Here is a 72,089-nt window from a genome sequence, read left to right as displayed (position 1 = left end):
TGAGGAAATATCTTTAAAGCTAGCTCATTAGCATTTTAATTATTATTTCAGACACCCATTTTTTTAACTTGCATGAATACACAATGGGGGCAAAATTACATCTATTTATAGCCCTGTTAGCACTTCAAGACACTTTACGTCCCGGAGAGGGGGGCGCTACCTCCTCCCAGGATATTGCCCGGAAGTTTGCCAAGGCGTTGCCACGGCAGCACCGCACCCCTTGGTTAACATCCAGGGCACCGTGCAGCTGATGATTACCTCATTGCTGTGCGTGGCGACTCCTTAACGCCTCGTGGGGGAAATTGCCCTGTGGGCTGTGAGGCTGGCACGAGCAGACATCCACTCTTAGGACGGTGCTTAAAGGGGAAGGCGCCAGCGCCCCGGGCCGTACTCTTTTTTTGTCATCCGACTCTTGCGTTGGCTCAATGATGGCGGCCCTAGCATGATCCATGCCGCCATCATGCAGACCGGCATTCAGTCTTAGGTGCCTAGCTGTTGGCCCGATTGCATGCTGCCCTGGTGGCCCAGTGGAGGTCATCAGAGGCCTTGCAGAGTGCGCAGTGGCCCTCCCTTTTAATCGAAGGGGAGGGGCCTTGAAGCACGCCAGCATCCGTGTAGCGCTTCCTTCAGTGCAACAGTTGCGCCACGATTACCGTCCCCTAAGGAAGTGGAGCGCGGAAGATTGGGTCCGCTTTCTTTCAGGGACGATAAGGGCAATTCCGCGGCGGGGTGGGACTTCTGCGCTGGGCGCTAAAAGTTTAGGTCCCAAAAGGTTATCTCCCTCCCCCACCGGGGCACAGGGCAATTTCGCCCCCTATGGTTTAAAACACAATATTTAAACAACTCTCTTTCCAAATCTTTTCTGTGAAAAATGGTCAAAGGATCTCCAAACACAACAGCAAGCACTTAATTACCATGAGCATTTAGCTATATTGTATAAACTTCAGGTTTCTTTCTGCAGATAGCTGTGTATAAAAGATGGGGAATATCAAATAAGCTGAGAAGGGTGAATAAAGGGGTACCAGTGGATGTGGTGTATTTGGACTTCCAGAAGGTATTTGATAAGGTGCTACATAAAAGGTTACTGCACAAGATAAACGTTCATGGGGTTGGGGGTAATATATTAGCATGGATAGAGAATTGGCTAACTAACAGAGAACAGAGTGTCGGGATAAATGGTTCATTCTCTGGTTCGCAACCAGTAACTAGTGGGGTGCCGCAGGAATCAGTGCTGGGACCCCAACTATTTACAATCTATATTAATGACTTGGAAGAAGGAACTGAGTGTAACGTAGCCAAGTTTGCTGGTGATACAAAGATGGGAGGAAAAGCAATGTGTGAGGAGGATACAAAAACTCTGCAAAAGGACATAGACAGGCTAAGTGAGTGGGCAAAAATTTGGTAGATGGAGTATAATGTTAGGAAGTGTGAGGTCATGCACTTCAGCAGAAAAAATCAAAGAGCAAGTTATTATTTAAATGAAGAAAGATTGCAAATTGCTGCAGTACAGCGGGACCTGGGGGTACTTGTGCATGAAACACAAAAGGATAGTATGCAGGTACAGCAAGTGATCAGGAAGGCCAATGGTATCTTGACCTTTATTGCAAAGGGCATGGAGTATAAAAGCAAGGAAGTCTTGCTGCAGCTATATAAGGTATTGATGAGACCACACCTGGAATACTGCGTTCAGTTTTCATTTCCATATTTACGAAAGGATATACTTGTTTTGGGGACAGTTCAGAGAAGGTTCACTCGGTTGATTCCGGGGATGAGGGGATTGACTTTTGAGGAAAGGTTGAGTAGGTTGGCCCTCTACTCATTGGAATTCAGAAGAATGAGAGGTGATCTTATCGAAATGTATAAGATTATGAGGGGGCTTGACAAGATGGATGCAGAGAGGATGTTTCCACTGATGGGGGAGACTAGAACTAGAGGGCATGATCTTAGAATAAGGGGCCGTCCATTGAAAACAGAGATGAGGAGAAATTTCTTCTCGCAGAGGGTTGTAAATCTGTGGAATTTGCTGCTTCAGAGAGCTGTGGAATAAATTTAAGACAGAAATAGTCAGTTTCTTAAATGATAAGGGGATAAGGGGTTATGGGGAGCAGGCGGGGAAGTGGAGCTGAGTCTATGATCGGATCAGCCATGATCTTATTGAATGGCGGAGCAGGCTCGAGGGGCCATATGGCCGACTCCTGATCCTATTTCTTATGTTGTTGTGTTCTTCCAGTGTCAGGGTTCCAGCATGTTTAGCTTTAATTTATCAGGCCTGGGGATCCATAAGTAGAGTAATGGCTACCCTTCAGCTTTTTGCGCAGACATCAGGGGGTAGAATTTCCACTTTGGGTGCAGACGGTGATCCGGGTGCAAATTGCACCCGTTTTGAGAAGTGTTTATTTTTGATTTTCTGCTCAAACTCATTTGCATATCGCCGAATGCAAAATCTGCCATGAACCAGTGAAATTGGCAGCATTTTTAAAAATAATTATTTTAAAAGAAAAATTTGCATTTAAAAATATTCCTTTATGTATTTAAGAGTAATAACTTGCTGCTTACAGCTGAAAATGGGTTAATCACAAAAAATAAATCTTTTAATCAGCGTGTCAATCCATTACCTGTGAGTAATCCAATTTTAAATGACTGAAAATGACTTTTAAAAACTTTACAAAACCATTTGCTAGTTGGGGCCATATAAAAGATTATTACACAAGATAAGGGATCATGGGATTGGAGGTAATATAATAGCATGGACAGAGAATTGGTAAACGGACAGAAAACAGAGAGTAGGGATAAATGGGTCTTTTTCACATTGACAGACGGGTGCCGCAAGGATCAGTGCTGGGGCCTCAGCTGTTCACAATCTGTATTAATGACCTAGATGACGGGACCGAGTGCAATGCATCCAAATTTGCTGATGATAAAAAGCTAGGTGGGACAATAAACTGTGAGGAGAACACAACGTGTCTGCAAAGGGATATAGACTAAGTGAGTGGACATAAGGTGATGGATGGAGTATAATGTGGGGAAATGTGAGGTTATTCATTTTGATAAGAAGAATAGACAAACAGAATATTTTTTAAATTATGAGAAACTTAAAAATGTTGGTGTACAGAGAGATTTGGGTGTCCTTGTGCAAGAAACACAGAAAGCTAGCATGCAAGTACAGCAAGCAATAAGGAAGGCAAATGGCATGTTGTCCTTTATTGCAAGGGGGTTGGAGTATAAGAGTAAGGAAGTCTTGCTACAATTGTATAGGGCCTTGCTGAGACCACACCTAAAGTACTGTGTACAGTTTTGGTCTCCTTATCTAAGGAAGGATATACTTTCTTTAGAGGCGGTGCAACAGAGGTTCATTAAATTGATTCCTGGGATGGGAAGGCTGTCTTATGATGAGAGATTGTGTAGAATGAGCCTATACTCTCTGGAGTTTAGAAGAGTGAGAGGTGATCTCATTGAAACATATCAGATTCTGAAGGGGATTGACAGGGTAGATACTGAAAGGTTGTTTCTCCTGGCTGAAATGTCTAGAACTGGGGGGATAGTCTCAGGATAAGAGTAGGCCATTTAAGACAGAGATAAAGAGGAATTTCTTCACTCAGATGGTTGTAAATCTTTGGAATTCTCTGCCCCAGAGGATTGTGGATGCTGAGTCTCTGAATATATTCAAGGCTGAGATAGATAGATTTTTGGAATCATGGGGAATCAACGGATATGGAGATTGGGCGGGAAAGTGGAGCTGAGGTCGATGATCAGCCGTGATCTTATTGAATGGCAGAGCAGGCTCGAGGGGCCGTATGGCCTACTCCTGCTCCTATTTCATTTTCTTATGATATCGAGGGAACTGCACTGAAAAAACCAGCGCAATCAAGGAGAAATTCCTGCCCCAGCTTTTCTAGTCCTCATATACACGTGGGCCTGAAAGGCAGCTGATATCCAGGGGACTGAAGTCACCCTATAATTCACCATGGTATGTGCAACCTGACTATCCCTCACTGCTTCTCCATCTCCTGCTGTGCCCTGGGTCTGCATGAATTTTCATGTCTCTGTACCACAGTTGAGTAAGGAGGGACTGGGACGTTGACTATAACTAAGTGGTTCGGTTAATTACTCTGGGCTAGATTCGAAGGCACAGCACTGCATGGATCAGAGGTAACACAGTACGCACCAGACTGATGTTTCATGTCAAAGCACACTATCCAAAGGGACAAAAATCTGACAATCAGTTATTGTGAAATAAACTGAACCATATGCACCATTCAATAGTGCGAATTAGGTCACTGTGCTATTCCTTGCATTTCGGGAGCTGTGCCTTCGATAGCCTGCTGGTTTGAAATAGTTTTTTTGGGGGGGAGTTCAGGGAATTTTTTAATGACCTGAGGGAGGGAGAGAAAAGGCTCGACATTACACCTATTCACAAAAAAGAGAATTGGTGCTAATTATGATAGAAAATTGGGAGAGAGGAATATAGTGAGTTAAAAATTTTAGGGGTGAAATTGGGTTCTGAGGTACCCTTTTTTGGGTGCTGTGAAGCCCCTTAAATGTTGAAAATGGCATCCGCAGCACGCATGCACACTTCCACCAGGAAGTATGCCAGATGCTATCTTGGCAAAGGTGTTTGCGCACATGAACCCAACTTCCACTGGCAGCATGCATAGCAGGCAGATCCTGACATCAATCAGTGTGCAATGTTGATTTGATGCCAACACCACCATTTTGGAGCTCCACTTTGCAGCCTATGTCCTCTCTTAACCTCGCACAACTGAACACAACCTTAAACAGTGTGAAGGACCCCTCGTCGGCGCTATTTAAAGGGATTATCAACTACTTACAGGTTAGTTGCTGGTTTATTTCTTCTGGCAGTTGCTGAAATTCTACACATTTTGGGTGCTTTTTATAATTGGTTAAAGTTTTATTAGTGTACAGAGAGTAGTATGGTCGGTGCTAAGTACGTTTTTGCTGACTTAAGTGTTCTGCACAGATCAGATGCTTACAGACATGAGTGGCTAGTAGGCCTTCCTCTCGGAATTCAGCATGATTGGGAGAATGAACAGAGGTTACGCAGAGCAGGACAAGCTGCTCTAAGTGGAAGGAGGAGCCAGGGAAGAAGGGCTTTCAGCAGAAGGCCATATCCGCAGAGGGTGTATAGGAAAAATGTATTTTATCTGAACTTCAGTGACGACCAATGCTTGAGACATCTGTGCTTCACAAAACAGGTCATCACTGAAATCTACCACCTGTTGCAGCCACAATACCAACCTCAGAGCAGGGCAAGAACAGAACTGCCTGTGGCTGTCAAAGTGATGGAGGATCTGAACTTTTATGCCTCTGGCTCCTTTCAAGCTGCTGCTAGAAATGTAAGCAGCATCTCACAGTTTGCAGTGCACTGCTGCACAAGAGGAGATCACAGAGGCTCTCTATATACAGAGAGACAGCTTTATCTGAAAATTGAGAAATCTGAGAATGAGGAACTGAAAGAAATTAGTAACAGTAAAAAAATAGTACTGGAGAAATTAATAGGACTGAAAGCCGATAAATCCCTTGGACCTGATAGCCTACATCCTAGGGTTTTGAAAGAGGTGGCTATAGAGATAGCGGATGTATTGGTTGTCAGCTTCCAAAATTCCATAGATTCTAGAACGGTTCCCGCAGATTGGAAGGTAGCTAATATAACATCGCTATTTAATAAAGGAGGGAGAGAGAAAATGGGGAAATACAGATCAGTTAGCCTGAGGAAAACAGTTATACAAAGGAAAATTCTCAAATCGATTATTAAGGATTTAGTAACAAGGCACTTAGAAAATAATAATTATTGGGCAGAGTCAACATGGATTTATGAAAGGGAAATCATTTTTGACAAATCTGTTAGGTTTTTTTGAGGTTGTAACTAACAGAATAGATAAGGGGGAACCAGTGGATGTGGTGCATTTGGATTTTCAGAAGGCATTCAATAAGGTGCCACACAAGAGGTTATTGATCAAAATGAGGGCCCATGGGATTGGGGATAATATACTAGCATGGATTGAGGATTGGTTAACGGACAGAAAACCGAGAGTAGGTCATTTTTGGCTTGGCAGGCTGTACCTAGTGGGATGCTACAAGGATCAGTGCTTGGGCCTCAGCTATTCACAATCTATATCAATGATTTGGATGGGGGGACCAAATGTATTATATCCAAGTTTGCTGATGATACAAAGCTAGGTGGGAATGCAAGTTGTGAGGAGGATGCAAAGAGACTTCAAGGGGATATAGACAGGCTAAGTGAGAGGACAAGAACATGGCAAAAGAAATATAATATGGAGAAATGTGACGCTATCCACTTTGGTAGAAAAAATAGAAAACAGAGTATTTTTTAAATGGTGAGAGATTGGGAAATGTTGGTGTTCAGAGGGACCTGGGTGTCCTTATACACGAATCACTGAAAGTTAGCATGCGGTATAGCAAGCGATTAAGAAATAAATGGTATGTTGGCCTTTATAACAAGAGGATTTGAGTATAAAAGACATCTTATTGCAATTATCTAGGGCCCTGGTGACTGCACCTAGAGTATTGTGTACAGTTGTGGTCTCCTTACCTAAGGTAGGATATACTTGCCATAGAGGGAGTGCAATGAAGGATCACCAGACTGATTCCTGGGATGGGGGAATGGTCCTATGAGGAGGGATAGAGTAGACTAGGCCTATATTCTCTAGAGTTTAGAAGAATGATCTTATTGAGACATGCAAAATTCTTGCAGGGCTTGACAGGGTAGATGCAGGGAGAATGTTTCCTCTGGCTGTGGAGTCTAAAACCAGGGGTCACACTCTCAGAATAAGGGGTCGGCCATTTAGGACTGAGATGAGGAGAAACTTCTTCTGGGTGATGAATCTTTGGAATTCTATACCCCAGAGGGCTATGGAGACATAGTCTTTGAGTATATTCAAAACAGAGATCAATAGATTTTTGGATATTAAGGGAATCAAGAGATATGGGGATAGTGCAGGAAAGCAGAGTTGAGGTAGAAGATCAGCCATGATCTCATTGAATGGCGGAGCAGGCTCGAGGGGCCGAAAGACCTACTCCTGCTCCTAATTCTTATGTTATGTTCTTATCTCATTCCCTCTTGCCAGAGACAAGCAGGTGGAGCGAGCACAAGGGTTTGCACGGATTGCAGGCTTCCCCATGGTGCAGGGTGTCGTGGATTGCATGCATGTTGCTTTGCATGTGCCTCATGTCAATTCTGCCATGTACCCGAACAGAAAGGGATTCCACTTCCTCAATGTGCAACTGGTGTGTGACCACAGGCAGCCCAGTATCCTGGCAGCAATTATGATTTGTTCATTCAGCAGCAGTTCTCTGTGCCAGCTGTATTTCAACCACCAGGAAACCAAAGGCTGGCAACTGGGTAACAAGATTATCTGCTGACCACCCGGCTCATGACTGGTCAAAATCCCACGCATATGTGCGCAGCAGGCATACAATGAGAGCCATGCTGCACCAAGAAATCTTATAGAGCAGACCATTGGCCTGCTGAAGCAACGATTCGGCTGCCTGGAGCTCTCTGGAGGGACCCCGCTATACTTGGTTGAGTAGATCTCAAGATTTGTGATGGTATGCTGAATGCTGCACAACCTGGACATCATGAGAGAACAGCCCTTGCCAACACCTATCAGGCACGAAACTGAGGAGCATGAGCACGAGCAGGCGCACGAGGAGAAGGAGGTGAAAGAGGAAGAGAGGCTGCAAACTAGACACCCCTCGCGGCCCCGGCTGTATGTGAACAAATAATTAATGAGCGATACCAATAACCTCAACCCCAATTCCCTATTCACCAACAGTCCCACTGTCGTTACCTTTCCTTTGTCACTGACCGTCACATCAGCTTCTTTCCCACAATGCAGAAGTAAAATCCAACTCAAAATACAGATTCCAATCCAATTTTATAAATTAAATCATGCAATAGTGTATACAAAAATAAACCTTTGTGCATTGCCTTTGTGCCTCTTCCATGTGCCTTTTCCTGTCCTAGTGCTCCTACGATGTGCTTCCCCAGTGGTTGCTGCATGGCTGGTGGAAGCCTGCCAGCTTTCAGTTGAAGAGACTGTAGATGGCCTTTGAGGGTGACCACGAGCACCTCTGGGCCTAGAAGGCCCAGCTGCAGACTGTGGAGGTTCAGTCGTTGAATATATTCAAGACAGAGTTCAATAGATTTTTGGATATTAAGGGAATTAAGGGATATGGAGATAGTGCAGGAAAGTGGAGTTGAGGTCGAAGATCAGCCATGATCTTATTGAATGGCGGAGCAGACTCAAGGGGCCGAATGGCCTACTCTTGCTCCTATTTCTTATGTAACGTTTTCAGGGGTTATCCAATTTAACCCCCTTAATGTTTTATATCTGGAACCCTCCTCTCAAGCTGAGGAGAAACAAAAAAGTTTAAAGTTAATAATTTGTTTTGGGAGTTTTTCACTTTCCCCAGGAAATATAAAATTTTCTAAATCACCAAGAGCATTCTCTCAGAAAGATCCACTACCAACGATCAGTAAGCACAGTGGTTGGTTCATACTCTGCAATCATTTTCAAATATCATAAGGAGTTTACACAAGATTGTGAACTGTTTCTCAATCAGCCTGGAATCCTGTGATCCTGCCTCAGTAAATACACTGGCTTCAAACACTGAATCACACTAGGCTTCCAAATGCTGGAAAATGCACCAGATAAATGTAAAAAAAAATCAACATTTTCTGGGTGGGTGGCAGAAGGAGGTGTTGCTGTGTTCTCCAGTCTTTCTGGGAAACACATTTTGCATCATTGTAATTCATTTGCCCCTTCAAAAATTGCCACAGCAAATGCTGCATTTTAAATTTCTTTCCCATCCTATATATAACTGATGGAATTTTGAGTATAGTGGCAGCTTAAGTTATGACAAGCTCATGTTCCACTGTGTTTCCACTGTGACTATTTTCACATACATTTGTGAGATTGTGGGGTTTCAGTTTTCACACAAAACCAACTGGGGTGCAGATTGTAATCCCAAAATACTAATAGAAATCCTGAAAGAAATAAAATCCAATGTAATAAAGAGGAAATTAACTTAATCAGTCACCTTGAGGGGGTGACCTCGGTCATAGGCCTTTATTCAAAAGTGCTTTTCAGTTGTTAATTGTTTATTGAGTTGTCAGCTTTTTGGGGGTTGTGTCAGCTTTGTTGAAGGTGTTCATCAGCTTTTCTGAGTTTTATAGATTGGCATGAATGAATGACAGGTACTAACCTCCTCCTTCCTGTTGGGCATGCATCCAATTCCAGGTGCTGCATTTGACTGGCACCCACCCAGAAGGGGAAAATGATGTGAACCTGGAAATCTGGATGGTTCAGGTCAATTAGACTCAGGCACATTTGGCCTGCTCAGGCACAGGAGAGGGAGGAAAATCAACACTGTGTCAAAACAACAAATTAACCATAAATCAAAACATTTATATTGGTGCTCAGAGTCACATAACTTTACATTGAAAATGTCTTTGCTCAACTTCTACCTATCTTCTAAAACAATGGTTTTCTGTGTGGGGAACCCCTGCAAATATTGACACACTCCCGGGGAGCCTCCCTGTCTCAACTCCCAGAACCGGTTGAATCTGAAGACCACTGTTTGAAAGCCGATGCACTGGAATATTTACGTTAAAACCTTCTACCTGTAGTTCAAGAAAAGTCTTGTGAAAATACTCTCAGCTTGGAGGCAAGTGCTTCCGAGTTTCATTATAAAATGATAACTCTTTCACAAAGGAAGTCCTGAGCTGATACTCCCTGGAACCTTGGTGTTGTGATAGAGTTTATTACTGCTGCCTTGCATCAAATATTCTTAGCTATTAGAGTTCAAACTAGTGAAGGGAATTTAGTAAGATCTTTTGATTAGCTTTTTAATAGTAAGATGTTCACTTTAAAGGAACCTGACTCTAAGAACATTTTTCAAGAGCGGCACATGTTCGTGTAGCTTGTTCAAGTAGTGGAACATTCTGCATTCCCGAACAATGCTTATCACTGCATTTTATTTTTGAAAGGAAAAGAATGTACATCAGTGCCGGAAATTACATATGAGGTAGTGATTTAGTTATTCACCCATTTATTTATCTGTGAGCACTGGACTGCTGCTATATATCTTAGTTACAGCTGCTACGGCAACAACAGCACACACGTGTGCACAGCCTGTGGCCTGCATTCTGACACAATAACCACAAAGCTTATGATGTAGTGTCACTGCTTGAGTTAGTCTCCAGTCAAATCCTATTTTCAGATTTTCTTGCCAACAGAATGGAACTTGCAGCTGAGTTCTAATTATATATTTTGTAATTGTTCATAGTCCCATATTTCTGTCTTGCAAATGTCTTTTCCCCCCCTCTTTCTCTCTCGTCTTCCTCCAGAATATATTTCACGGAAAGCTGCTATTTTATGTTATTGGGGTAGAAATTTGGGTGAGTCCATTTTTGGGCACAAGGAAGGGGTGGGGCGGGGGGGGGAGGGTGTGCAGGGTAAATTCCCTGTGCCTAAATGGTGAGACCCAAGGCACCTTCACTATTGGGTCTTGGCCTCATTTCGATAGAGCAGAGGGGCCCAAATTTCTTCTTTTGTTCAGGCCTTTGGCCACCGGAAAGTGGCGGCCACGGAGCGGCGGGAAATGGCCGCCGAGTTTCTGCGGAATGGCCGTCATTCGCGCAATTGACCTCAAGCATTTGTCCGGTGGTGAAAATATCCTTCCCGCTCTCCCCCGCACATCCGCCCCACTGCTGCCGAAGCTCCTTAAGTGTGTCATCAGAGCGCGCACTGCTGAGGATACGTCCTAGAAGCAAATTTCACCTGAAAAAGTCTTGTGACTGCTTGACGGTGCCTACGTTAGGTTTTTGTGTCACTACACAGTGCTCGGTGAAGACCGCCAGCGGTGTTCAAAGGTGTGTGGGTTTAGCAGCATTTTGTTGGTGACTTTTTCTCGGACTTTTTAAAGCATTGTGAGTAGCCTTGCTGACAGCGCGCTGGATTGACAGTGCTCCAGGCTCGTCAAACTCCACAACATGGAGCCGTGATTGAGGAGGCTGGGTTTGGGGAGGAGATCGAAATGGGGGCAGTACTGGCAGGCCAGCACCTCCTGCACATTGTGCGTGCCAGGGAGGTACACAGGAGAAGGCGGGACCGGGTCCAACGGCTGGAGTGACAGCGGGCAATGGCCGCAGCAATCATGGCTGACCAGCATGCAGAAGGCCAGGGAGATGGTGAGAGAGGTCAGCCCAGAGAGCTACAACAGGAAGGGCCTCAGCAAGGGCTGCCGTCAGTTTGTTGGTGAGATACGCGGACTCCCCGCACCAGATACTGGGCCAGCAGGCCAGGAGGCGGCCTGCAGACGAGGCAGATGCTGGCCAGCAGCAGCCTGCAGAGGTTGAGGACCAACCAGACCAGGAGGGAGACGGCAATGATGCAGCTGAGAGAGGAAGACGCCTGCACAGACATGGTGCCAGAAGGCACTATCGGCAAAGGGTCTACCGGCAGCAGTTCTCATACAGGGACTAACTGATGACCAGTGTCTCCATAGACTGCAACTCCGCAAGGTCATCATCACGGAGCTCTGCAATCGCCTGCAGCCAGACTTACAGCCACAAACACGGGTAAGGACAGCACTGACCATCGCAGCCAAGGTGACCATCGCCCTCAACTTTTATGCCACTGGATCCTTCCAAGCTGCAACAGCCGACATCGCCAACATCTCGCAGGTTGCCACGCACACATCCATCTGTGAGGTCACAGATGCTCTCTATAAGAGGAGTAGCGACTACATCTCCTTCCCGATGAGCAGGGGAAAGCAATTGGAGCAGCAGACTGGATTCCCCAGGGTTCAGGGGATCATTGACTGCACCCATGTCCCACCCATTTTTCATAAGCCCCAACATCAATGGGCTCGTCTGAGTCCTCTGCAGTAGAACTTGCGTGCGAACTCGCCCCCCGGAAAGATGGCACCCAAGGTTACCTTGGCCCTTGACTATGCTTCAGCCCGCTAGGCCCCGGTGCATCACCCAGTGCAGACACCTCTCCTAAATCTAACTGACCCGACTGCATACTCCCAATATCTGAGCTGGCACGTGCAAGTGTAGGAAGCAGTGACGCGGTGCTGCCATCAGTGTCCACCTCTTCCTCTGCCTCATCGGATATGCCGGCAAGATCTGACATGGTCTCAAGGATGTCCTCTTGACCCTGGCTGCCAGTCGCCTCAAGGGTGTCCGTTTCGCTGCGGCTCACACGCGGGGTCTCATCTGCAATAATAAATGGGCCAAGGGGCGGCGTCAGGGTAAGGTGGTGCATTGCACCATGCAGCAAGCAAATTGCACACAAGCATAAGCAATTTTCAGGTAGGCGATTGCACTTTCAGTGAGAGATAGCATTGGACGAAGGCCTTCACTTACCCATGCTGCTCCCAGCAGGATCGGCGCGATCGGCGGCCACAGGGAAGCCAACATGCGGGCCCACTAGCTGCTGCACCCTCTCCTCTAGATAAGGGCCACATTACAGCAAAATTCTAAAGGGACAAAGTGTGTTAAAAAGACAAGCCTGAAGGCTCTGTGCCTCAATGCGAGGAGTATTCGGAATAAGGTGGACGAATTAACTGCGCAGGCAGCTATTAACGAATGTGATATAATTGGGATTACGGAGACATGGCTCCAGGGTGACCAAGGCTGGGAACTCAACATCCAGGGGTAATCAACATTCAGGAAGGATAGACAGAAAGGAAAAGGAGGTGGGGTAGCGTTGCTGGTTAAAGGGGAAATTAACGCAATAGTAAGGAAGGACATTAGCTTGGATGATGTGGAATCTGTATGGGTAGAGCTGCGGATTACCAAAGGGCAGAAAACGCTAGTGGGAGTTGTGTACAGACCACCAAACAGTAGTAGTAAGGTTGGGGACAGCATCAAGCAAGAAATTAGAGATGCGTGCAATAAAGGTTATCATGGGCAACATTAATCTACATATAGATTGGGCTAACCAAACTGGTAGCAATATGGTGGAGGAGGATTTCCTGGAGTGTATTAGGGATGGTTTTCTAGACCAATATGTTGAGGAACCAACTAGAAGGCTGGCCATCCTAGACTGGGTGATGTGTAATGAGAAAGCACTAATTAGCAATCTTGTTGTGCGAGGCCCCTTGGGGAAGAGTGACCATAATATGGTAGAATTCTTTATTAAGATGTAGAGTGACACAGTTAATTCAGAAACTAGGGTCCTGAACTTAAGAAAAGGTAACTTCGATGGTATGAGACGTGAATTGGCTAAAATAGACTGGCAAATTACTTAAAGGTTTGATGGTGGATAGGCAATGGCAAACATTTAAAGATCACATGGATGAACTTCAACAATTGTATATCCCTGTCTGGAGTAAAAAGAAAACAGGGAAGGTGGCTCAACCGTGGCTAACAAGGGAAATTAGGGATAATGTTAAAACCAAGGAAGAGGCACTTAATTGACCCAAAAAAGCCGCAAACCTGAGACTGGGAGAAATTTAAATTTCAACAGAGAAGGACAAAAGGTTTAATTAGAAGGGGGAAAATAGAGCTTGCTGGGAACATAAAAACTGACTGCAAAAGCTTCTATAGATATGTGAAGAGAAAAAGATTAGTGAAGACAAATGTAGGTCCCTTGCAGTCAGAATCAGGTGAAATTATAATGGGGAACAAAGAAATGGCAGACCAATTGAACAAATACTTTGGTTCTGTCTTCACGAAGGAAGACACATATAACCTTCCGGAAATACTGGGGGACCGAGGGTCTAGCAAGAAGGAGGAACTGAAGGAAAACCTTCTTAATCAGGAAATTGTGTTCGGGAAATTGATGGGATTGAAGGCCGATATATCCCCAGGGCCTGATAGTCTGCACCCCAGAATAGTTAAGGAAGTGGCCCTAGAAATAGTGGATGCATTGGTGATCAGTTTCCAACAGTCTATCGACTCTGGATCAGTTCCTATGGACTGGAGGGTAGCTAATGTAACACCACTTTTTTAAAAAGGAGGGAGAGAAAACGGTTAGCCTGACACCAGTAGTGGGGAAAATGTTGGAATCAATTGTTAAAGATGAAATAACAGCTCATTTGGAAAGCAGTGACAGGATCAGTCCAAGTCAGCATGGATTTATGAAAGGGAAATTATGCTTGATAAATCTTCTGGAATTTTTTGAGGATGTAACTAGTGGAGTGGACAAGGGAGAGCCAGTGGATGTGGTGTATTTGGACTTTCAAAAGGCTTTTGACAAGGTCCCACACAAGAGATCGGTGTGCAAAATTAAAGCACATGATATTGGGGGTAATATATTGACATGGATAGAGAACTGGTTGGCAGACAGGAAGCAGAGAGTCGGGATAAACGGATCCTTTTCAGAATGGCAGGCAGTGACTAGTGGGGTGCCGCAGGGCTCAGTCCTGAGACCCCAGCTATTTACAATATACATCAATGATTTAGATGAAGGAATTGAGTGTAATATCTCCAAGTTTACAGATGACATTAAGCTGGGTGGCGGTGTGAGCTGTGAGGAGGATGCTAAGAGGCTGCAGGGTGATTGGTTAGGTGAGTGGGCAAATGCATGGCTGATTCAGTTTAATGTGGATAAATGTGAGGTTATCCACTTTGGGGGCAAAAACATGAAGGCAGAATATTATCTGAATGGTGGCAGGTTAGGAAAAGGGGAGGTGCAACAAGACCTGGGTGTCATGGTATATCAGTCATTGAAAGTTGGCATGCAGGTACAGCAGGTGGTGAAGAAAGCAAATGGTATGTTGGCCTTCATAGCAAGGGGATTTGACTATAGGAGCAGGGAGGTCTTAATGCATTCACCTGGAATATTGTGTTCAGTTTTGGTCTCCTAATCTGAGGAAGGATGTTCTTGCTATTGAGGGAGTGCAGCGAAGGTTCACCAGACTGATTCCCGGGATGGCAGGACTGACGTATGAGGAGAGACTGGATCAACTGGGCCTTTATTCACTGGAGTTTAGAAGGATGAGAGGGGATCTCATCGAAACATATAAAATGCTGACAGGACTGGACAGGTTAGATGCAGGAAGAATGTTCCAGATGTTGGGGAAGTCCAGAACCAGGGGTCACAGTCTAAGGATATGGGGTAGGCCATTTAGGACTGAGATGAGGAGAAACATCTTCACTCAGAGAGTTGTTAACCTGTGGAATTCCCTACCGCAGAAAGTTGTTGATGCCAGTTTGTTAGATATATTCAAGAGGAGTTAGATGTGGCCCTGACTGCTAAAGGGATCAAGGGGTATGGAGAGAAAGCAGGAAAGAGGTATTGAGGTGAATGATCAGCCATGTTCTTATTGAATGCTGGTGCAGGGTCGAAGGGCCAAATGGCCTACTCCTGCACCTATTTTCTATGTTTCTATGTTTCGAACTCGCCCCCACCAGTCATCGCTTGCTGGGAACGGTTGTGTGCGACCTTAGCCTGCAAAGCAAAGGCAGCTTTCTGAGCAGCTGTGTTATGAGGACTCGGTAATTTGTGCAAGTGTGGGCCCATTACATGCAGCTATCAATCTCACATGAAAGGGGAGCCTCCACTGTGAGTATGCAGACATACATATACAGGCCTCAGCAATCAAATGGTGCTTCAGTGACTATATAGTGTTGGTGAGAAAGAAGAGAAGGTGAAGGAGAGTCTCGCAGATGGAAGGTGAGGAGCTGGGGGAACATGTACTCACTTTCATCATTCGAATTGGATCATTGAGCCTTTCCCAGCATTGAGTGGCGATGCGCTGATGACTGGGGGCCCCGATACCTCCTCAGCAAGTTTTCTCCCAGCATTGGTTAATACACTCCAAGTGGGTCGGCTGTATCAGGGTAGAGAATGGGCCTCTTTCCCTCCACAGCTTCCAGCAGGGTTTCGAGCTCCACATCACTAAAGCGGCTGGCCCTCCTCAAAGGTCTGGCATCAGCCATCTCCTCTCAAGCAACAGAGACCAAACTCAGTGCTCAGGGCCTCGCTGCAAATCCTGATCTTTAAGAAGGCCAGGGAGCAGCTGCCTCATTGTGAGCAATTGGTCGGCAGCTGAATTATGCGGTCCTAAGGCCATTCTGCACCCACACTGCGGCAAACAGCCCATTTGCGGCAGCAATACCACTCCACTCCGTTTTACCACCAAAACCGCTGAATTTCGCTCTAATCACTGCCACATCCGTTGCAGCAGTAATGAACAGTAAAATGAGAGCGGTGCGCCCCGTTTCAGGTGGAGGGCAATTTCGGGCACCAGGGGCTAGAACCTCCACTTTTGTGCTTATCGCCCAAAAATGGACATTATTTCCGGCGTGGGTGATAAAAAAGGGTTTTCAGGTTGCCGGCTTCATGCCCATTCTCATAACACCTAGTTTACATTTTTGAAAATGGCCTTTGCCGTGAGTGATATCAAACAGGCGGTAGCGTTACATTTTTTTGACCTTCTGCTGTAAAGTGTGGCCGTCCTTAGCAACGGCATGGCAACACTCGATTCCCATGATTCAGGAGGTCAAGGGTCATCATGACATGCGCAGAAGAAGAGACAGAGAGGGAGCTCAGAGGGACTGAAGGCGTGGCTGGATGTGGTGTGGCTGCTTTGGGAGGAAGGAGGAAGACTTTAGAGCTTCACAGCAAGTAGGCAAACAAAAAGTAGCTGTGAACAGTCACATATTTGACCAAATTTGTCCTATAATGGAGGGAGAGGAGGAGGCATCACAGCACGCTGTGGAGACTGACGCTGGAGAGAGCAGTGAGGTGGAAAGGAGCACATTGGAGGCTGCAAAAGAGCCAGGAGGTTCTCAGACGAGGCAAATGCCTCCCTCCTGCAGGAGGTCGAGTCACACTGGGGTGATTTGACACAGGGAGCTCATGGAACCCCACCCCAAGGGCCTACCAGAGGATATGGACCGAGATAGCAGAGGTGGTCTCATCGGTGACCAACGAGGTGCATGAGGACAACCAATGCCGCAAACGATGGAACACCTTGTGGGATCCACAAGAGTAAGTATTACATTGATTTACATGTATTTATGTATTTATATAATTTGATTTGTAACAGTCATGAGTGACTATCAGCAGATGTGAGGTCTTTCACTTTTACCGGGAATGTTTCACTCAAAGCCTGCAGTCACGGTGTACATCTTTAGGTAAAGAATGATAATAATCATAATAATCATGATTACATCTATCGGTTATGTGCTGTATCAGTATCAGTGTCGGGGTCGGAGCGTCGGGAGGCCTGCAAAAGGCCCAGAGTGCGAGCAGAGTCAGAGAGTCGATGAGAGGCGGGAATTCCGGGGTCGGAGCGTCGGGAGGCCTGCAAAAGGCCCAGAGTGCGAGCAGAGTCAGAGAGTCGATGAGAGGCGGGAATTCCGGGGTCGGAGCGTCGGGAGGCCTACAAAAGGCCCAGCTTGTGCAGCTGCAGCGGGGAGACAAAAAAGAAGTAGAAAGAAATCGAAAGGTGACGTCACAGCCAAGGGGGTAAGTGATTGGCTGGTGATTGGTAAGTAGTTTTCTTTTTCTTTTCTATTTCAGTAAGTAACCTTTAGCGTTGTTGTTGCCAAATTAAGTCAATCTAGGGGTTAAGTCATGGCAGGAGAGCTCGGACACGTGTTATGCTCCTCCTGTACTATGTGGGAAATCAGGCACGCCTTCGGTGTCCCTGATGATGACGTGTGCGGGAAGTGTATCCGCGTCCAGCTCCTGACCAACCGCGTTGCGGAACTGGAGCTGTGGGTGGATTCACTCTGGAGCATGCACAATGCTGAGAATGATGTGAATAGCACATTTAGTGAGTTGGTCTTACTGCAGGTAAAAGGTACACAACCAGATAGGGAATGGAAGACCAACAGGAAGAGCAGTGCAAGGAAGGTCCCCTGTGGTCATCCCCCTGCAAAACAGATACACCGCTTTGGGTACTGTTGAGGGGGATGACTCATCAGGGGAGAGCAGCAGCAGCAAGTTCATGGCACCATGATGGGCTCTGCTGCACAGGAGTGCAGGAAAAAGAGTGGGAGAGCGATAGTGATAGGGGATTCAATTGTAAGGGGAATAGATAGGCGTTTCTGCGGCCGCAACCGAGACTCCAGGATGGTATGTTGCCTCCCTGGTGCAAGGGTCAAGGATGTCTCAGAGTGGGTGCAGGACATTCTGAAAAGGGAGGGTAAACAGCCAGTTGTCGAGGTGCATATAGGTACCAACGATATAGGTAAAAAACGGGATGAGGTCCTGCAAGACGAATTTAGGGAGCAAGGAGTTAAATTTAAAAATAGGACCTCAAAAGTAGTAATCTCTGGATTGCTACCAGTGCCATGTGCTAGTCAGGGTAGGAATCGCAGGATAGCTCAGATGAATACGTGGCTTGAGCAGTGGTGCAGAGGGGAGGGATTCAAATTCCTGGGGCATTGGAACCGGTTCTGGGGGAGGTGGGATCAGTACAAACCGGACGGTCTGCACCTGGGCAGGACCGGAACTAATGTCCTCGGGGGGGTGTTTGCTAGTGCTGTTTGGGAGGAGTTAAACTAATATGGCAGGGTGATGGGAACCAATGCAGGGAGACAGAGGGGAATAAAATGGAGACAGAAGCAAAAGATAGAAAGGAGAACAGTAAAAATGGAGGGCAGAGAAACCCAAGGCAAAAAACAAAAAGAGCCACATTACAGCAGAATTCTAAAGGATCAAAATGTGTTAAAAAGACAAGCCTGAAGGCTCTGTCCCTCAATGCTAGGATCATTCGGAATAAGGTGGACAAATTAACTGCGCAGATAGCAGTTAACGGGTATGATGTGATTGGCATCACGGAGACATGGCTCCAGGGTGACCAAGGCTGGGAACTTAACATCCAGGGGTATTCAGCATTTAGGAAGGATAGACAGAAAGGAAAAGGAGGCAGGGTGGCATTGCTGGTTAAAGAAGAAATTAATGCAATTGTAAGGAAGAACATTAGCTTGGATGATGTGGAATCGGTATGGGTGGAGCTACGGAATACCAAAGGGCAGAAGACACTAGTGGGAGTTGTGTACAGGCCACCACATAGTAGTAGTGAGGCTGGGGACAGCATCAAACAACAAATAAGGGATGTGTGCAATAAAGGTACAGCAGTAATCATGGGTGACTTTAATCTACATATTGATTGGGCTAACCGAACTGGTAGCAACGCGGTGGAGGAGGATTTCCTGGAGTGTATTAGGGATGGATTTCTGGACCAATATGTCGAGGAACCAACCAGAGAGCTGGCCATCCTAGACTGGGTGATGTGTAATGAGAAGGGACTAATTAGCAATCTTGTTGTGCGAGGCCCCTTGGGGAAGAGTGACCATAATATTCTTTATTAAGATGGAGAGTGACAAAGTTAATTCAGAAACTAGGGTCCTGAACTTAAGGAAAGGTAACTTTGATGTTATGAGGCGCGAATTGGCTAGATTAGACTGGCAAATGATACTTAAAGGGTTGACGGTGGATCGGCAATGGCAGACCTTTAAAGATCATATGGACGAACTTCAACAACTGTACATCCCTGTCTGGAGTAAAAATAAAATGGGGAAGGTGGCTAAACCATGGCTAAAAAGGGAAATTAAGGATAGTGTTAAATCCAAGGAAGAGGCATACAAATTTGCCAGAAAAAGTAGCAAACCGGAAGACTGGGAGAAATTTAGAAAACAGCAGAGGAGGAAACAGGGTTTAATTAAGAGGGGGAAAATAGAGTACGAGAGGAAGCTTGCTGGAAACATAAAAAATGACTGCAAAAGCTTCTATTGGTATGTGAAGAGAAAAGGATGAGTGAAGACCAGCGGTGGTCCCTTGCAGTCGGATTCGGGTGAATTTATAATGGGGAACAAAGAAATAGCAGACCAATTGAACAAGTACTTTGGTTCTGTCTTCACAAAGGAAGACACAAATAATGTACTGGGGTCCGAGGGCTAGTGAGAAGGAGGAACTGAAGGATATCCTTATTAGGCAGGAAATTGTGTTAAGGAAATTGACGGGGTTAAAGGCCGATAAATCCCCAGGGCCTGATGGTCTACATCCCAGAGTACTTAAGGAAGTGGCCTAGAAATAGTGGATGCTTTGGTGATAATTTTCCAACAGTCTATCGACTCTGGATCAGTTCCTATGGATTGGAGGGTTGCTAATGTAACACCACTTTTTAAAAAAGGAGGGAGAGAGAAAACGGGTAATTACAGACCAGTTAGCCTGACGTCGGTGGTGGGGAAAATGTTGGAATCGATCATTAAGGATGAAATAGCAGCGCATTTGGAGAGCAGTGATAAGATTGGTCCAAGTCAGCATGGATTTATGAAAGGGAAATCATGCTTGACAAATCTTCTGGAATTTTTTGAGCATGTAACTAATAGGGTGGACAAGGGAGAACCAGTGGATGTGGTGTATTTGGACTTTCAAAAGGCTTTTGACAAGGTCCCGCACAAGAGATTGGTGTGCAAAATCAAAGCACATGGTATTGGGGGTAATGTACTGACGTGGATAGAGAACTGGTTGGCAGGCAGGAAGCAGAGAGTCGGGATTAACGGGTCCTTTTCAGAATGGCAGGCAGTGACTAGTGGAATGCCGCAGGGCTCAGTGCTGGGACCCCAGCTCTTTACAATATATATTAATGATTTAGATGAAGGAATTGAGTGTAATATCTCCAAGTTTGCAGATGACACTAAACTTGGTGGTGGTGTGATTTGTGAGGAGGACACTAAGAGGCTGCAGGGTGACTTGGACAGGTTAGGCGAGTGGGCAAATACATGGCAGATGCAGTACAATGTGGATAAATGTGAGGTTATCCACTTTGGGGCAAAAACACAAAGCAGAATATTATCTGAATGGCAGAAGATTTGGAAAAGGGGAGGTGCAGCGAGACCTGGGTGTCATGGTTCATCAGTCTTTGAAAGTTGGCATGCAGGTACAGCAGGCGGTGAAGAAAGCAAATGGTATGTTGGCCTTCATAGCTAGGGGATTTGAGTATAGGAGCAGGGAAGTCTTGCTGCAGTTGTACAGGACCTTGGTGAGGCCCCACCTGGAATATTGTGTTCAGTTTTGGTCTCCTGATCTGAGGAAGGACATTCTGGTTATTGAGGGAGTGCAGCGAAGGTTCACCAGACTGATTCCAGGGATGGCTGGGCTGTCATATGAGGAGAGACTGGATCAACTGGGCCTTTATTCACTGGAGTTTAGAAGGATGAGAGGGGATCTTATAGAAACATACAAGATTCTGACTGGACTAGACAAGCTAGATGCAGGAAGAATGTTCCCGATGTTGGGGAAGTCCAGAACCAGGGGACACAGTCTTAGGATCAGGGTTAGGCCATTTAGGACTGAGATGAGGAGAAACTTCTTCACTCAGAGAGTTGTTAACCTATGGAATTTCCTGTCGCAGAGTGTTGTTGATGCCAGTTCATTGGATATATTCAAGAGAGAGTTAGATATGGCCCTTACGGTTGAGGGGATCAAGGGGTATGGAGAGAAAGCAGGAAAGGAGTACTGAAGGAATAATCAGCCATGATCTTATTGAATGGTGGTGCAGGCTTGAAGGGCCGAATGACCTACTCCTGCACCTATTTTCTATGTTTCTATGTTTCTATGTCCCCAGCGACATCACTAACATGGTTGAGCGAGTGCAAGCACTCGTGGGGAAGCATCCCCGGACAGCCACGGACGCATCTGCAGACCCTGAAGTGATGCCATGTGAGTTAAACTTACACCATTGCGTGATGTAAAGTCAATAGATGCCACACCAACTCATATCCAACCAATCATATATGATAGATGATTTCTAAAAGGGTCATAGAAATAATGCTAGCCTAATGAAAATCATTGACATGCAAATGTGTTGATGGTCATGGAATGGTGGTGCTTTTGTCGTGCATATGCTGTGTGTAGTGCTGGACTCACCTTGTCAACCTAGCACCCCCTTCTCCTCTAACAACCTCATTTGTGTCTTGCAGCTCAGCCAGCAGCACAGCCCCATGCAAGACCACAGAGGCCAGAAAGTGGGGGGCGTGGGGCCGGAATCGGCGAACGATCCTACTATATCTGGTGCTGAGGAGCTTCAATTGTTGCCCGTCAATCGCTGGGTCTGTTCTCGACGGATGAGAGTATGGACTTCGACGAACCTGCATTGCCACGCTCCAGATCCCATTCCACCCCAAGGCCATCTTTTGGTCCTCCGGTCACTCTGGAGGTGCCGGCCCCAAGCACCACTCCACTGGGCACCCCATTTGTCCCCAGGATGGCACTGACCCCGCGGAGGCCTCGTGGATGCGGCAGGTCTGTTGCACGAGTGCGACATGACAGCGGAGGGATGGTTCAGTTGTCCAGAAGGACTGTAGACATTGGTGACCAGCTCATCGAAGCTTTCTGGGGCATATCCCTACACCTGGCCACCATGTCCGAAAACATTTCATGGATGGCGGAGGTCCTGGATGCGATAGCTAGGAACACTGCTGCCACAGGCCTCCCAGTGGTCCCACAGGGTGGCACTCCACCCCTAGGTTCCGCACCACCTCTGCGAATGACAGATGAGAGCAAGGACCAAGATCCTGCTTCTGCATCAGAGAATGTTGCCCCCTCGGCACCCCCGTTCCCGTACCCGTCCAACCAACACATCTGCCTTCATCCCCCCCAATGAGGCACCGCCTGAGGAGCTCCTCGGCCAGGCGCCGTGGAGCGAGGAGGGGAAGGGATAGAGGTGGGGAGAAGAAAGAGAGGGGGGGAAGGAAAGTGAGGCTGTGTTATATCTCCAACTGGGTGTATGCAAGTTGTTGCAATGTGTGGGGGCTGCTTTGCCTTTGTATTCTGTGTTGCTGGACATGTTGACCATGTGATTTATGCCAATGGTGGAAAAGTGGGATGTGGGCGGGGGTTGGGTGTTATTAGCTGTGTTACTTATGATTTCAGACCAATGTTGGTATTAAACTTTTATTATTGAACACAACCTTGTTGCGCATTGTCTCAGATAGCTGGACCATTACACACTGGTGATTCCTTACCGTGAAAGGGTTAAATACAACTTAACATCAATCAACACAAACTTTAATTGGCACCATGGTGATGGGATCCATTGATATCTGAGCTGCACACACACAGCAGTGTGTCAGCGTTGTCACTCACAAGAACGCACATTCAGGCAAATTTTTCCAATATCAGCTCCTCGCATAAGAGTGGGATTTAACAAATGCCAGCCACACCATTGGCGTCCGTCCCGGTTAGTTTCACTTTTTGTGGGCGGTTTTTTGAGTGGGCGATATTGTGGGCGATATGTGTGCAAGGTGATGAAATTGACGGTGGGCGATCTCCATGGCCGCTAGTTTGGGTAAAAATGCTCTTTACGACCAAAATCAGTCACCATGCATTATTATTGAATCTCTGCATTAAGTCCGTGAGAAAAGTAACGCTGGGCGATATTATGGGCGTTGAAATCACCCATCCTGCTGATTCCGCCCAAAATAAGTGGGCGGGCGGTAATGTTTTTTCTCGGCGTTAAGTACATGGGAAAAATAACACTTGCCGATAAGTCTCCTAAAAAAGCCCATCAGTTTCTATTTTGTGCCAAAATGGGCGATATCTGGGTGTTATACATAATTTCAGCGGTTAAATGGGCGTTAAGTGGGCATTAAGCAGGCAAAAAAAGTGGAGGTTCTAGTCCCAGATGTGGTGCTAACCGGCAGAGGAAACCACAGTCGGGCCACTGTTAGAGTCACAGCAGCCCTCAGGTGAGTGAAGACAGAGGTCGGGAGAAAGGAGATCAGGTGTGGGGGGGCAAGATCAGAGGCCAGGTGTTGGGATAAAAGTGGCCGTGGATTGGAAGATAGGAGGCTGGAGGGGAAAGATCAGAGGCCATGCTTGCTAAATAGGAGCCTGGACGATCAGAGGCGGGTTGTCAGGAGATAGGAGACCGGGGGTCAGGTGATAGGTAGCCGGCATTGGAGGTGGGGGCGGATTGGAGGCCAGGTCGGGGGAAGTGACAGCGATCGACGAGGGGGTGAGTGACATCCCATGTTCTTTAAATGTGGGATCGGGAGGATGACTCCTCCTCCTCCAAGCTCCACATTCAGGTCAGTAAATTTAAAAAAACCTACCTTTTTGATAGCAGGTGGTTGCAAGGCCTACTTTTACTGAGTGCAGCCGGAACTGGCATGGCTACCATAGGGCAAGCCAATATTATAGTGGAAGCCTCAAACAGGCATTTGCAACCCTTATTTGTGACTGCAAAAGGCCTAACTCCTGTTTCAGGTCTGGGCCCTGGAAGCCGATTTTCTTCCTTTCACCAATATTGCAGACATACACTTCTTGCCAGAATTGTGCACGCACTTCCTGTCCAACATAAGAGGGACTTAGTAAGCAAGTGAACTGCGAAGCCAGATTTATAAGCCTTTATGTTCTATAGCACACTAAGTTCATCATTATAGGCAGTCCCTCAAAATCGAGGAAGACTTGCTTCCACTCTAAAAATGAGTTCTTTGGTGGCTGAACAGTCCAATACGAGAGCCACAGACTTTGTCACAGGTGGGACAGATAGTCGTTGAGAGAAAGGGTGGGTGAGACTAGTTTGCCACATACTCCTTCTGCTGCTTGCGCTTGATTTCTGCATGCTGTCGGCGATGAGACTCAAGGTGCTCAGCGCCCTCCCGGATGCACTTCCTCCACTTAGGGCGGTCTTTGGCCAGGGACTCCCAGGTGTTGGTGGGGATGTTGCACTTTATCAAGGAGGCTTTGAGGGTGTCCTTGAAACGTTTCCTCTGCCCATTTTGGGCTCGCTTGCCGTGTAGGAATTCTGAGTAGAGCACTTGCTTTGGGAGTCTTGTGTCAGTCATGCGAACAATGTGGTCCGCCCAGTGGAGCTGGTCGAGTGTGGTCAGTGCTTCGATGCTGGGGATGTTGGCCTGGTCAAGGATGCTAATGTTGGTGCATCTGTCCTCCCAGGGTATTTGCAGGATCTTGCGGAAACATCATTGGTGGTATTTCTCCAGAATTTGAGGTGTCTGCTGTATATGGTCCACATCTCTGAGCTATACAGCCCTGTAGACCATGAGCTTGGCGGCAGATTTGAGGGCCTGATAAGAACATAAGAACATAAGAATGTAAGAAATAGGAACAGGTGTAGGCCGTATGGCCCCTCGAGCCTGCTCCACCATTAAATAAGAACATAGCTGATCTGATCATGGACACAGCTCCACTTCCCCGCCCACTCCCCATAACCCCTTATCCCCATATCGTTTAAGGAACTGTCTCTTTCTGTCTTAAGTTTATTCAATGTTCCAGCTTCAACAGCTCTCTGAGGCAGTGAATTCCACAGAGTTACAACCCTCTGAGAGCAGAAATTTCTCCTCATCTCTGTTTTAAATGGGCGGCCCCTTATTCTAAGATCATGCCCTCTAGGTCTAGTCTCCCCCATCAGTGGAAACATCCTCTCTGCGTCCACCTTGTCAAGCCCCCTCACAATCTTATACGTTTCGTTAAGATCACCTCTCATTCCTCTGAATTTCACTGAGTAGAGGCCCAACCTACTTAACCTTTCCTCATAAGTCAACCCCCTCATCCCCGGAATAAACCTAGCGAACCTTCTTTGAACTGCCCCCAAAGCAAGTATATCCTTTCGTAAATATGGAAACCAAAACTGCACGCAGTATTCCAGGTGTGGTCTCACCAATACTTTATATTGCTGTAGCAAGACTTCCCTGCTTTTATACTCCATCCCCTTTACAATAAAGGCCAAGATACCATTGGTCTTTCTGATCACTTGCTGTACCTGCATACTATCCTTTTGTGTTTCATGCACAAGTACGCCCAGGTCCTGCTGTTCTGCAGCACTTTGCAATCTTTCTCCATTTAAATAATAACTTGCTCTTTGATTTTTTTTGCCAAAGTGTATAACCTCACACTTTCCAACATTGTACTCCATCTGCCAAATTTTTGACCACTTAGCCTGTCTATGTCCTTTTGCAGATCTTCGAACACTCTTTTCCTCAGGTGGCCGAAGGCTGCGCTGGCGCATTGGTGGCAGTGTTGAATCTCTGCCCTTGTTGATAATCATCATCATCATCATCGGCAGTCCCTCGGAAGCGAGGAAGACTTGCTTCCACTCTTAGCATGAGTTCTTAGGTGGCTGTACAGTCCAATACGGGAACCACAGTCTCTGTCATACGTGGGACAAACAGTCGTCGAGAGAACGGGTGGGTGGGACTGGTTTGCCGCACACTCCCTCTGCTTCCTGCACTTGATTTCTGCATGCTCTCGACAACGAGACTCGAGGTGCTCAGCGTCCTCCCGGTTGCGCTTCCTCCACTTCGTGCGGTCTTTGGCCAGGGACTCCGAGGTGTCAGTGGGGATGTTGCACTTTATCAGGGAGGCTTTGAGGGTGTCCTTGTAATGTTTCTGCTGCCTTCCTTTGGCTCGTTTGCCGTGAAGGAGTTCCGAGTAGAACGCTTACTTTGGGAGTCTCGTGTCTGGCATGCGAACTATCTGGCCTGTCCAGCGGATCTGATCAAGTGTGGTCAGTGCTTCAATGCTGGGGATGTTGGCCTGGTGCGTCTGTCCTCCCAGGGGATTTGTAGGATCTTGCAGAGACATTGTTGGTGGCATTTCTCCAGCGACTTGAGGTGTCTACTGTACATGGTCCATGTTTCTGAGCCATACAGAAGGGCAGGTATTATTACAGCCCTGTAGACCATGAACTTGGTGGCAGTTTTGAGGGCCTGGTCTTCAAACACTCTTTTCCTCAGGCGGCCGAAGGCTGCACTGGTGCACTGGAGGCGGTGTTGGATCTCATCGTCGATGCCTGCTCTTGTTGATAGGAGGCTCCCGAGATATGGGAAGTGGTCCACGTTGTCCAGGGCCGCGCTGTGGATCTTGATGACTGGGGGGTAGTGCTGTGTGGCGAGGACAGGCTGGTGGAGGATCTTTGATTTACTGATGTTTAGCGTAAGGCCCATGCTTTCGTACGCTTCAGTAAATACGTCAACTATGTCCTGGAGTTCAGCCTCAGTATGTGCGCAGATGCAGGCGTCGTCCGCGTACTGTAGCTCGACGACAGAGGTTGGCGTGGTCTTGGACCTGGCCTGGAGGCGACGAAGGTTGAACAGGCTCCCACTGGTTCTGTAGTTTAGTTCCACTCCAGCGGGGAGCTTGTTGAGTGTGAGGTGGAGCATTGCAGCAAGGAAGATTGAGAAAAGGACTGGCGTGATGACACAGCCCTGCTTGACCCCTGTTCAAACGTGGATTGTGTCTGTAATGGATCCGTTGGTCATATAGTGGAAGCCTCAAACAGGCATTTTCAACCCTTATTTGTGAATGCAGATGGCCTAACTGCTGTTTCAGGTTTGGGCCCTGAAAGCCGATTTTCTTCCCTTCACCAATATTGCGGACATACACTTCTTGCCAGAAATGTGCACGCACTTCCTGTCCACCATATTAGGGACTTAGTAAGCAAGTTAACTGTGAGGCCGAATTTATAAGCCTTTATTTTCTATAGCACAATAAGTTAGAGATTGGCTTGTAACTCATTCAAATATTTTATATCAATCCATTTTGTGACTATAAACAATTTTCAATAAACACTTCAAAATCATTTTGTTTTATGCCACTTTAATTGAATGTTTAACTAATCAACAGGCAGAATAGTTGCCTTCAGTAAATGAATTCCTGATCATGTAACTGGCCATAGAATTATAAAGTGAGAACTAAGCTCTGACATAAATTTTATAGTTTACCTGTTATAGTTGACTTCATTCTATCAAATATTCCTTGGATTCTTTGGCTATGTTGAAACGAACTGGCCTGGAAATTTCCCGGCATTACGCAGCGATTCAGGACTGTTTTGATTAAAAAATGGCGGATGTCTCGCTTCCACCTGTTTCCGGCGCTGCACATAGCGGTTGCCATTGACAGCGCTGGCCTCTGAAATGTAAATTAGCAGATCATGCAATGCCTGATTTGACACCATGACTGCTAATTTGGATGTTTTCACTCACCATTACACTGGGTCCTAAACACGCAAAGAAAAGCATGCGTGAAGCAGCCTGCAGAGACGTTTCTTAAAGGGACACACACAACTTTCAGATAAGTTTGGATTTAAGCTTTTGAACTTTTAAGATATTTTAGTGAAGTAGTGGTTTGGTGCAATAAATGATAAAGGTTTTTAAAAGTGTGCCGGGAATGCTGCTGAATGTCTGCAAGGCTTTGGATGGTAAAGGAAGGCCTCTGAGAAGATAGAAAATGCTGGCTATACTCAGCAAGTCAGGCAGCATCCATGGAGAGAGAAACAGAGTTAACATCTCAGGTTGAGATGCTACCTGACATGCTGAGTATTTCCAGCATTTTCTGCTTTTATGTCAGATTTCCAGCATCCGCTCGCAGAGGGAAGAGGGAGATGCAGAAGAGAAAGAAGCAGAAGAGGCTGAAGTGAAGGGAAGGATCCAACCCAAACAGCCCATTTCTGTCCGGAATACCTGGGATGGAATCATCTCCCTGTGGTACCAGTGACCACAAGCTCAATTCCCCTTTCAATATTTGTCCCACACCTTACCTTCCCTCTGTTATTGACCATCACGACACCTTCTTGGCCACAATGCTGAAATAAAAGCCACCACACAGCAAACTTTCCAATCCAACTGTATACATCTATCCATCCAATATTACATCAAAAAATCAACTAATCATCCTTATGCCTTCCCTTAGTGACTGCCTTGTGTGTGCCTTTGCCTATCCTAGTGATGTTATGCAGTGCTATCCCAGTGGCTGCAGCATGCTGGTGGAAGGCTGCTGACTTTCAGTGGGGAACACTGCAGATGGCCTTGCAGGATGACCTCGAGGAGCTGATAGCTGGGAGTGTGAAACTGAGTGACATTTCTTTTTCTTCTTCTCCTCCTCCTCCTCCTCCTCCTCTTTCTTCTTCTTTCTTCTCCTTATTTTTCCTTTTCCTTATTTTCTTTCTTCTTCTTCTTCTTCTTTCTCCTGCCCTTCTTGAGGAACCTCTGCCTGGGCAGGCTGCATTTCTTGAGTGTGTGAAATGAGGAAGGTGCAATGGTAGGCTTGTGGCACGGGAATGGGGGTAAAACAAGAGGTGCAAGCCTACACCTTGTACAGCTTGCACATCAGAAGAGAGTGTGGGATGAGGGGGAAGTGAGAAGAAGGATAACATATGAGGATACCGACATATTTTATCCTTTCAGCCCTGTCGCTGGCCAAGGGCTCAGCCACGCCCTTGCCAAGAATGGTCAGCATCGTCTCCTCCAAGGGTGTCAGATGAAGCTAGGAATGGGAGGTGTGCCTTATGATTGGTGCAGATTGTTAGTAGGTGAGTGATTTCAGTTGGTGGGGGGAGTCGTGCATTGAGAAGTGTGTGAGGCTAGTGGTGCAGTTGGGAGGAGATGGCTTTTGAAGATGCATTCACTGACCTTGACCACACCTGAGCCAGGTGGTGTGGGCGACACTGCTGGCAGTGACAGCCTTGGTGAACTGGTCCCACATTGTTCTTTCTGGAGGACCTCCTGCCTATGTGGGTAGAGACCCTCTCTTCCATTGTTGACCCCCTGCACAAAGCTGGAGTGCTCCATACAAGACCCTGAGTGCCCTTTCTCTGACTTGTTGAGCCATTTGTGTTACTGCTGAAGCATTTTTACCATATTTTTGCTTGCGGAAGGCACTTAAGAGCTGAAGCCTGCCATTTGGAAATTATTTTTAAGGTTTTTTTTCCAGATGGCAGTTGAGCTTTAAAGGCTACAGACTGCCTATTTTTTAAACAATTTTAGTGTTTTTCATTTTAGAAGGCAGTTCCTCTTTAAAGGATCGACACTGCTTTCTAAAATGACAGGCTAGCTTTAAGAAATGGCTGCCTCTCTTCAGGGACACTACGGCCATGCTACATTGGGCCTCTTGCTGAGACTACTGTCCGAAACACTGCGTTACATAGCAGATTTTGTGCTGCACTAATTTAAATCAGCAGGCAGCATCAAAATGCCGATGCCTGCGCTCTTTGTGCGGGCGGCCATTAACTTTGTCCCATGGTGACACTGGCCATTTCCAGGCCTAATTAAATTTCTAGGCCACGGTACTTTAAGCTGAATTTTATTTTGCAATGGGGCTCTAGATTGTACAAAAATTAACTCTGTTGGTTGCCACAAAGCACAGGCTCACACAGCTGAAATGGCAATAACTTAAATGGCATGTGCTATTGTATCAGTGTGCCAGAATGATGACCTCACATTGCAGCAGAAACTTAAATAGCCAATTCCTCCCAAGACCTGGGATCTCTGGCAAGATGCGACCGAAGACTGATTGGGCCTGAGGGTTTCCAAGTCAAATTTTTGTTTTTGTTTTACATCTTGATTAACAGTAGAAGCATGATCTCATTGTTACATTGTGTCTAAGTGCAGTATTGGCAGCAGTTAGCCAATGCTGGGTCATCACTGTAATCTGAATCCTAAACAGGGGCACTGACTCCAGTAGCAAATTAAAAGAGGGCTAATGAACAATGGCTTATTCTTGAGCATTCTTTTAAACAAACTTTTACTTGTTATGATTGCAATGTGTGCAAACTTTTTACCTGCTGATGGCTGACCTTTCGATTATTTCTAAACCAGTTTGTGATTCTTTTAACTATGCCCTCGTCATTCTAGTAGTAGCAAAACAATTAAGTATTAAAATCAGAGTCTGCTTCTACTAGAATGCAGAATGTGTGTTTAAAAATAGCACTAGTTCCAAAAGAATTCCTGCAGAAGTCTATCTCTGGCACCACTTAAGGAATTGTCAGATCCACTCTGGGAGATGTGCTTCTGCGAGTATCTCTCAATGGCTGAGAGACACCATTGCTTTCCAGGAGAAAAGCAGGAATCGGTGCTAACTTTTGCCACGCTTCAAAATTTGCTTAAGAATGGCTAAAATTAGGCACTGACATTGGTCATGTCTCAAGGCACACTCAGCTTGGAAACAGAAAGGTAACCAATGGATCAATTGTGAAGCTAGCCATCAGCAAGTATAAATTTTATGCATGTTTTAACCATGTGTAAGTTCAATAATTTAAACATAGTGCATTTTTATAAGGAATACTTGATGTTAAACCATTATGAAGATTTTTTCCTGGAGCATTGCTTAAGTATTCTCCCCACCGCCTCCGCAGTAGCAGACTATAAAAATTCTGAGTCACAGCTGAGTATGGTGCATGGTTTGGTTGCTGTTAAATTAGATTGGCATAAGATACTGTGGTGCTAATAAATTTATCAATGGTGCAATGCTAAGAATTTGTGCCCTTAAACTACAGAGTTCTTTTAGTATTTCAAAGTGTCTTCACCATTTAAACATAATTTCACAAGCAGGATGACTGTATACACGAGTGCAGAATAATGGTGTATTTCTGATAATACTGTGGATCATGAAGCGATATTGTATGTAGTAGTACAGAACTCCTTACGCAGCTGACATGGCTTTAACAGTACATTAATAGATCGCATGACAAATGCTACAATGTTCCATCCGACTAAGAGTAATGGGAGCTTCCACATTGATCACTTGGTATAGATTTCAAATCAACAGGAACATTCCCATTAAGAGGAAATACCAATACAGTGGTGTGGGGTTACAGTTGGTATTAAGCACTGACTGCAATTTAAATAAACCTGCAGGTCAGAATGGAACTGGAAACAACTGGGCAAAGTGTCACTTCATAGAAGGAACATTCTTGTTGTCATGTATGTACTTTTGGGATCACTAGCCACAAGATGGCGTCATTGTTGGAGGCCATTGGGCAGCATGCACATGTGTGCAGCTCAAGTGTAAAAGGCCAGCCATTTTGTATATTAGTCACTTTGGGCCTTAATAAAGCAGAGCCAAGTTATACCTCTTGGAGTTAAACAGTACTCAGTCTAACAGTTATTGCATACACAACATTTGGCGATGAGGCAACAAGAAACTTTGCATGCAAAAATAAGCACAATTGGATTGTTGGAGCGATTTGTGGAAGGAGAAGATTGGGCAGACTTTGTGAGCCGTTTGAGCCAGTTCTTCGTGGCCAACAAAATGGAGGAGGTCGGCGACACAGATCGGCGCGGGCGGTGTTCCTCACGTTTGCGGTCCAGAAATTTATGGTCTGGTAAAGAATCTACTCCTGCCTCTGAGTCCAACAGAGAAGACGTATGAAGAATTGTGTACATTGGTACAGGACCACCTTAAGCCAGACGAAGGCATCATCATCTCGAGATTTAGATTTTATACACACGTTCGCTCAGAGGGCCAGAATGCGGCGGAATTCGTTTCTGGCCTGAGACATCTAGCAGGACCGTGTAAGTTCGGGGCTCTGTTGGCAGACATGCTGCAGGACTTCTTTGTAATCAGCATCAACCATGAGGTGATCCTGGCAGTGGAGACGTTGGACTTGAACAGGGCCATCACGATTGCTCAGTCATGCATGACGACGGATAGAAGTCTAAAGCAGTGAAAAATCGAAACTCAGCAAGTACAGTAAGTATGAATGATTCGGCGTTCGGCAGAGCGGCACATGGCAGGGCCTACCCGTCTGCGTACGCGAAACCTGTGGCTGCCCAAAGTCCACCAGCGGGAATGCATCCGATTTCTCCGTGTTGGCATTGTGGGGGAAATCACCGGCACCAGCAGTACCGATTTAAGCAATATAGTTGCAAAGGCTGACTGAGGGTGGGGCATCTCCAGCGCAAGTGTCCGCAGATGAGCAAGCGTGCTGCGACACACCACATGGAGGATGATGGTCAGACTAGCGCGGATCCGGATACGCAATCCAAGATACCAGAGGAGGAAGTGTATGGACTGTACACGTTCCTAACTAAGAGCAAACCGATAATGATCAATGTGAAATTTAATGGGGTGCCGGTATCGATGGAACTGGATACCGGGGCAAGCCAATCGATAATGTGCAAGAGGGCATTCGACAAGCTATGGGATACTAAGGCTGTGAGGCCCAGGCTGAGTCCTGTCAATGCCAAGTTGTGCACATACACTAAAGAATTTATAACGGTGATTGGCAGTGCCACAATTAAAGTGTCGTATGACGGTGCGGTTCACAAGTTACCGCTATGGGTTGTTCCAGGCAATGGCCCAATACTGTTCTGCAGGAACTGGCTTGAAAAAATCAGATGCAATTGGAACGACATCAAGGTGTTGTCATTGGAGGAAGATACATGTGCCCAAGTACTGAGTAAGTTCCCCTCATTGTTCAAACCAGGCATCGGCAACTTCACAGGAGCCAAGGTGCAGATCCACGCGGACTCGGATGCAAGACCCATCCATCATAAAGCTCAGGCAGTTCCATATATAATGAGGGAGAAGGTTGAAATCGAACTGGGCAGACTCCAGCTTGAAGGGATCATATTACCAGTTGAATTTAATGAATGGGCCAGCCCCATTGTTCCTGTGCTGAAAAGTGATGGCACAGTCAGAATCTGTGGAGACTACAAGGCTACGATCAACAGGGTTTCAAAACAGGATCAGTACCCATTACCGAAGGCTGATGACTTGTTTGCAACACTAGCCGGGAGGAAGTCGTTTACCAAACTGGATTTGATGTCGGCCGACATGACACAGGAGCTGGTCGAGACGTTGAAGAGACTTACGTGCATTAACACGCATAAAGGACTGTTTATTTATCACAGGTGCCCTTTTGGAATTTTCTTGGCTGCAGCAATATTTCAGAGGAACATGGAGAGTCTACTGAAGTCCGTTCCCAGAACCGTCGTGTTCCAAGATGACATCCTGATCATAGGTCATGACTCCGAGGAACATCTGAACAACCTGGAAGAGGTTCTATATCATCTGGACAAAGTGGGACTCAGACTGAAATGCTCAAAATGTGTCTTCATGGCACCAGAGGGCAAATTCCTGGGGAGGAAAATTGCTGCTGACGGCATCAGGCCCATGGATGCGAAATCAAAAGCCACCAAGAATGCACCCAAGCCGCAGAATGTGACGGAGCTGCGTTTGTTCCTGGGTCTACTCAACTATTTCCGTAACTTTCTACCTAAATTGAGCACCTTATTAAAACCACTGCACATACTGCTAAGAAAAGGTGACAACTGGCTGTGGGGTGCGTCTCAAGACAGAGCTTTTGAGAAAGCCACTAATCTGCTTTGCTCACACAAGCTGCTGATACATTATGACCCATGTAAACATTTAGTATTGGCCTGTGATGCTTCGTCATATGGAATTGGTTGCATACTCCAACAAGCTAATGAGTCGGGAAAATTTCAACCAGTCGCGTATGCTTCAAAAAGTTTGTCTAAAGCGGAAAGAGCCTACAGCATGGTATAGAAAGAAGCACTAGCCTGTGTGTATGGGGTAAAAAAGATGCATCAGTACCTGTTTGGTCTTCGGTTTGAACTGGAGACAGATCACAAGCCGCTCATTTCACTGTTCTCGGAAAACAAAGGTATCAATACCAATGCTTCATCCCGCATCCAGAGGTAGGCGCTGACATTATCCGCTTATGATTATGCCATTCGCCATAGACCTGGCACCGAGAATTGTGCCGATGCTTTGAGCTGTCTGCCGTTGCCCACACCGGAGGTGGAAACGCCACAACCAGCGGACCTATTGTTAGTTATGGATGCTTTTGAGAGTGAAGAAACCCGATTTTATTGGTGGTGAAGAGTTGCATCCTCAAAGGTGATTGGTCTGCCATACCCAAGCAAATGTGTGAGAAGACCAAACCTTACATTCGTCACAAAGACGAACTGTCTATTCAGTCGGATTGTATACTGTGGGGCAATCGTGTTGTTATGCCCAAGAAAAGGAGAGAGAAATTTGTACGTGAGCTACATAGCACACATCCCAGCATTGTAATAATGAAAGCCATCGCCAGGTCTCATGTATGGTGGCCGGGAATTGACACTGAGCTGGAATCATGTGTGCATCAGTGCAACACTTGCATGCAGCTCAGCAAAGCACCAGCGGATCGCCGCTGAGTCTGTGGTCGTGGCCATTCAAACCATGGTCCAGGATCCACATAGACTTTGCAGGTCCCTTTCTGGGGAAGATGTTTTTAGTTGTGGTGGATGCATATTTGAAGTGGATAGAGTGTATAATCATGTCATCCAGCACATCCATAGCTACCATTGAGAATCTCAGTGTCATGTTCGCGACACATGGTCTGCTTGACATTGTTGTTAGCGACAACGAATCGTGCTTCACCAGGTCAGGAGTTTCAAGAATTCATGAAACTCAATGGTATCAAACATGTAAGGTCAGCACCATTCAAACCTGCATCCAATGGGCAAGCAGAATGTGCTGTCCAAATCACAAAGCAGAGTATGAAGCGAGTAACCCAAGGGTCACTGCAGACCCGCCTGTCATGCAAACTACTTAGTTACAGGACAAGACCACACATGCTTACCGGGGTCTCGCCTGCTGAACTAATGACAAAGAGAGGTCTTAAGACCAAGCTATTTCTTGTAAATCCTGACTTAAATAATCATGTTGAAAATAGAAGACAAAGTCAGCAAGGGTATCACGATCACGCAGCTGTGTCACGTGATTCTAAAAAGGGAGGGAGAACAGCCAGTTGTCGTGGTGCACATTGGTACCAACGACATAGGTAAAAAAAGGGATGAGGTCCTGCAAAACGAATTTAAGGAGCTAGGAGCTAAATTAAAAAGTAGGACCTCAAAAGTAGTAATCTTGAGATTGCTACCAGTGCCACGTGCTAGTCAGAGTAGGAATCGCAGGATAGCGCAGATGAATACGTGGCTTGAGCAGTAGTGCAGCAGGGAGGGATTCAAATTCCTGGGGCATTGGAACCGGTTCTGGGGGAGGTGGGACCAGTACAAACCGGACGGTCTGCACCTGGGCAGGACCGGAACCAATGTCCTAGGGGGAGTGTTTGCTAGTGCTGTTGGGGAGGAGTTAAACTAATATGGCAGGGGGATGGGAACCAATGCAGGGAGACAGAGGGAAACAAAAAGGAGACAAAAGCAAAAGACAGAAAGGAGATGAGGAAAAGTGGAGGGCAGAGAAACCCAAGGCAAAGAACAAAAAGGGCCACTGTACAGCAAATTTCTAAAAGGACAAAGGGTGTTAAAAAAACAAGCCTGAAGGCTTTGTGTCTTAATGCAAGGAGTATCCGTAATAAGGTGGATGAATTAACTGTGCAAATAGATGTTAACAAATATGATGTGATCGGGTTACGGAGACGTGGCTCCAGGATGATCAGGGCTGGGAACTCAACATCCAGGGGTATTCAACATTCAGGAAGGATAGAATAAAAGGAAAAGGAGGTGGGGTAGCATTGCTGGTTAAAGAGGAGATTAATGCAATAGTAGGAAGGACATTAGCTTGGATGATGTGGAATCTATATGGGTAGAGCTGCAGAACACCAAAGGGCAAAAAACGTTAGTGGGAGTTGTGTACAGACCTCCAAACAGTAGTAGTGATGTTGGGGAGGGCATCAAACAGGAAATTAAGGGTGCATGCAATAAAGGTGCAGCAGTTATAATGGGTGACTTTAATATGCACATAAATTGGGCTAGCCAAATTGGAAGCAATACGGTAGAAGAGGATTTCCTGGAGTGCATAAGGGATGGTTTTCTAGACCAATATGTCGAGGAACCAACTAGGGGGGAGGCCATCTTAGACTGGGTGTTGTGTAATGAGGGAGGATTAATTAGCAATCTTGTTGTGCGAGGCCCCTTGGGGAAGAGTGACCATAATATGGTGGAATTCTGCATTAGGATGGAGAAGGAAACAGTTAATTCAGAGACCTTGGTCCAGAACTTAAAGAAGGATAACTTTGAAGGTATGAGGCGTGAATTGGCTAGGATAGATTGGCGAATGATACTTAAGGGGTTGACTGTGGATGGGCAATGGCAGACATTTAGAGACCACATGGATGAAATACAACAATTGTACATTCCTGTCTGGCGTAAAAATAAAAAGGGGAAGGTGGCTCAACCGTGGCTATCAAGGGAAATCAGGGATAGTATTAAAGCCAAGGAAGTGGCATACAAATTGGCCAGAAATAACAGCGAACCTGGGGACTGGGAGAAATTTAGAACTCAGCAGAGGAGGACAAAGGGTTTGATTAGGGCAGGGAAAATGGAGTACGAGAAGAAGCTTGCAGGGAACATTCAGACGGATTGCAAAAGTTTCTATAGATATGTAAAGAGAAAAAGGTTAGTTAAGACAAACGTAGGTCCCCTGCAGTCAGAATCAGGGGAAGTCATAACGGGGAACAAAGAAATGGCAGACCAATTGAACAAGTACTTTGGTTCGGTATTCACTAAGGAGGACACAAACAACCTTCCAGATATAAAAGGGGTCAGAGGGTCTAGTAAGGAGGAGGAACTGAGGGAAATCCTTATTAGTCGGGAAATTGTGTTGGGGAGATTGATGGGATTGAAGGCCGATAAATCCCCAGGGCCTGATGGACTGCATCCCAGAGTACTTAAGGAGGTGACCTTGGAAATAGCGGATGCATTGACAGTCATTTTCCAACATTCCATTGACTCTGGATCAGTTCCTATCGAGTGGAGGGTAGCCAATGTAACCCCACTTTTTAAAAAAGGAGGGAGAGAGAAAACAGGGAATTATAGACCGGTCAGCCTGACCTCAGTAGTGGGTAAAATGATGGAATCAATTATTAAGGATGTCATAGCAGCGCATTTGGAAAGAGGTGACATGATAGGTCCAAGTCAGCATGGATTTGTGAAAGGGAAATCATGCTTGACAAATCTTCTGGAATTTTTTGAGGATGTTTCCAGTAGAGTGGACAAGGGAGAACCAGTTGATGTGGTATATTTGAACTTTCAGAAGGCTTTCGACAAGGTCCCAAACAAGAGATTAATGTGCAAAGTTAAAGCACATGAGATTGGAGGTAGTGTGCTGACCTGGATTGAGAACTGGTTGTCAGACAGGAAGCAAAGAGTAGGAGTAAATGGGTACTCTTCAGAATGGCAGGCAGTGACTCGTGTGGTACCGCAAGGTTCTGTGCTGGGGCCTCAGCTGTTTACACTGTACATTAATGATTTAGACGAGGGGATTAAAGGTAGTATCTCCAAATTTGCGGATGACACTAAGTTGGGTGGCAGTGTGAGCTGCGAGGAGGATGCTATGAGGCTGCAGAGTGACTTGGATAGGTTAGGTGAGTGGGAAAATGCATGGCAGATGAAGTATAATGTGGATAAATGTGAGGTTATCCACTTTGGTGGTAAAAACAGAGAGACAGACTATTATCTGAATGGTGACAGATTAGGAAAAGGGGAGGTGCAACGAGACCTGGGTGTCATGGTACATCAGTCATTGAAGGTTGGCATGCAGGTACAGCAGGCGGTTAAGAAAGCAAATGGAATGTTGGCCTTCATAGCAAGGGGATTTGAGTACAGGGGCAGGGAGGTGTTGCTACAGTTGTACAGGGCCTTGGTGAGGCCACACCTGGAGTATTGTGTACAGTTTTGGTCTCCTAACTTGAGGAAGGACATTCTTGCTATTGAGGGAGTGCAGCAAAGGTTCACCAGACTGATTCCTGGGATGGTGGGACTGACCTATCAAGAAAGACTGGATCAACTGGGCTTGTATTCACTGGAGTTCAGAAGAATGAGAGTGGACCTCATAGAAACGTTTAAAATTCTGACGGGGTTAGACAGGTTAGATGCAGGAAGAATGTTCCCAATGTTGGGGAAGTCCAGAACCAGGGGTCACAGTCTAAGGATAAGGGGTAAGCCATTTAGGACCGAGATGAGGAGAAACTTCATCACCCAGAGAGTGGTGAACCTGTAGAATTCGCTACCACAGAAAGTAGTTGAGGCCAATTCACTAAATATATTCAAAAGGGAGTTCGATGAAGTCCTTACTACTAGGGGGATCAAGGTGTATGGCGAGAAAGCAGGAAGGGGGTACTGAAGTTGCATGTTCAACCATGAACTCATTGAATGGCGGTGCAGGCTAGAAGGGCCAAATGGCCTAATCCTGCACCTATGTTTCTCTGTTTCTATGTTTCTATGATATTTCTGTAAATGATCCTGTATATGTTCTGAATTATGGTCAGGGTCCCAAGTGGATAGTTAGTACTGTCATGGCCAAGGAGGGCAACAGAGTATTTATTGTCAAGCTCAAAAATGGGCAAACATGCAGGAAACATATGGATCAGACAACGCTGCGACACACAGACAAACCGGAACAGTCGGAGGAAGAGACAATCGACGAGCAACCAACCTACCCCCAGTCATCAGAGGACTCAGTGGTCATCAGTGAAACGGGACTTTCAATCACTGACATGTTCAATGAAAATTGACTTTCAATCCCTGACATGACCATTGCCACACCCACCAGGTCAGCCACCCAACCACCAGTCACAACAGACCCTGAACATTCACCCAAGGCTGGAGTTGAACTGAGCCGGTCAACCTGGGAGCGTAAAACCCTGGACCGTCTCAATTTGTAAAAGACTGTGTTACTATCTCAAAGGTGGGTATTGTCATGTATGTACTTTTGGGATTACTAGCCACTAGATGGTGTCATTGTTGGAGGCCATTGGGCTGTACGCACGTGTGTGCAGCCCAAGTATAAAAGGCCAGCCATTTTGTATATTAGTCACTTTGGGCCTTAATAAAGAAGAGCCAAGCTTATACCTTTTGGAGTTAAACAGTACTCAATCTAACAGTTAGTGCATACATAATACTTGTGAAATAGTAGAGTACTGTAATCGTGCTATCACGGTATAAGGCCATTGTGTATAGCGGGCAAGTCACATTCTCACAAATGCTTCTGCTGTAAGTAGTGAGGACTGCAGCGACTTTCAGTTACTCTGAGTGTTGTAGGTATTGCGTGTACTACTTTTGCATTAAACTATAATAATTTTGTGCATTAACATTAAGGAAATAGGTGCTAACTTTTGCCCATGCTTCTAACATTGCTCCTAGGAATTAATAGATGCAGCAGACCTTAAAGCACAGATGTTGAATTTGCAACTTTTTGCCCCGTTAAGGAGCAATTGAAAGATTTCTCCCTAAATGTTTTCAACTTTTAATATAAAAGGCATTATTGTTGTCCATTCAGAGCTGGTGCATTAAAGTGGAAAGAATGGGAAGATGTGAAAGGTGACCTGAAACAGACAGACGGAACCAACCAGGGAGCAGACTATTTTAGATCTGGTAATGTGTAACGAGTCTGGATTAATTAATGATCTTGCAGTGAATGATCCTCTTGGGAAGAGTGATCATAGCATGGTAGAATTTCAAATTCAGTTTGAGGGTGAGAAAGCTAGGTCTCAAACTAATGTCCTGAACTTAAATAAAGGTAATTACAAAGATATGAAGGCAGAGTTGATTAAAGCGGACTGGGGAAATATATTAAAGGGTAAGACGGTAGAAAAGGAGTGGCAAACATTTAAGGAGATATTTCATAACTCTCAGCAAAGATTTATTCCAGTGAGAAAAAAGGACACTGAGAAGAATGAACTTCTGACTAACTAAGGAAGTAAAGGATGGTTCAAAATAGAAAACAAAGGCATACAATGTTGCGAAGAACAGTGGAAGGCCAGAGGATTAGGACATTTTTAGAAACCAGCAAAGGATGACTAAAAATGTGATAAAGATAGAGAAGATAGAATATAAGAGTAAACTAGCATGAAATATAAAAACAGACAGTAAGAGCTTCTACAGTTATATAAAAAGGAAGCGAGTAGCTAAAGTAAACATTAGTCCCTTAGAAGATGAGACTAGGAAATTAATAATGGCAAACAGAAAAATGGCGGAGACTTTGAACAAATATTTTGTATCAGTCTTCACGGTAGAAGACACTAAAAACATCCCAATAATTGATAATCAAGGAGCTATGTGGTTGGGTGGGGGGGGTGCGGGGGGAAGGGAACTTAAAATAATCACTATCACTAGAGATAAAGTACTAGGCAAACTAATGGGACTAAAGGTGAATAAGTCCCCTGAACCTGATGGCCTGCATCCTCGGGTCTTAAAAGAATTGGCTGCAGAGATAATGGATTCATTGGTTGAATCTATCAAATCTACCAAAATTTGGAGGCAGTTCAGAGAAAGTTCACGAGTTTTATTCCCGAGATGAAGGGGTTGTCATATGAAGAAAGGTTGAGCAGGTTGAGCCTATATACAGAGGTGATCTTATTGAAATATATAAGATTCTGAGAGGGCTTGACAGAGTAGATGCAGAGAGGATGTTTCCTCTCATGGGGGAGTCTAGAACTAGGGGCATAGTTTCAGAATAAGGGGGTCACACATTTAAAACAGAAATGAGGAGGAATTTCTTCTCTCAAAGGGTTGTGAATCTTTGGAATTTTCTACCCCAGAAAGCTGTGGAGGCTGGGTCCTTGAATATATTTAAGGTGCAGATAGACAGATTTTTAATGATAAGAGAGTCAAGGATTATGGGAAACAGGCTGGGAAGTGGAGTTGAGGCCAGGATTAGATCAGCCATGATATTGAATGGCAGATCAGGCTCAAGGGCCCAAATGGCCTACTCCTGCTCCTATTTCTTATATTTCTTATGAGCTGAGACAAAGCCACAGAGTGACAAGGAGACTGCAGGAAAGCCCGGACCATCCTGATGGGAAAATGTTCCACATTCCAGCCCCATCTCCATGTGGGTGCTAAATACATATGTTACCAATGATATTAATGATATGGGGAGCGGGCAGGGAAGTGGAGCTGAGTGCATAATCAGATCAGCCATGATCTTATTGAGTGGCGGAGCAGGCTCGAGAGGCCAAATGGCCTACTCCTGCTCCTATTTCTTATGGTCTTATGTTCTTATTAAGTTATCAGTTATGTTGCTCTGATACAACATATCTGCACTTCAGTAGGTAGAGTTGAAGAGTAGTAGCAAAACATTTCTGATAGAAGGTGTATTTTGCACAGTGAATGATCATGTACTCAGGATCAGCATGTTAGTAACAGGACTATTGACATCTATTACACTTGCTGAAAAGATTGAATTTGACTTTTCCATAAACAATAGGCGTTCTAATTGGAGATCTTAAATAGTAGCAGATACACTTACAAGTTGTGATGTGTCAAGTGGACTTCTGGGCTGAGCACAGGACTTGGTTGTTGTTACTGCCACTTCGGAAATACTTGCACAGTTTGCTATTTCTCCAATAGTTACAGTATAAAATAATAACACGTTTACAAATATCATGAATATGCATTCAAGCTTATAAGACATCTGCAATTTAATTACAGTGGTAATAAAAGCAGAAAATGCTGGAAATACACAAGAGGCCCATCAGCATTTGAAAAGAAACATTGTAGATTGATAGGTTACTGTCTTGGGTATAGAACATTTGTTAAAATCGATAAAGGGCCTCTACCTGCTAACCTATGTTTTCTATTTTTAGATGCTGTGCATTTTCAGCATTTTCCGTTTTGTTGCCAGTTTTCCAGTATTTGCTGCTTTTTTCCTTTTTACTGAATTTCTTATGAATGATGGAGTCACATTTTTTCACTTATAACACAACTTCCATTAAGACACTGATGATTTCATCCTCATAGTTTTGAAAATGACAGACATGTTTCATGAGTATCTTTTAGATGCGTGACAAAAATAGCAAGGGGCATTCACAAAAATAATTATTTTGCTAGAGGTTTGTATTTTTTATATATATATATACACAAACCTCTATCAAAATAATTATTTTATATGTATATATATATATGTATATATATATATATATATATGGAGAGAGAGAGAGAGAAAGATAGATATACATATATTTATATTTATATATATATATATATATATATAAAGTTAAATGCAGATAGTTGAAATTACAGACATAAGCTCAGGTACTGGGTACATTGGATTTCCCATATTTTTACCTAAGTCAGAGCAAAAGGTAATGAAGGTATATGCACCACTTAGGAGAATTTGCCATCTATTGCAGGTTTGAGCTCATAAAATGCAGGGTTAGCAATTTAACAAGTGGCTCAGTAGCATTATTACTGGTGTGCTCTGATTGGCTTCTCAGTTGTGGATTTGTTGTAACCATCTGACTTTGCAGAAACAATGCAGAATAAAGTTAAACAGCTCGGTCGATGCATTGACAAGAGAAGGGAGTAAAAATTTACCCTCTTTAACTCATTCTCAGTGCATTCAGATAAACTTCATGCTCTAAGTTTCATCAGAAGGGATTATTAAAATTAATATGTATTCCTTTTAAATATTCCTCCTGATGAAACATAGGAAGATGAAACTACTGTAAATTTAGGAACATTTCCACAAAAAACAAAAACAGATTGTAAAATGTCAGGGGAATGGAAACAAGGGTTGTAAGCTGCAATTTTTCTTTTGATGATTTCCACATTGGGTCAGCTCCAGGTCTCAGCTGTGTTATCTGGAAAACACAACTGAGTGGATGGCAGCCTTCTCCGTGAGTGGGGAGAAAATATCAAAAAATAACTTACCCCAACCACATACAAAGAATTATGTAGAAAATCAGGGGAAATTCTGGGTTTTGAAGCGGAAGGAATAGAGTGAGATATTTTCTTGTTGTACCTCCCAGTAGTTGTACTTATGAGCTTAGCTTAGGTTACTTTATAATAGCAAAGTTTTGAAAATGTCAAATAAAATTTAGCAAGGAAGCGAGAAAGAATCTTTCAACTGAGTTATAATAAATGCATGGAATGAGTTAATTCCTGTATTCATTTAAATAGCGTAAATCATTTGAATTGGTGAAGTATTGAAAATCTGAGTGACTTTTAGATAACCATACATTGACATGCTTGGCTGCTCACTTATTTGCAGTTGTAAATTAAATACTGTTAATTATGGTCCATTGCTCCCATCGAGGAAAGAAGCAAATAATTTGTCCAAAAGGACTTTCCCATGATGAGACGGGATCATGAACCTCCTCCAGCCCTACAGATCTCTGAGAGCTCTGCATTCCTCCAATTCTTGCCTCTTGTGCATCCCCCACTTCATTCATCCTGCCACTGGCGACCGTGCTTTCAGTTGCCGAGGCCCAAAGCTCTGGAATTCCCTTCTTAAACCTCTCCCAGCTCTCTACCTCTCTTTCCTCCTTTAAGGCGCTCCTTAAAACCTACCTCTTTGGCCAAGCTGTCCTAATATCTCCTTCATTGGCTCGGTGTCAAATTTTATCTGATTACACTCCTGTGAAGCACCTTGGGTTATTTTTCTACATTAAAGGCACTATATAAATGCAAGTTGTTATTGTTCATACCGCCATATAGAATTGCTAACTGTTGGTAGAAACGGCAATCCAAATAGGTTGCATGAGTAAACCACGGTTGCTTGAATAGTTTCATACAAGTATATTATTAGTTCATATTTATTCGGTAATTTGCATCGCTCACATTACTTGAAGCAGGCACCAGTCCAAATATGTACACTTGAGTTTGACGAGGGAATATGGGGTGAGTCACTGACCACAGTGGAAATATTCTGCTTGACTTCTCTTCTAACTTCTGACTTCTTCGTTTTTAAATTTTGTTTAAATCTTTGCTATAATGGGTAATTTTCCTGGATGAACTTTTTCCCTCCGTGATTGTGAAAACTTCAGTTAGGTCCACCTCAATGAGAACATAAGAAATTTGATTGCTTTTCCTGTGTTCCCAAATCATATAGAGGTCCCATAGTGGTCCTTGCTTCCTTCTCAGCACTTATGAACATAATATTTTAATCCAGGCACTTACTGCTGATGTCTGTATTTCTTCTGCAAAACTGCTGCACTTGGTTTATTTAACGGCTCTGGCCCGTTATGAGGCCCTTTTACTGTGAGTGGAATGCAGATGATCAAACTTGTCAGATATCGGTCATTGGCTGATGACATTGACTAACATCATCTTTTAGGTCATCTACATCCATTTTTCCTTTAAATCTTTATAAGTCAAATTGAAATACTCCAACTGAGAACTGTCAAATTGCTATTTCTGAAGGACTTTGAAGAAAGTTAAACACAATCCTTTTCCTGAAGAATTAGGCCAAAACCAGCTGGCCAATTCCCATTTAAAATAATGGAAATTCTGCAAATTTTTAGCAGTAAAACAGTAACACTCACAAAAAACATTGCAACTCATTGGCAGATGGAAGAACAAAAGACCCCAAAATTGCTCAGTGATTCTGGGATCATGTCTGGTAGTGTCCTCCTTCACTGATTCCTTGGAGTTTTCATCTTATTAATATAGGCCAGGCAGGCTGAATTAGTATTTTGGGAGCATCGTTCCCAAGTTTAACAGTGACTACAATCCAAAAGTACTCAATTGGCTGTAAAGCATTTTGAGACGTCTGGTGGTCATGAAAGGCGCTATATAAATGCAAGTCTTTCTTTTTTTTTCCTTTCATAAGAACATAAGAGCATAAGAAATAGGAGCAGGAATAGGTCATATGGCCCCTCGAACCGGCTCCGCCATTTAACACGATCATGGTTGATCCGATAATAGACTCAGGACCACTACCCTGCCCGCTCCCCATAACCCCTTATTCTCTTATTGTTTAAGAAACTGTCTATTCCTGTCGTAAATTTATTCAATGTCCCAGCTTCCACAGCTCTCTGAGGCAGCGAATTCCACAGATCCACAACCCTCTGAGAGAAGAAATTTCTCCTCATCTCAGTTTTAAATGGGTGGCCCCTTATTCTAAGATTTTGCCCTCTAGTTCTAGTCTCCCCTATCAGTGTAAACATCCTCTCTGCATCCACCTTGTCAAGCCCCCTCATAATCTTATACGTTTTGATAAGATCACCTCTCATTCTTCTGAATTCCAATGAGTAGAGGCCCAACCTTCTCAACCTTTCCTCAAAAGTCAGCCCCCTCATCTCCGGAATCAACCTAGTGAACCTTCTCTGAACTGCCTCCAAAGCAAGTATATCCTTTCATAAATATGGAAACCAAAACTGCACGCAGTCTTCAAGGTATGACCTCACCAATATCCTGTACAACTGTAGTAAGACTTCCCTGCTTTTATACTCCATCCACTTTGCAATAAAGGCCAAGATTCCATTGGTCTTCCTGATCACTTGCTGTACCTGCATACTAACCTTTTATGTTTCATGCACAAGTACCCCCAGGTCCCGCTGTATTGCAGCACTTTGCAATCTTTCTCCCTTTAAATAACTTGTTCTTTGAGTTTTTTCTGCCAACTTGCATGACCTCACACTTTCCAACATTGTACTCTGTCTGCCAAATTTTTGCCCACTCACTTCGCCTGTCTATGTCCTTTTGCAGATTTTGTGTTTCCTCCTCACACATTGCTTTTCCTCCCATCTTTGTATCATCAGCAAACTTGGCTATGTTACACTCAGTCCCTTCCTCCAAGTCGTTAATATAGATTGTAAGTAGTTGGGATCCCAGCACTGATCCCTGTGGCACCCCACCAGTTACTGATTGCCAACCCAAGAATGAACCATTTATCCCGACTCTCTGTTTTCGGTTCGTTAGCCAATCCTCTATCCATGCTAATACATTACCCCCAACCCCGTGAAATTTTATCTTGTGCAGTAACCTTTCATGTGGCATCTTGTCAAATGCCTTCTGGAAGTCCAAATACACCACATCCACTGGTTCCCCTTGATCCACCCTGTTCATTACATCCTCAAAGAATTGTAGCAAATTTGTCAAACATGACTTCCCCTTCATAAATCTATGCTGACTCTGCCTGACCGAATTTTGCTTTTCTAAATGTCCTGCTACTGCTTCTTTAATAATGGACTCCAACATCTTCCCAACCACAGATGTTAGACTAACTGAACTATAGTTTCCTGCTTTTTGTCTGCCTCCATTTTTAAATAGGGGCACTTGCCTGCCCCATGCCAATAGAAACTTCAATAATAAAAACAGAACATGCTGAAAATCTCAGCAGGTCAGGCAGCATCTGTGGAAAGGAAGCAGAGTTAATGTTTTCGGTCGATGATCCTTTGTCAGAAACTTCAGCCTGACTTGGGGAGGGGGAGGTGGGGAGGGTGAGAGGGTTGCAGAGGTTGCCCAGCCCTGGCACTGGTCTGATCAGCCCTGAGCAAGGGGGCCATCCCGGAAATTCTTTTACAAAACAAAATATTACCTCTTCGAAGGTCGAGGCTACCTGCCTGGTCTGGACCCCTACCCCAGTGTGACCCACAAGCACCTTTCTAGAGTCTGTTACACCTCGACTTATTAGACAGCGGAAACGTTATAAGGACACCCTCAAAGCTTCCCTGTTAAAGTGCAACATCACCACTGACACCTGGGAGACCCTGGCCACAGACCGCCCGAGGTGGAGAAAGTCCATCCAGGAGGGCATTGAGCTCTTTGAGTCTTGACGCAAGGAGCATGAAGAGGCCAGGCGCAGGCAGCGGAAGGAGCGCACGGCAAACCAGCCCCACCGATCCCTACCCCCGATGAATGTCTGTCCCACCTGTAACAGGGTCTGTGGCTCCCGTATCGGACTGTTCAGCCATCAAAGAACTCACTTTGGGAGTGGAAGCAAGTCCTCCTCGATTCCGAGGGACTGCCTATGATGAAGATGCTGTTGACGTATTGGCCGCCACTACAAAGGTGGGTGTGTCCTGGGGAATAGGAGTGGAAACTCCTGCTTGAGGGAATCCCTGAGCCTGCCCCAGCCTCTCACTGGCCTTGTCAGGGGCAGTAGGAAGTCTCGCCTTTTATATGGCACCAAGAAAACTGAAGACCTGGCATAACCTGCATTCTAACATTTTTCTTTGGGTTCTGCCAGACTGCTTTTGGAGTTATGGTGGGACACTAGCAGAATCCGAGGTCCAATATATATTTTACTGATACAATATGATGGAAGGGTGAGGGGGAAACTCTCCTCTTTGGGGCAGACCTCGTCTGTCCCTCTGTATCCACCCCAGGTGCAATCCATTCCTTGATCATACCATCTCTCAGTTGAGACATTAAACTGAGGCCCTGACTGTTCTCTCAGGTGGATATAAAAGATCGCATTTGCACTGTTCAAAATTTCCAACATATATCCTTCAACCAACACCACCTAAAACAGATTAACTGGTCATTTATACCATCGCTGTTTGTGGGACCTTGCTGTTTGCAAATTGGCTGCTGCGTTTTCCCACATTTCAACAGTGGCTCCACTTCAAAAGTACTTCATTAGCTATACAGTGCTTTTGGACATTGTAAAAAACGCTATGTAAATGCAAGGTCTTTCATTCTTTCTGTTGTGTTCCTAACACAGATGAGACTGCACACAGGGGGGGTTAAAGAAACAGTGACCTCAGTATTTAATAAGACACTCCAGAGTGAGGAACAGACCTTAGAGGCCGGCTTATATACAGTGCTCCCAAGGGATGCTGGGATCCCTTGGGACTTCAGGGGATGAGCTCCCTGGTGGCGGAACATGGGAGTGCATGCTGTACAGATACACAACATCACTCCCCCGCCAAAGTCAAAGTGAAAACTATTTACAAGGTGAGGCGGTCGGGAGCCTTTCTTTCCCTGGTGGACCGCCTCGATACAAATGTCTGTTCTAGTGTGTTGGCTGTGCCCTCGCTGGGCTGGCATGTTGTTGGCCCTGCAGAACTGCTGGGTGAGCCTGGCCTTGCTGGGCTGTTGTGCATGATGGGTTCGATTTCCTGGGCCGGGGTGGTGTCGTTGATCCTTTGGGTATGTGTTGTGGGCTCGAAAAAGGTGGTGTCAACTGTGGGTTGTTCAGGGCAGTCTGTGAACCCGCAGCCTCGTTTGGTCCAGGTGCGTTCTGCAAATTTGTCCATTGCCTAGTTTGACGACAAACACCCTACTCCCTTCTTTAGCTATCACCGTGCCAGCAATCCACTTGGGACCATGTCCATAGTTTAGCACATACACAGGGTCATTCAGATCAATTTCCCGTGACACAGTGGCGCGACCATCGTTTACATTTTGTTGCTGCCGCCTGCTCTCTACCTGATCATGCAGGTTGGAGTGAACCAGCGAGAGTCTGGTTTTAAGTGTCCTTTTCATCAGTAGTTCAGCCGGGGGCACCCCTGTGAGCGAGTGGGGTCTCGTGCGGTAGCTGAGCAGTACTCGGGACAGGCGGGTTTGGAGTGAACCTTCTTGACTCGTTTAAGGCTCTGTTTGATGGTTTGTACTGCCCGCTCTGCCTGCCCATTGGAGGCTGGTTTAAACGGGGCCAAGGGGACATGTTTGATCCCATTGTGGGTCATGAATTCTTCAAATTCGGCACTGGTGAAACATGGCCCGTTGTCACTGTCCAGTATGTCAGGCAAGCCGTGGGTGGCAAACATGGCCCTCAGGCTTTCAATGGTGGCGGTGGCGGTGCTTCCCGACATTATTTCACATTCAATCCATTTTGAAAAAGCATCCAAGACCACCAAGAACATTTTACCGAGAAACGGGCCCACATAGTCGACATGGATCCTTGACCATGATCTGGAGGGCCAGGACCACAAACTTAGTGGTGCCTCTCTGGGCGCGTTGCTCAACTGAGCACATACGCTGCATTGCCATACACAGGACTCTAAGTCAGATTCGATACCGGGCCACCACACGTGGGATCTGGCTATCGCTTTCATCATTATGATACCCGGGTGTGTGCTGTGGAGATCTGAGACGAACGTCTCCCTGCCCTTTTTTGGTAGCACTACACGGTTACCCCACAACAGGCAGTCTGCCTGAATGGACAGCTCATCCTTTCGCCGCTGGAACGGCTTGATTGGCTCTTGCATTTCAACGGGGATACTGGCCCAGCTTCCATGCAGTACACAGTTTTTTTCTCGGGACAGCAGAGGATCTTGGCTGGTCCAAGTCCGAATCTGGTGGGCCGTGACAAGTGATTTATCATTTTCAAACACTTCCATGACCATCAACAAGTCTGCAGGCTGCGCCACCATCAACAAGTTTGCAGGCTGCGCCATTTCCACCCCCATGCTGGGCAATGGTAGCCGACTGAGAGCATCCGACAGTTCTCGGTGCCTGGCCTGTGGCGGATGTTATAGTTATAAGCTAAAGGCGTGAGTGCCCATCTTTGTATGCAGGCTGAGGCATTAGTATTTATCCCCTTGTTTTCAGCGAACAGGATGTGTGGGGCTTGTGATTGGTTTCCAGCTTAAATTTGAGGCCAAACGGGTACTGATGCATTTTCTTTACCCCGAACACACACGCTAATGCCTCTTTCTCAATCTTGCTGTAGGCCCTCTCAGCCTTAGACAAGCTCCTGGAAGCATAGGCGACAGGTTGCAACTTCCTCGCAACGTTAGCTTGTTGTAATACATACCCGACTCCGTACGACCATGCGTCACATGCTAGCACAAGTATTTTACACAGGTTATACAATACAAGCAGCTTGTTGGAACATAAAATGTTTCTGGCTTTCTCAAAAGCAATTATTTGTTTTTTTCCCCATACCCAGTTCTCACCTTTGCGCAATGCATATGTAGGGGCTCTAAAAGGGTGCTTAACCCCGGTAGGAAGTTACCAAAATAGTTGAGGAGTCCCAGGAATGACTGCAGCTCCGTGACGTTCTGTGGCCTGGGCGCATACCTGATTGCCTCTGTCTTGGCGTCTGTGGGCCGAATGCCATCCGCCGCGATCTTTCTCCCCAAAAACTCTACTTCTGTTGCCATGAAAACGCATTTCGACTACTTCAGCCGCAGCCCTCCGCAATCCAGTCGCTGGAGGACCTCCTCCAGGTTTTGTAGGTGTTCGGCGGTGTCCCGACCCGTCACCAATATGTCGTCCTGAAAGACCACCGTGTGTGGTACCGACTTGAGTAGGCTCTCCAAGTTTCTCTGGAAGATCGCTGCAGCCGACCGAATTTCAAACGGGCATCTGTTGTAGATGAACAGACCCTTGTGCATGTTACATAGAAACATAGAAACATAGAAAATAGGTGCAGGAGTAGGCCATTTGGCCCTTCGAGCCTGCACCGCCATTCAATGAGTTCATGGCTGAACATGCAACTTCAGTACCCCATTCCTGCTTTCTCGCCATACCCCTTGATCCCCCTAGTAGTAAGGACTACATCTAACTCCTTTTTGAATATATTTAGTGAATTGGCCTCAACAACTTTCTGTGGTAGAGAATTCCACAGGTTCACCATTCTCTGGGTGAAGAAGTTTCTCCTCATCTCGGTCCTAAATGGCTTACCCCTTATCCTTAGACTGTGACCCCTGGTTCTGGACTTCCCCAACATTGGGAACATTCTTCTTGCATCTAACCTGTCTAAACCCGTCAGAATTTTAAACGTTTCTATAGATCCCCTCTCATTCTTCTGAACTCCAGTGAATACAAGCCCAGTTGATCGAATCTTGATATGTCAGTCCCGCCATCCGAGGAATCAGTCTGATGAACCTTCGCTGCACTCCTTCAATAGCAAGAATGTCCTTCCTCAAGTTTAGAGACCAAAACTGTACACAATACTCCAGGTGTGGCCTCACCAAGGCCCTGTACAACTGTAGTAACACCTCCCTGCCCCTGTACTCAAATCCCCTCGCTATGAAGGCCAACATGCCATTTGTTTTCTTAACCACCTGCTGTACCTGCATGCCAACCTTCAATGACTAATGTACCATGACACCCAGGTCTCGTTGCACCTCCCCTTTTCCTAATCTGTCACCATTCAGATAATAGTCTGTCTCTCTGTTTTTACCACCAAAGTGGATAACCTCACATTTATCCATATTATACTTCATCTGCCATGCATTTACCCACTCACCTAACCTATCCAAGTCACTTTGCAGCCTCATAGCATCCTCCTCGCAGCTCACACTGCCACCCAACTTAGTGTCATCCGCAAATTTGGAGATACTACATTTAATCCCCTCATCTAAATCATTATGTACAACGTAAACAGCTGGTGCCCCAGCACAGAACCTTGCGGTACCCCACTAGTCACCTCCTGCCATTCTGAAAAGTACCCATTTACTCCTACTCTTTGCTTCCTGTCTGCCAACCAGTTCTCAATCCACATCAGCACACTACCCCCAATCCCATGTGCTTTAACTTTGCACATTAATCTCTTGTGTGGGACCTTGTCGAAAGCCTTCTGAAAGTCCAAATACACCACATCAACTGTTTCTCCCTTGTCCACTCTACTGGAAACATCCTCAAAAAATTCCAGAAGATTTGTCAAGCATGATTTCCCTTTCACAAATCCATGCTGACTTGGACCTATCATGTCACCTCTTTCCAAATGCGCTGCTATGACATCCTTAATAATTGATTCCATCATTTTACCCACTACCGATGTCAGGCTGACCGGTTTATAATTCCCTGTTTTCTCTCTCCCTCCTTTTTTAAAAAGTGGGGTTACATTGGCTACCTTACATTCCACAGGAACTGATCCAGAGTCTATGGAATGTTGGAAAATGACTGTCAATGCATCCGCTATTTCCAAGGCCACCTCCTTAACTACTCTGGGATGCAGACCATCAGGCCCTGGGGATTTATCGGCCTTCAATCCCATCAATTTCCCCAACACAATTTCCTGACTAATAAGGATCTCCCTCAGTTCCTCCTTCTTACTAGACCCTCTGACCCCTTTTATATCCGGAAGGTTGTTTGTGTCCTCCTTAATGAATACCGAACCAAAATACTTGTTCAATTGGTCTGCCATTTCTTTGTTCCCAGTTATGACTTCCCCTGACTCTGACTGCAGGGGACCTACATTTGTCTTTACTAATCTTTTTTTCTTTACATATTGATGGAAGCTTTTGCAGTCCATTTTAATGTTCCCTGCAAGCTTCCTCTCGTACTCTATTTTCCCTGCCCTAATCAAACCGTTTGTCCTCCCCTGCTGAGTTCTGAATTTCTCCTAGTCCCAGGGTTCGCTGCTATTTCTGGCCAATTTGTATGCCACTTCCTTGGCTTTAATACTATCCCTGATTTCTCTTGATAGCCACGATTGAGCCACCTTCCCTTTTTTATTTTTACACCAGACAGGAATGTACAATTGTTGTAGTTCATCCATGCGGTCTCTAAATGTCTGCCATTGCCCATCCACTGTCAACCCCTGAAGTATCATTCGCCAATCTATCCGAGCCAATTCATGCCTCATACCTTCAAAGTTACCCTTCTTTAAGTTCTGGACCATGGTCTCTAAATTAATTGTTTCATTCTCCCTGCTAATGTAGGATTCCACCATATTATGGTCACTCTTCCCCAAGTGGCCTCGCAAAACGTGTTGATGCAGGTGAGGCCCTTCGAAGACTCCTCCAGCTCTTGCATCATGTAGGCTGAAGTCAGGTTGAGCTTGGTGAACGTCTTGCCTCCTGCCAGCATCGTAAATAGGTTGTCTGCCTTAGGTAGCGGGTATTGGTCCTGTCGCGAGAAACGATTAATGTTACTTTATAATCGCCGCAAATCCTGATTGTGCCATCACTTTTGAGTACTGTAACAATCGAGCAGGCCCACTCGCTGAATTCCACTGGGGAGATGATGCCCTCGCATTGCAGCCTGTCCAGCTCGATTTCCGCTCGCTCCCTCATGTGAGGTACCGCTCGCGCCTTGTGGTGAATGGGTCGTGCCTCTGGGACCAAGTGGATCCGCTCCTTCACCCCGGAAAATTTTCCAATGCCTGACTCAAAAAGGGAAGGAAATTTGTTCAGAACCTGGGTACATGAGGCCTCATCGACATGTGATAGCGCTCGGATGTCATCCCAGTTCCAGCGGATTTTGCCCAGCCAGCTGCTTCCAAGCAGTGTGGGGCCATCGCCCTGGGCAATCCAGAGTGGCAGTTCGTGCACCGTGCCCTCGTAGGTGACCTTGACCATGGCGCTGCCCAGGACAGTGATAAGCTCTTTGGTGTACATTCTCAGTTTCATGTGGATGGGGCTCAGGGCTGGTCTGAAGGCCTTTTTGCAACATAGTCTCTCAAACATCTTTTTACTCATGATGGATTGGCTAGCACCAGTGTCCAGTTCCATGGCTACGGGTAAGCCATTCAGTTTTACATTTAGCATTATAGATGGACATTTCGTCTCACCCCGTGTACTTCAGCATCTGCCTCCTCTCTCTGAGGCTCGAAATTGCTTTGATCCACCATGGACCGATCTTCCTCTGCCACATGGTGGTTAGCAGGTTTTGCAGAACTTGCAGCTCATTTGCAAGCTCATTGGAGGTGCCCCATTGTTCCACAGCTCTTGCAAACATACCTTTTGAAGCGGCATGAATAGACGGAATGGAAGCCTCCACAACGCCAACAAGGTGTGAATTGCCTTGCATTCATCCTTTGTTGGGGACTCTGAGTCATCTGGGTCACCTGAGGCCTGCTGGCAGTTGCAGACTCGTTGGTTCTGCCCTGTACATTTCTGCTCGCAAACACAGTTCCAGTTAATTTATGAACATTGCTAGCATTTGTGTGCTGAGAGATTTGTTTGGTGTTATCAGTGGTGGAGATAAATGCCTGTGCTATCGCAATGGCCTTACTGAGGGCCGGTGTCTCTACAGTCAAAAGTTTTCGTAGGATGGTCTCATGGCCAATGCCCAGTACAAAAAAGTCTCTGAGCATTTGCTCCAGGTAGCCATCAAACTCACATTGTCCTGCAAGTCGCCTTAGCTCGGCGACGTAGCTCGCCACTTCCTGACCTTCAGATCGCTGGCACGTTTAGAACCAATACCTCGCCATCAGCACGCTCTCCCTCAGATTAAGATGGTCCCGAACCAGTGTACACAGCTCTTCATACGACTTATCTGTGGGTTTCACCGGAGCCAGATGATTCTTCATGAGGCTGTAGTTCGGTGCCTCGCAGACCGTGAGAAGGACCGCTCTCCTTTTTGCAGCACTTCCTTCTCCATCCAGCTCGTTGGCTACAAAGTACTCATCTAGCCATTCGACATAGGCTTCCCAGTCCTCACCCCCCGAGAACTTCTCCAGGATGCCCACGGTTTGCTGCATCTTTGCGTTAGATTCGTATTCTCGTCGTCAGTTATTGTGTTCCTAACACAGATGAGGCTGCACACAGGGAGGTTAAAGTAACAGTGACCTCAGTCTTTAATAAGACTCTCCAGAGTGAGGAACAGGCCTTCGGGGCTGGCTTATATACAGTGCTCCAAAGGGATGCTGGGATCCCTTGGGACTTCAGGGGATGCATTCCCTGGTGGCGGAACATGGGATTGCATGCTTTACAAATACACAACGCTTTCTTTGTTTTGAGGCTCGTTAAGTATCCACACTTCACTCTCAGCATGATTTCCACTATCAAGATGGAGCATGTCAGTATAAAAGAGGAGAATCCCAGCAGCACCGAAAGATCTGGGGAGAGACCTTAAAGGGAAGAACCCCCCTGGTGATTATAAGAGATGTCCTACTAAAGGCCTGGAATGCGACCAGGCCTTCAACAGGTAAGTGTCTGGGGCCAAATGAAGTAAGAAGAGGCTGTTCCACCAGGGCACCTAAGGGTCATCACTGCCGCTAACTGGAACCCACCGCCACCTTCCCCAGTAGTCCCGAGAAGCAGCAACGAAGCAGACAGAAATAAAATCTGCCAGGACACCAGGCCCCACCCCTGCAGCTGTTTGCATGCGGCGGGTGGGAAGGAGTGGCTGGTGACAGGGATGGGGGCGTGGACAGGGGGGGATGGTCCCAATCAGGCTGGTCGGGCTGTAGTCAGGCTCATCACCACATTTTTCAGGCAATTACACCACAATAATGCCCAATTTTTGGTAGGTTTGTAGAAGAAATTCTCTCCCTATGTCTGCATGACAGTTCTAACATTCCCTTCTGTGTGAACTGCAAAAGTATTAATTTGGGTGGTCACCATGCTTAATTTTATAATGATAATGAGAATTTAAAACAGAATTTGAGCACCATAGAGCACCTACATATGCACACAAGTGTCTTTCATTAAAGGGAAATGCACATTACATCAGAACTATATTTGTGCTGCTCTGCTAATGTAAACCATTAAAAGAAATCTATTCATGGCTTTTCAAGATGGTTCCAGCACATAGAAGTGGAAGGAAATGAAATTTGTGTTCATTCCATATGTCACGTATCTATACGGTGCACAGTTGTTCTTTGTTGGTTTTCCCTTCTGGGCTTGTAGCTTCCACATGTTTAAATTACACACTACCAATCAAATGTTCCTGTCATATCACTCTTCATCCAAGCGGGCTGAGCTGGGGTAGAAGTGAAGTCAAAGTTCTGTAACCGCTTCTACAGGAAGCGCAAGTTCCAGACACTGCTGACTTCTGTCTGCTAAATAGTCTGGATATACGACTCTTTTAACCACACTATAAATTTATTATATTAGTGCCATAAAAATGGAAATGGCTATGTGTAGCAGCACATAATTGCGATTCCTTAGAATATCAATATAACGTCAGCAAACCATCGCATCTCCAAAGGTATATTTCACAAGCGGGTCAATAGCATTGACATCGCCACAGTCCTTGATTACACTGGGTGCTATCTGCAGGTCGGCTGAAGATGTTCCTTTCACTTGATGGGGTATTGTAGAATTAATGCTTCAAATATGAAATGTTCTGAATTTACTGAGTTCATGAGGTGCCCATCAGTGCTCACACCAAATTAGATAGTAATGAACCCAAAGGTGCTTTTTTTAAAACTATGTTTCTGACTGTTTTAGTGTTTCCCATACAATAAATAGATCACCAAGATCGTTAACATAAGAAATGCAAGCTGGTCTTTAATTTTATTATTGTCATCAGTATAAAAAGGAAGAATTGCATTTATATAGAGCCTTTCACAACTTCAGGGCATCCCATAGTGCTTTACAGCAAATGATTTACTTTTGAACTGTAGTTACTGTTGCAATGTAGGAATCGTGGCAGCCAATTTATGCATAGCAAGCTCCCACAAACAGCACAATGATAATGACCAGATTTTCTGATTTTAGTGATGTTGATTGAAGGATAAATATTGGTCAGAATATCAGGGAGAACTCCCCTGCTCTAATTCAAAACAGTGCCACAGCAGATGGGGCCTCCGAAAGACAACACCTCCAACTGTGCAGTAAACCCTCAGTACTGCATTGGAGTGTCAGCCTCGATTTTGTGCTCAAATCTCTGGAGTGGGACTTGAACCCATGACCAGAGGTGGGCATTCTACCAAATGAGCCACACTGGCACCTAACTGACTGTCCAGTTGTTGAGCCTAGTCTTTGCAATGCAGAATGATTTCTGTACACCATAAAATTTGTTCCCAAACATTTTTCAGTAAAACATTTATTCAAAATGTAACTATAGAGTAGAGGAAAGGGGTTGTGTGTAGGCATCTTACAATGGGAAGTTTCAAACAAGACCAACTGTTTTTGGCAGTTGAAAAGCTTTCCTACTGTTTCCAGATTACTTGCTATGTGTCCTCATGGTGTAGAACAAGAGGTGTTCAGGGAGCATTCTGTAAGACAGCATTTTCTATAGTGTTTTTATTTGTCCATTTATGTGAGAACTGCTACCCATATTTAAATCTGACCCTGCTAAGCTGTATTGTTTATTAATAATAACCACAATAAAATTCAGCAGTCAGGTTCAAAAATAAAATAACAGCTCCCGATCGACATGTATAATCAACAAGAATGCCATGAAATGTAATAAACAATTATAATTGAATCTACTTCCTTAAAATGACTGATTCCTGTAGAACATTTAAAAGTGGTAGACCTAAACATGACTATCTTGCTTAAAAAGAACATATATACAAAACAGCTTGGGCTGGATTTTGGGCTTTTTGGATTTCGGGACGTTAATCGCGACGGACGTTAAAGTTAGTTAGCGCCTGAACATAGTTTGCCCCTTCGACTGCAAATTTCAGCAAAAATGTAAGTTGGAGGAGCGTTGGCGTTACACAACGGAGCGGTGGTAAAGAAGTTTCATTGTTGTTTAGTGCCCTGCAAGATAACGTTGTATATTGTATGGTTTATTTTGGTAGGGGATGTTTAAGTGACTTTGTTGCAGTAAAATTTATGACTCATCATTTGCCATTGGTGTCTTGTGCATCATTTCAACGTTCACCGGAGATGTGCCTTTATGGGGACACATAGCATGTCCAGTATTAGCTCCATCCCTCAATTTCCTCCATTTAGGAGAACCGGCCCATTACCAATTGACGACGTGCGACTCTTGGTCCGGCAGCATCTCCACGCTGCCTCCCCCGTGGATGGGGTGGCTATCCAATGGGGTCCTCACCAGGCTCCTCTTTGTCATCCTCCTCCTCCTGAGATGGGCATGCAATCCCCATTGGCAATGCCTGGCCCCTCATGATGGCCAAGCTGTGCAACATGCAGCACACCACAATGAATTTGGATACCTGTTGAGGGGAGTATTGAAGGCTGCCTCCAGAGTGGTGCAGGCATCGGTCTGCCTGTAGGAGATGGCATATCTCAGTCAGCACTTCCTTTCGGAAGGCAGCCTTCTCACACACTGCTCCTCAGAGAGCTGGAGGTATGAGCATTGGTGCTTGTAAACCCATGGGGGGGAAAGCCCTCCTCCCCAGATGTCTTCGGTCTCGCATCATCTGTGGGCCGACATGACCAAGAATCCTTCCTCTAGCTTGTCACTGCCTGGCAATAGCATGGAGCACGATGCACTGGCGATCTAGTAATGCCCCCATTAACTTTTCTCACTAAAGTTGTAAGGGCACTCGAATGGCAGATAAAAGTGAAGTTTGCAAGTTGGAGCTTCACACAGCATTACGTGCACAACCGTTGTAGCCAATATTACCTGCGATGTAGGATCCTCATCCCTCCTTTTAAAAATGCTGCCAATACCGCCTGCTGCACCCTGGGGCCACCTGGAACGCCCGCCTCAGGCGTTTCCTGGCGCGGGCGTTAAATGAGGCGTTAAGGCCGAAAGTTCCACCAGGAGCGCTAGTGCAGCATTGCAGGACGATTGACGTTGTCATCACGCTAAAACGGAGGGCGAGGTGGTAAGATTTTGCGGCGGTGCAAACCAATAGCCGAATCTTCCGGCTGGCAGTAAATCCTGGATGCCCGGCATAACGTCCAAAAACAGCATTTAACGCCCTGCTGGGGCACTAACCTAGGCGCAAATGAGCTGAGAATCCAGCACCTTTACGACATAATATCCCCTTTAACAGACTTACTTGACTTTGTTATTTCTAGACTTGATAATTTCAAAGCACTCCTGGCTGGCCTCCCATCTTCCACCCTCCATTAACTTGGCTCATCCAAAACCTAGCTGCCCATATGCTAACTAGCACCAAGTCCTGTTCACCCATCATCTCTGTGCTCACTGACCGACATTGGCTCCCGGTTGAGCAACGGCTCACTTTTAAAATTTTCATCCTTGTTTTCAAATCCCGCCATGGCCCCTCCTTATTTCTGTAACCAACTCCAGCCCTACAACCACCTGAAATATCTGCGCTCCTCCAATTCTAGCCTCTTGCGCAACCCCAATTTTAATCGCTCCACAATGGTGGCCATGCCTTTCGCTGCCGAAGTCCTGGAATTCCCTCCCTAAATCTCTCCTCCTGTCTACTTCTCTTTCCTCCTTAAAGATGCTCCAAAAACCTACCTCTTTCATCTGCCTTAATATCTCTTCATGTGGCTTGGTGTCAAATTTTGTTTGATGACGCTCCTGTGAAGTACCTTGGGATGTTTTACTACATTAAAGATACTCATTGGGGCCGAAATTCAGGGTCTCAGTAAGATCCGTTACTGCCCGTTTGTGGCGGCCAAGCGGCAGAATCCCATGGCCGCCGCTTTGTGGTCAACTGGCTGCTCCGACCCAAATTCAGGTCGGAGATTTTTCAGCCTGGGCCCAATTCTGTCCCGATGCTGATGACTGCTGCAAGCGCATCATCAAAGCGCACACCGCCACTGTCCCTCACCTGATAAATGCACCGACCCAAATTCAGGTAAAAATCTCGTCGTCCCGCTGCGCGGTGCCCCCGACATCTTTTTCTGTCGGTGCACCTTCTCCTCACTGTGTGCGGCCCGGCGGTGCGCCGGCCCTTCAAGGGGAGGGCCCACTACCACGGCCGGCAAAATAGTGCCCCCCGGGTTCGGCCAGGCAGCCAACGGGTAACCCAGCACCCGCTCTTGGGTGGCAGGCTGCTGGCCCAGCCGAAACCCTCCATGGTGGCCCAGTGGCCAAAAATATAAAATGACGGATTCTCTCCCCTTTAACGGAGGGGAGCGACATGGTGACGCACACGCGCTGTGACGTCACCACCGCTCCGTCGCTGAGTGACAGCAGCGGAGTCCCAGTCCCGCCCCAAATTCAGCCCCTCAGCCTGCCTTACCGCCGAACTCCTGCCTCCACTATGACCGACTTAAAAAAAAACAAGTGCCGAAAATCAACGATCCCGTCGGAAAAAACTTTTAAAAAAAGGTAGTTGCGCCAGCTTTCTGGCCACCCTGAATTTCAGCCCCACTATATAAATACAAGTTGTTAACCTATATTTCCCAGTTACTGCTGTGTATGTGCAACTGGTTTAACAAATAACCAGTGTAGCTGACAAAGCATAATAGTTAGTTATGTGACATTTTGCCCTACCAGTCATTTTTCCGAGCGGTCTGAATTTCTAGATGCCGCACTATGGGGGATGGTTTGCCCTGTTCACTATAGGTAGCAAATTATAAATGCAAGGAAAAGCATTCTTTTTGCTTGCATTTACAATTTTACTACATGTAGAACACTAATAAAAAGTTCTCCTTATATCTACTTGTGCAGACAGTTTTTATACAATTGACACGTATGTATCCTACACAACTGTATACTCATGTGATACTGGCATACGATTTGGAATAGTTCGGACAAGTGTGTGCCGAACTATCGAGTAAGAGATGCTACAACAGCTTCAAACTCACTGGTCTGTTAACTTGATATTGTGGTTTTGAATATTATTAAGGACTTACAGGATTTTAATCACGGTATCCCATGGATTATTTTAGATACCACTCATGGAATACTATAAATTATACTGAGCAAATATTAGTGCATGCTTTTTAAGAAAAGTAACTGTTTGGATAGGTTTAACAAGAATAAAATCAGGGACTTGGCCATTAACATTTTTACTCCATTATTCAATTATTGACGTTTAATTCATAATTTTGGGATTCAGCATGCAGTTTCAGTTGTGTCATGTATGTACATGCTGTTTGTAGCCACCAGATGGTGTCATAGTTGGAGGCCACTGAGCAGCATGCACATGGTGCGGCTCTGGTGCGAGTCAGACACATTGGGACTAAATAAAGCACAAGCAAGGTTGTACCTCGCTTAGTTAAACAGTACTCAGTTTGAACCTTTATTGCATACATAACATTTGGCGACTTGAATACAAGAACCTTTGTTTGTAAAATAAGCAGGATTGGATTTTTAGAGCAATTCGTGGAGGGAGAAGATTGGGAAGACTTTGTGAGCCGTTTGAACCAGTACTTCGTGGCCAACAAAATGAAGTGGGTCGACGATATAGATCGGTGCCGGGCCGTGTTCCTCACTGTGTGCAGTTCAAAGATCTACTGTCTGATAAAGAATCTACTCATGCCTAGTGATCCAACAGAGAAAACGTGCAAGGCATTGTGTACATTGGTACGGGAGCACCTCAAGCCAAACAACGGCATCATCATCTCGAGATAAAAGTTTTACACACACGTTCGATCGGAGGGCCAGAGCGCGGTGGAATTCGTCGCCGACCTGAGAGGTCTAGCGGCACCGTGCAAGTTCGGGACGGTGTTGGCAGACATGCTGCGGGACTTCTTTGTTATCGGAATCAACCACGAGATGATCCTGCGCAAACTTCTGGCGATGGAGGGGTTGGATTTAAAAAAGGTCATTCAGATCGCTCAATCATGTATGACGACGGACAGGAGTCTAAAGCAAATATCGGTGAAGAACCGAACCTTGGCAAGTACTGTAAATGCGATTGATTTGGCGTTCGGCAGAACGGCACATGGCAGGGCCTATCTGGCTGCATTCCCAAAACCTGTGGCTGCCCAAAGTTCGCCAGTGGGAATGTATCCGACTTCTCCATGTTGGCATTGTGGGGGAAATCATCGGCACCAGCAGTGGCAATTTAAGCAAAATAGTTGCAAAGGCTGTCTGAGAGTGGGGCATCTCCAGCGCAAGTGTCCACAGATGAGCAAGCAAGCTGCGACACACCACGTGAAGGATGAGAGTCAGACTAGCGCGGATCCGGATACGCAATCCAAGATGCCAGAGGAGGGAGTGTATGGACTCTTTCATAATCAAGAGTAAAACAATTTTGATTAACATGAAGTTTAATGGGATACCGGTATCAATGGAACTGGACACAGGGGCGAGTCAATCAATCATGAACGAGGGGGCATTTAATAAGCTGTGGGATACTAAGACTGCGAGGCCCAGGCTGAGCCCTGTTAACGCCAAGCTGCGCACGTATACCAAAGAACTGATAAAGGTGATTGGCAGTGCACAAATCAATGTGTCATATAACGGTGCAGTTCACGAGTTACCACTGGGATTGTTCCAGGCAATGGCCCAACGCTGCTCGGCTGGAACTGGTTGGAAAAAATCAGATGCGACTGGAACGCCATAAAGGCGTTGACATCGGAGGAAGATACATGTGCCCAATTATTGAGCAAATTCCCCTCGCTGTTCAAACTGGGTATTGGCAACTTCACGGGAGCCAAGGTGCAGATCCATGTAGACTCAAATGCAAGACCCATCCATCATAAAGCTCGGGCAGTGCCGAGGGAGAAGATCGAAATTGTACTGGACAGACTCCAACGTGAAGGGATCATATCACCGGTCGAATTTAATGAATGGGCCAGCCCCATTGTTCCTGTGCTGAAAAGTGATGCACAGTCAGAAGCTGTGGAGACTACAAGGCTATGATCAACAGGGTTTCGAAACAAGATCAGTACCCGTTACCGAAGGCTGATGACTTGTTTGCGACGCTAGCCGGGGGGAGGTCGTTCACAAAACTGGACTTGATGTCGGCCTATATGACACAGGAGTTGGTCGAGACATTGAAGAGTCTTACGTGCATTAACACGCACAAAGGAATGTTTATTTACCACAGGTGCCCATTTGGTAAATGCTCGGCTGCAGCAATATTCCAGAGGAATATGGAAAGCCTACTGAAGTCCATTCCCAGAACCGTCGTGTTCCAAGATGACATCCTGATCACCGGTCGTGACTCCAAGGAACATCTGAACAACCTGGAAGAGGTTCTACTGCGTTGGACAGAGTGGGACTCAGACTTAAATGCTCGGTGCGTCTTCATGGCACCGGGGGTCAAATTCCTCGGGAGGAAAATCGCCGCTGATGGCATCAGACCTACTGACGTGAAAACCAAAGCCTTCAAGAATGCATTCAAGCCACAGAACATGATGGAGCTGCGTTCGTTCCTGGGTCTAATCAACTACTTTGGTAACTTTCTACCTAAATTGAGCACCTTACTTGAACCACTGCACATGCTATTGAGAAAAGGCAACAACTGGGTGTGGGGCACATCGCAAGACAGAGCTTTCGAGAAAGCCATAAATCTGCTTTGCTTGAACAAGCTGCTGGTACATTATGACCCATGTAAATGTTTAGTGTTGGCCTGTGACGCATTGTCATGTGGAGTTGGTTGCGTATTACAACAAGCCAATGAGTCGGGGAAACTTCAACCTGTCGCGTATGCATCCAAATGTTTGTCTAAAACAGAAAGAGCCTACAGTATGCTAGAAAAAGAAGCTTTAGTGTGTGTACAGTGTTGAAAAGATACATCAATACCTGTTCGGTCTGAGGTTTGAATTAGAGACCGATCACAAGCCGCTCATTTTGTTGCTTTCTGAGAGCAAAGGTACCAATACCAACGCTTCATCCCGCATCCAAAGATGTGCGCTGACATTATCTGCCTATGATTATGTCATTCGCCACAGACCTGGCACAGAGAATTGTGCCGATGCTTTGAGCCAGTTGCCGTTGCCCACACCGGAGGTAGAAACGCCACAATCGGCAGATTTAATGTTAATCATGAATGCTTTTGAGAGTGAATGTATCCCTGTCACGGCTCAACAAGTTAAGTCCTGGACCAGCCAGGACCCAATATTATCGGTGGTAAGGGGTTGCATCCTCAAAGGGGATTGGTCTGCCATACCTAAGCAAATGTGCGAGGAGGCCAAACCGTACATTCGTCGCAAGGACGAACTGTCTATTCAAGCAGATTGCATATTGTGGGGCAATCGTGTTGTAATGCCCAAGGAAGGAAGAGAGAAGTTTGTGCATGAGTTACACAGGACATACCCTGGTATAGTGATGATGGAGGCCATCACCAGGTCCCACGTATGGTGGCCAGGAATTCATTGAGCTGAAAGCATGCGTGCATCAGTGCAACACTTACATGCAGCTCAGCAAAGCACCAGTGGAATCGCCGCTGAGTCTGTGGTCATGGCTATCTAAACCTTGGTCCAGGATCCATGTAGATTTTGCAGGTCCCTTCCTGGGCAAGATGTTTTTAGTGGTGGTGGATGCTTATTCGAAGTAAATAGAATGCATAATCATGTCATCCAGTACGTCCACAGCAACCATAGAGAATCTCAATGTCATGTTCGTGACACATGGTCTGCCTGACATAGTGGTGAGTGACAATGGGTCGTGCTTCACCAGTCAGGAGTTTCAGGAGTTTGTAAAACTTAACGGCATAAAACATGTAAGGTCAGCACCGTTCAAGCTTGCATCCAATGGGCAAGCAGAACGTGCAGTACAAATTAGCAAGCAAAGCATGAGGAGAGTAACCCAAGGGTCACTGCAGACCTGCTTGTCTTGCATACTGCTGAGTTACAGGACAAGACCCCACACACTCACAGAGGTCTCGCATGATGAACTCATGATGAAAAGAGGTCTTAAGACCAAGTTATCGCTTGTACACCCAGATTTAAGTAATCATGTTGAATACAGAAGACAGACTCAACAAGGGTACCACGATCGCGCAACTGTGTCACGCGAGATTTCTGTTAATGATCCTGTATATGTGTTGAATTATGGTCAGGGTCCCAAATGGATCACTGATACGGTCATGGTCAAGGAGGGCAACAGAGTATTTGTTATTAAGCTCAAGAATGGGCAAACTTGCAGGAAACACATGGATCAAACAAAGCTGAGGCACACAGACGAGCCAGAGCAATCGGACGAAGAAACCGTCGACGACCAACCAACCTACCAGCAGCCTTCAGTGGACTCAAGGGTCATCAGTGAACCTGGAATTTCCATTACGGACTTGGTCAATAAAAATGGACTTGCAATTCCTGACATGGCCACAGCTACCCCCAACAAATCAACCATCCAGCCACCAGCCACAACAGACTCCGCACATCCACCCAAAGCCGGAGTGGAATTGAGACGGTCAACCTGGGAGCGTAAAGCACCGGACTGTCTCAACCTGTGAAAGACTGTGATAAGATCTCAGAGGATATACATGCTGTTTGTAGCCACCACAAAGAGCGGCTCCGGCTCGGTGCAGCGCAGCATCTTCCAGACAGCCAGCCACCCCGCCCGGGAGAAGCGCTTGGTCTACGGCCACCCGGCCCGGGAGGAGCACTGGATTCAGAGGGCGTCTGGCTGGCCGAGGGGACGCGGGGCCGGCTGAAGGGATTCCAAGGCCGGCGTTCAATCCGCCAAAGGGACTCCGAGGCCGGTGCCGAATCAGCTGAAGGGACCGAGGCGTGGCGTCGTCTCATACCCCCAACCAACTTTTAATGAATGTTTAAACTTTTAGCCAACTTTTAAACTTATTAAAAAATTTAGGAGAACTTTTAAACTTACATTTTGGACTCTCAACCGAAATACTTTTAAACATCTATTATTAACTTACATCTTTGACTTTTAACAACTTTTAGAAACTTTTTAAATTGAGGAAACTTTTATAGTCTATTATTGACTTACATCTTAGATTTTTAACAATTCTTAGAAACTTCTTGAAACGTTTTAATAAATCTTAGAAACTTTTGAAATAAATTGGGAACCTTTATCAATTTTTAATGTTTTAAAATAACCTTGGAAGTCACCTTCCTAATACCTGCCCCCCAATCTAGCCTTGGGCCATCTACCATCAGTGGCGCTACCCGGCGCTGAGCTTACGGTCAACACTTCGCCGTAGGCAATTAGGCTTATAGAGCTGTGCCTGGTCTCCAGTTGTCTTGGACCTCCTTGCCACTGGACCAAGACCTTGTTGAGCTAAGCCCGTGTGGTTGCCAGTGTGCAACAGCCACCCCACATTAAAAGAACCCACGCACAGGCATCTTCCACTCCGTCAGTATGAAGTTCGGGACCTGGAACGTCAGGACCCTCATGGACAATCCCAACAGCAACAGGCCGGAATGCTGCACCGCCATAGTTGCCCGGGAACTCAGACGTTTTGACATTGACATCGCCGCCCTAAGCGAGACCCGGCGGGCAGGGGAAGGCCAGTTGAAGGAACATGGTGGAGGTTACACCTTCTTCTGGAAAGGGAAACCAGAGGCAGAATGCCACCTTCATGGAGTCAGCTTTGCCGTCAAGAATGAGCTGGTCGACCGCCTCAAAGATTCCCCCTGTGGGGTTAACGAACGCCTCATGACTCTCCGTATCACCCTATCTCGGAACCAATGTGCCACAGTCATCAGTGCGTACGCCCCCACACTTGATGCAACGGTTGAGGCTAAAGAGGGTTTTTATTCCAACCTCGAGACATCCTTGTCGCGTGTCCTCACAGGCGACAAATTGATCCTCCTGGGTGATTTTAATGCCAGGGTTGGCAAAGGCACAGCCCTCTAGGGAGGCATGATCGGCAGAGAGTGGGTAGGAAAAGCCAACTCCAGCGGTACCCTACTCCTGACAAAATGTCTAGATCATGAACTCCTCATTACCAACATGCTGTTCAGTCAGAGGGACAAATACAAGGCATCGTGGCAACACCCTCGCTCCAAACACTGGCACCTACACGATAATGTAATTGTCCGAGCCAGGGATCGCAAGGATGTGCGCATCACCCGCGCTATGACAGGAGCTGCCAACTGCTGGACGGACCACCGCCTAATCCGATCCATCATCAACATTAACATTGTCCCAAAGCAGAGGGGACAACAGAAGCAGTTCTGCAAAAAAGTTAATGCCAGGGCACTTAGGCATCCAGCTAAGAGAGCCCTATACAGCCAGCGCCTCACAGCCAATCTGGCGTGCCTTGATGACCCTGAGATGCTGAATCCCCATAGCGCTTGGTCTGCCCTCCAGGCCTCTATAACCAGTGCCTGTGAAGAGACACTTGGCACTCAACCAGAAAATATCAGGACTGGCTTGATGAAAATGATCAGGAGATCGAAGAACTAATAGATCACAAGCACAAAGCATTTCTGAGCCTCAAGCAACAGCCCAACTCGGGATCTGCAAAACAACATTACAGACGGCTCAAGGCTCAGGTCCAACAAAAAACTCGGGACCTAAAGAACAGGTGGTGGATGGAGAAAGCACAGGAGATACAACAACTGGCCGACAGCCACAATATGCGAGGATTCTTCACTGCAGTCAAGGCCACCTACGGTCCAAACTCCCAAGGCTCCACCCCACTCCTGGCCAAGAACGGGGAAATACTCATCAAGGACACCGAGGCTGGCAGGGTCCGATGGAAGGAGCACTTTGAAGATCTCCTCAATCGAGACTCTGCCTTTGACTCGAGTGTTCTCGACTCCATCCCGCAGCATGCGACCCGCCACCAACTCAGTGAAACTCCAGCGTTGCACGAGGTTGGCAAAGCCATAAAACAGCTTAAGAATAACAAGGCTACGGGTCGTTGAGCTGCAGTATGCAGACGATGCCTGCGCCTGTGCACTTTCAGAGGCTGAATGCCAGGATCTAGTCAATGTATTCACTGAGGCATATGAAAGCATGGGCCTTACGCTTAACATCCGTAAGACAAAGGTCCTTCACCAGCCTGTCATTGCCGCACAGCACGGCCCTCCAATCATCAAGATCCACGGTGTGGCCCTGGACAACATGGACCATTTCCTATATCTCAGGAGCCTCTTATCAACAAAGGCAGACATTGATGCGGAGATTCAGCATCTCCTCCAGTGTACCAGCGCAGCCTTCGGCCGTCTGCGGAAAAGAGTGTTTGAAGACCAGGCCCTCATATCTACTACCAAACTCATGGTCTGCAGGGCTGTAGTAATACCCGCCCTCCTGTATGGGTCTGAGGCATGGACCAAGTACAGAAGGCACTGCAAGTTGCTGGAGATATATCACCAACGATGTCTCCGCAAGATCCTGCAAATCTCCTGGGTGGACAGGTGTACCAACATCAGTGTCCTCGACCAGGCTAACATTCCCAGTATTGAAGCACTGACCACACTAGATCAACTTCGCTGGGCAGGCCACATAGTACGCATGCCAGATACGAGACTCCCTAAGCAAATGCTTGATGCGGAGCTCCTTCTTGGTAAACGAGCCAAAGGAGGACAGCGGAAATGTTACAAGGACACCCTCAAAGCCTCCCTGGTAAAGTGCGACATCACCACTGACACCTGGGAGACCCTGGCTGAAGATCACCCGAGGTGGAGAAAGTACATCCGTGAGGGCGTTGAGCTCTTTGAGTCTCGACGCAAGGAGCATGAAGAGGACAAGCACAGGCAGTGGAAGGAGCGTGCGGCAAACCAGCTCCCCCGACCCCCTCCCTCGACGAATGTCTGTCCCACCTGTAACAGGGTCTGTGGCTCCCGTATCGGACTATTCAGCCATCAATGAACTCACTTACAGAGTGGAAGCAAGCCCTCCTCGATTCCGAGGGACTGCCTATGATGATGAGCCACCAGATGGTGTCATTGTTGGAGGCCACTGAGCAGCACGCACATGCTGCGGCTCTGGTATAAAAGGCCAGCCATTTTGTGAGTCAGACACTTTGGGACTAAATAAAACAGAGCCAAGGTCGTACCTTGCTTAGTTAAACAGTACTCAGTTTGAACCTTTATTGCATACATAACAAGTTGGAGACAGCGTTTGAATGTTTCCAGAGTTTTAATCAATTTAGTGCTAATAGCCGCAGTCCATTTTTCTGTTTTGCACTGGTTTCATGCATGAATGCAGAACTATTCTGAAGAAAAATCACTTTGCGCTCAGCCTGTTTGTATTGAAGCCAATGTTTATCTCGCAAGTCAGGGGCTGTCGACCCAGACTGCTGTCACCTCTATACGTTCAAATATCTATTCATAGTTAATAGTATTGAACTGGAGTGATGTTAGTCTCATGCTGCAAAGTGAATAGGGTATCCAGTACAACATTCAACGTTGGCTTGTACTGTTATAATTACAGGTAGAACATCTGAAATCCTGAAATCTCACGACTGAGGCCATTCCAGATTTCAGGCATTTCCAGATTTCGGAACGTATTTCCAATGTCCCGAATCTGGAAACACCTGGGCCGAGGTAAGGGGGAGGGGGACGGGGAGCGGGGGGTTGCTGAACTTCAGTAATGCTACTTGGGTGCCCCATCAATCTGAATTTACAAAGTACCATTGCAGTAATTGGCCCACTGCAAGTGATGAAAATAATTTGTTGCCTGCTTGCAATTTCAAGACCCCTGTCATTGTTTCAGCTGTCAGTATTACTGTCATGTATGTACATACTGTTTGTAGCCACCAGATGGTGTCATTGTTGGAGGCCACTGAGCAGCACGCACATGATGCTGCTCTGGTATAAAAGGCCAGCTACTTTGAGAGTCAGGCACTTTGGGCCTAAATAAAGTACAGCCAAGGTCATACCTTGCTTAGTTAAACAGTACTCAGTTTGAACCTTGATTGCATACATAACAATTACTGTAATGCATGAGATCGTATTGTGCAAAACTGAGATGGCTTTTGGTTATTGAAAACTGTTTCAAATGAATTGATTTTTAAAAGCGGTGGAGCGGGGGGGTCGGAGGCAGAGCAGGGGGGCTCCCGGTAGAGTGCGAGAATCAACGACGGAGCGGGGGGGATCAGCGGTGGAGCAAGGGGATCAGCGACGGTGCGGTGGAGCTCGGCGGTGGAGTAGGGGGATCAGCGGTGGAGCGGGGCGTCGGCGGCAGAGTGAGGGGATCAACAGCGGAGCAGGGAGGTTGGCAGTGGACCGGGGGGGGGATGGGGGTCAGCGACAGAGCGGGGGGGGTTGGCGGTGGACCGGGGGATGGGGGTCAGCGACAGAGCGGGGGGGGTTGGCGGTGGACCGGGGGATGGAGGTCAGCGACAGAGCGGGGGGGGTTGGCGGTGGACCGGGGGATGGAGGTCAGCGACAGAGCGGGGGGTGTTGGCGGTGGACCGGGGGATGGAGGTCAGCGACAGAGCGGGGGGTGTTGGCGGTGGAGCTGGGGGGTTGGCGGTGGACCGGGGGGGGGGGGGTCAGCGACAGAGCGGGGGGGGTTGGCGGTGGACCGGGGGATGGGGGTCAGCGACAGAGCGGGGGGGGTTGGCGGTGGACCGGGGGATGGAGGTCAGCGACAGAGCGGGGGGTGTTGGCGGTGGACCGGGGGATGGAGGTCAGCGACAGAGCGGGGGGGGTTGGCGGTGGACCGGGGGATGGAGGTCAGCGACAGAGCGGGGGGTGTTGGCGGTGGACCGGGGGGAGGAGGCAGCGACAGAGCGGGGGGTGTTGGCGGTGGACCGGGGGAGATCATCGGCGGAGCAGGGGGTTCGGCGGTGCAGCGGGGTGGGGTCGGTAGTGGAGCAAGGGTGGGTTGGTGGTGGAGTGGGGATGGTCGCAGTTTCGGGTCAGGGGTTGGCTGCCGGGAAAAACCTGCGTTGAAGACCTGCTGAAAAGGTAAGTAAAATTTTTTATTTTTTAATTATTTTTCAGCGATTTAGTAGGTAAGGGTTTTGTGAATGTTTTGTGAATTTTTATTTTTTGTTTTTTGAATTTTTTGGAGGGTGTTTTTCTGCCTCCCTAGGCCCAACTCACAGCGGTAATCGGTTTAAAAAACTATCCGGGTTTGCTTATTAGCAATTCTTCTGCCAATAACGAATGGGATATATTTTTTGCTGCTAAATCGGCCCGGTGTCCGAATTCCAGAACATCCTGAATTTCAGACAGTCAACTTGTACAGAGTTAATCCATTTGCTGTCACCAAAGCACAAGAAAAATCAGGCATGAGAAAAGGACATTCAGCCTTTTGAAGCTCATCGCTCTCATACATTAATTCTCCGATTGTGACATTTAATTACAGTTCGGATAGCCCCAATGTTTTTGCTTGCAGTATCTTGCTTGGTAGATTGTTCCATACATTTGTCATTTTTTTGCATGAAGCGATTTTTCCTGATATCTCCTCTAAATATGCTTGTAGCTAATTTCTTTTAGTCATATCATACCTGATAAGGACAATGACTTTGACTTTGGGAACTGAACGTCCTGATAAGTTTCAACATACATTGAAATGTTATGCATCTGACCATCTATTAGTCACACTGATCATTATCTGCTTAGAGCAGATCATTTTGAAAGTGGAAATTATTCTTCACTTTGAGGAAGGGAGTTAAACAGCTATCCAATTTGAATACTAATAAATATAAAGATTGATTGGTACTTGCTCATAAATACACCACTTCGAATGCCTAAAATTAAAAAACTCCTGTAATATTGTCGAAATCTCGACCTCAGAAAAGAATGACTCCAACACTTACAGCTCCGATAGAAGTTTCTCTTTTAATTTACTTGCTCGCAAGGGGTAGGTTTCACTCAGTCAAGGGCTAAATGAACACCTCCGCAATGGTACAGCTTCACAAGATATTTATACAGTAAAACCCAAGTTCTGGCCTCTCCCTGTGTATTGCTCTGTCTCACAGTCAGTGAATACAGATAAAGAGTTAATGGTGTCAAGATATTTCCTTTTGTCAGGGTTATCAGAAAGCCAAACGGCCATTACTCCATGAGTCATAGGTAATGGGCTATCACCTGTCTTGTATTGTGTCAGGATTATCCAATTTCCTGGTCAGTTTACCTGTTTGCTTCAAATGGATGAGGTAAAGGAAAGAGAGATAATGGCTAGAAGATAAGGGTGGGGTGACATGGAACTCCTGTAGTGTAGACAATAGGAGAGCACCATGGGGGGGTTACTTGTCTCAGCATGACTTGTCTCCTAACTGTCTGATAACCATCAGCCATCTAACAGCAGGTTTGGCTGTTTATACAAGCTGGCTGCTAAAATGCAGAAAGTTCTGGAAGGGCCAGGACTCCATTTTAATCAAAAGGCACACAAATACCGTATGGTATCAGCTTAGATAAAAATACATTTCCACATTCCCCCATTTTGTCCTTCACAAGGACAACTCAAT

The sequence above is a fragment of the Pristiophorus japonicus genome, chromosome 7 (assembly GCF_044704955.1).
Source record: "Pristiophorus japonicus isolate sPriJap1 chromosome 7, sPriJap1.hap1, whole genome shotgun sequence".
Classification (NCBI taxonomy): Eukaryota; Metazoa; Chordata; class Chondrichthyes; family Pristiophoridae; genus Pristiophorus; species Pristiophorus japonicus.
Note: the sequence above shows the minus strand (reverse complement) of the source record.